Source organism: Arachis stenosperma, chromosome 6 (assembly GCF_014773155.1).
Source record: "Arachis stenosperma cultivar V10309 chromosome 6, arast.V10309.gnm1.PFL2, whole genome shotgun sequence".
Lineage (NCBI taxonomy): Eukaryota > Viridiplantae > Streptophyta > Magnoliopsida > Fabales > Fabaceae > Arachis > Arachis stenosperma.
Genome location: NC_080382.1, coordinates 53,512,293 through 53,584,381, shown reverse-complemented (window position 1 = coordinate 53,584,381; position 72,089 = coordinate 53,512,293). Strand labels below are relative to the sequence as shown.

The window sequence follows — 72,089 nt, the reverse complement described above, 5'->3', positions numbered from 1 at the left end:
TGAGAGTAAGGGTGATGATGGCGTACCTTGGGAGAGAGATAGGACCCTCCCCATATATACCCTGTCAGTAGGGCGGGCCCCACAAGAGAGGTCTCCTTCCAGGAAGTTTCTTCTCCCAATTGTCATGTGGTTGGCAGCAGGGGTGCAGGTGTCCGTGTCGCTGTCCGAACGGATTATGCCTGCCAGCCCGACCACGCAGGTCGGGTGGTTCGTGGGTCGGATTGGCCAATATGCCACCTGGGCTGGGCCGTAACAGTGCCCCCAACGCGCCAACTATGGCCGTGAGCGCCGTTGTTGGTGCGTTCTGCTCTCTCTTTCGCGCGTCGTTGCTTCGTCGGTTGCTCGTGGTCAGGATGCGCCTTTTATGCTCGTGCGGGCTTCGTCGCTTCAAGAGAGTGTTGTTTGTCGCCTCGTTCCTCGCGCCTACCATTAAGCGCATTTATTACTGATTTGAAAGCAGGGGGAAAAGGTCTATTTTGCACCTATCTTTCGCGCTTCTCCAGGACAGTTATTCTTTCGTTTTTACTTCTTTCCCTTTCTTTTCCATATCTTTTCCCTACTTCCAAACTATGCCTGTACTGCATTCTCTACTCCCTCTCGTGTTTCCTGTATTTGCTTGCATTGGCCTATTCCCTGCGATCGTTCTCCTTCCAGCCTTCGCACTTCTCCCTTGCAAACTACTTTCCTGGTAAGTATATTTTTCTTCTGCTGAGCCTTTTCATTTTCATTTTTTCAGATTAGGTACTTGCCATTGCTTTTGCTTCTTATGCGTTGAGTAGTGCTTAGGTCTGTGCGTGTATTTTCAGGCTGTCATTAGCTAGGATTTTAGGGGGTTTACCATCTAAGTTCCTGGTAGTTTAGGCTTCATTTTGGCTGTAGATAAGTTTTGATTTAACTGCGAATAGGTAGATTGTAAATTCTGGTATTAGTGCCGGTTTTCCAACCTCATAGACTGACTTTGAGTGGTGCCCCCACTGTAAGTATGGCCCAGTATCCTGTTATGAGGGTCGTGAGAGCGCCCTACGATCGATATGCCTGGGTAACTTCGGATGTGAAGGAAACTCCCAACCAAATGTCTGTGGAGGAACTTACGGAGTTCCGACAAGCCGAGTACCTCTGCGAAGGAGGAGACAAAGAGAATAACTATGAGGATTTTGTTCCCACCGCCCAGGAACGAATATTCCAACTGAACCTACACTCTTCCTGGGTCCCCGATTCGATCTAATTTTACAAGGCAATGTTCACCCACCTGGGGGTTGGCATCCCCTTTTCATCTTTTAAAATGGCGTTGCTCAACTGATGTGACGTGGCGCCGTCTCAGTTGCATCCGAACAGCTGGGACTCCATCCGCTGTTTTGAGATAGTTTGTGAGCATTTGGAGCTGCCAGCCTCCGTCGAGGTATTTCTTTTTCTCTTAACCCTGACAAACCCTTCCAAAGAGTGGAGGGCCAAAAAGGGCTTTATGTCCTTCCGAGCAGCCCAAGGTCGGAGGATCTTCAGCTTGTTTGAGGATTCCTATCATAGATTTAAAGGCAAGTATTTCAAAGTCTGTCCTGCTAAAGTTCGGCACCTCTTTTGGCTAACCTTGTAGGGGGAGCGCCGCATCCCGACCTATTGGAGTTTTGGGGCGGGGCCGAACGCCTTTAAAAAGGTGACATACAAGGGATTGTCTCCCGAGAACAAGAAGATTGTCGACTTTCTGTTGGCTGTCTTCGGCAAGAACCGCGTTAACCATCATCTTCTTATAGGTGATCAGGACGTGGCTAGGGGTTATATAGGTTTGTGGTCGCTTGGTCCTTTGATCATGTTTCTTTTTATGGGATTATTTGTATACCTAATTAACTGTCTTACTGACTAACGAGCTCTTGTTTGTTGTCGCAGTATCAATGGCTGGCGAACAGGTTGTACTTGATGCTTTGTTCAACACCTTTCTCGCTGATGACAGTGGTGACGAATCTGCCACTCACAATAACGAGGTCCCTCCCAACGATGCTGCCGAGGTCGAGGCTCAGTCCCAACCTGTCCAGGGGGAGGTGGTTGGTACCAGTGCTGGTCCAGGTCCCCGACCGAAGGTTGAGGTTGAAGATGAGGGGCCTGAGGTGGTTGTTATTGACAACCCTAAGAAAAGGAATGCGTCTTCTAGTCTTGGGGGAGCCCTCACAGTGATGGAGAAGAACTTTGGTGCCGCGACCTTTATTGATGCTCAGATGCTTCCCGACACGGAGGACTTCTTCCATGGTGGGGACCTCGCCTCTTAGGCTAGATGGAGGTACCGTACGATGCTCCGGGGAGCCGCCGTGGCGAGAAAAGCCGAAACCACCTTGGCAGGAGCGTGGTCGGTGGAGAACAAGCTTCAATCATCTGTCAAGGCAAATGCAAAGTACAAAGATGATGTCAAGTCACTCAAAGCGCAGCTAGCCGAAACCGAGGAGAAGGTCAAGACCTCCGATGCTTCTGTGGCGCGACTTACCGAGGGGGAGCTCACCTTGGAAGGTCAGCTCAACGCTGCTCAAGGTTGGGTGAAGGAGCTTGAGAAGGAACGTGATGAGGCTCTTTCGTCGGCGACCGCGGCCAAGAATGAAGCGGCTGATTTGAAAACGGAGTACAAAGAGACCGTGAAGCAGGGAAAGAATGCCGTCTTGATGACTAAGGAGGCCCTCAAAGATCAGGTGAAGGTGGTAGCTCCCGACTTTGATACCTCAGCTGTTAACGTCTTCAAGACCATCAAGGATGGCAAGATTGTTGATATCCCAAAAAAATGACATGGTCTCACTTGTTGTATTTTGTATTTTTGTAATATGTTGATCTTCGACCATTTTTGGTTTTAGTGAACTTGATACTCGTTTTTCCGGCATGTAACAAATTGCTCGTCCACCTTGATAGAAAATGTTTTGCTCATTGTTTCTTACCGCTTTATTGGTAGTTAGCTATTTGCTTATGTTTGTTAACCATTTCAATGGTAGTTAACGAAGCCAGGTCGTGGCTTGTAATATTTTTGTAGCTGTTTATTGTGGCTTTTGTTACTTCAATGGTTCCCGGGGTGATCAGTCCCAAGATACCGTATCGTTCTGATGTCGACTACTTCTACTTGGTAAAGTAATTTGGTTATTGAATAACGTTGAATATGGAAAAAAGAGATGACGAATTGCAAATAAACAATTAATTGGGAATAAACGACTAATGGTGAATAATATGGTCAAAGTAATAGTAAACAAAGGGCAAATAATCTAACAAAGGGCAAATAATCCCTCACAAAGTAATACAGGTCTTACTAAACTGGTTAGACTTGCAGACCGCTTGCTCGGTTGGTGTGTCTCGGCTTCTAGGAATAAAATCTTCTTAGGTTGCTCGTGTTCCAAGTTCTAGCGACTTCCTTGCCGTCTAGCCGTTTCAATTTGTAGGCGCCGCTGCCGAGCACCTCCTTTACCCTGTATGGACCTTCCCAACTTGCTGCCAGCTTTCCTTCCCCTGGCGTCGGGAGTCTGACGTTGTTGCGTCGCAAGACTAAGTCGCTTGACTCAAAATTCCTTTTGAGTACTTTGGCGTTGTAACGTAGGGCCATCCTTTGTTTCAACACCACCTCCGACAAGTGGGCCATCTCTCTAGTTTCATCTACTAAGTCCTTTTTCACGGCTTCTTCTACTCCTCCCAAAAGAAGTCGTGGGATCGGTTCCCCAATCTCAACGGGAATTATCGTATCTACCCCGTATGTGAGCCAGAACGGTGTTTCCCCGGTGGGTGACTATTGAGTTGTGCGATAGGACCAGAGGACTGAGGCTAACTCATCTGCCCATCTGGTCAAGTCACTTTTTGAGGCCTTGTAGGATGACTTTGTTTGCCGCCTCGACTTGGCCATTAGTTTGAGGGTGCTCGACAGACGAGAACTTCTGCTTTATGCCCAGGCCGGTGAGGAATTCTCTGAATTTTTTATCAGCAAACTGCGTCCCGTTGTCCGAGATGATGACCTCTGGTATTCCAAATCTGGCAATTACTTGCCTCCACAGGAACTTCCGACAGTTGGCCGAGGATATACTGGCCAATGGTTCGGCCTCTACCCACTTTGTATAATAGTCGATGGCGACAATCAAGTACTTGTCCTGTCCAGGTCCAGTTGGGAACGGCCCTAACAGGTCGACTCCCCATTGTGAGAATGGCCAGGAGGCCATCATCAGGCTCACTTCGGCTGCCGGTGCTCTATGAATGTTGGCATTCTCATGGCATCTTCCGCATCTCTTTACGAACTCTTTCGAGTCTGCCATCATTGAGGGCCAGTAGTAACTGGCCCTAACGATTTTTTGGGCTAACACCTTCCCTCCAATGTGATGGCCGCAACACTCCTCATGGACTTCGCTTAACACATAGTCCGTTTGGTCTGGGCGTAAGCACTTCAATAGAGGTTGGTTGAGCCGCCTCTTAAACAGCTGGCCTTGTATCATCGTATACTTGGCCGCTTCTCTTCTTAACGCCTTTGCTGTCTTGTCGTCACTAGGGAGTTTACCGTTTTCCAGGAAATTGGTAATCGGGTCCATCCACGAGGGGTCTGTTTAGGCTAAGTGCAAGGTCACTGCTGGTTCTTTTACCAAGCCTTGAATGAGAGATCGATTGCCTGTTCCTGGATTTGTGCTCGCCAGCTTTGATAGGAGATCAGCCCGTGTGTTCCTTTCCCTAGGAACGTGCTGTATCGTGACCTCATCAAACTCCTCGTTTAGTTTCTTGAACTTGTCCAAGTATTTTTGCAGAAGTGAGTCCCTAGCTTGATACGTTCCATTAACTTGCGATGTGACGACCTGGGAATCACTGCATACTTCTACTCTTGTAGCTCAGACTTCCTTTGCTAATTGCAGGCCACCAAGTAGGGCCTCGTATTCTACTTGATTATTGGACACGGGGAAGTCGAACTTGATCGACTACTCGTACACGACTCCGGTTGGGCTTTCTAAAATGATTCCTTCTCCTCCGAACATTTGGTTGGAGGCTCCGTCCACATGGAGCTTCCACCATGTGCTCGATGAATCAAGAGAGTTTCCCGTCACTTTGACCAGAAAATTAGCCATCGCTTGTGCCTCGATAACATGTCTAGGCTCGTACTGTAAGTCATACTGAGACAACTCGATTGCCTAGGTCATCATTCTACCCGCCAAATTAGGCTTTTGCAGTACTTGGCGGATTGCTTGGTCCGTCCTGATGATTATATGGTGCCCTTGGAAGTATTATCGCAACCTACAGGAGGAGGTCAAGAGTGCGTACACTAGCTTTTCCAACTTGCTGTATCTTAGTTCTGCCCTATGTAGTGCCATGCTCACAAAATAGAGTGGTTACTGAATCTTCCCTTCTTCACGTACCAGGACGGTTGCTAAAGTCTCATCTGTTACTGCCAAGTACAAGAATAGTGTTTCTCCATTTTTGGGCTTACCGAGTACAGGTGGTGCCGAGATGATGCTCTTGAAGTGATTGAAGGCTTCCTCGCAGGCCATGGTCCATTTGAACACTATTCCCTTTATCACCAAGTTAAAGAATGCAGGGCCTTAGCAGCCGTTGCACCGAGGAAACGAGATAGCGCAGTGAGCCTTCCCGCTAGTCTCTACACATCCTTTATGCATCCCGGGCTCGTCATCTGCAAGATTGCTTCACATTTTTCTCAGTTGGCTTCCACTCCCCTTTAGGTTAACATGAAACCCAGAAACTTCCTGGCTTCCATGGCGAAGGCGTACTTGAGTGGGTTAATCCTCATGCCGTGCCGCCGAAGAGATGCGAACACAATCTCCAAATCGCTGATGAGGTCTTCCGCCTTGGTGGTTTTTACTAGAATGTCGTCTACGGACACTTTCACCGTCTTGCCGATAAGATCACTAAATATCTTGTTCATCAGCCTCTAGTATGTAGCTCCTACGTTCTTCAGCCCAAATGGCATCACCTTGTAGCAGTATGTACCTCTTGGCGTTATGAACGCCATCTTCTCTTCATCTGGCTGGTGCATCGATATCTGGTTTTAGCTAGAGTATGCGTCCAAGAAGCTCAGATACCGGTATCCTGCAGCCGCATCAACGAGAGCATCAATGTTGGGGAAGGGGAAAGAATCCTTGGGGCACGCCTTGTTGAGGTCGGAATAGTCCACACATATTCTTCATTTCCTGCTAGGATTCTTAACCCAGACTACATTCGACAGCCAGGTCGAGTAGTCCAGTTCCTGGATGAATCCTGCTTCTAACAGGCTGGTCGTTTGTCTGGCCACCTCGTCTGCTCTTTCTTTGGACATTTTCCTCCTCCTTTATGCCACTGGCTTAGTCTTAGTCTTCACAACTAGGTGGTGCGACATGATCCGGGGGTCAATCCCCGGCATGTCGGCGGGTGTCCAGCCGAAAAGGTCGACATTTTCCCTGATCATCTCTACCAACGTCTCTTTTAAGAAATAAAGAATGTGAACTTTCCTTCCTAGTCGCCGACCCTGAATTTCTCAAGGTCTCCTTCGGGTTTCGGCCTGGGTTTGTCGTCAACTCGTGCGTCCAGGTCGGCCAAGAAGACCCCGGATGCTTCTTTGGATTTCTTCCTCAGGGAGAGACTGGCGTTGTCGCAAGCAACCTCCGTTTCCAAATCTCCCCTGATAGATCCAATTGACCCATCGTCAAAAACAAACTTCATCACCAGTAGCTTAGTACAAATCATTGCTCTGAACTCATTGATGGTTTTCCTACCCAGGATGATTTTGTAGGCCCTAGAGTCCCTTAGGATAACGAACTCCGCCATTACCGACCTCTTCTCTCGTCCCCTCCTATTAAGATCGGTAGAGAAATTATCCCATTAGGCTTAATAAATTTGTCGCCCAAGCCAACCACACCGTGTTGGTGGGTCCTTTGGTCGGAGTCCCGAAAGCTTAGAGCGTCAAAAACATTACGAAACAGGATGTTCGAATTGGCCCCCGTGTCCACGAGGATTCGCCTGAGCAGCCCAGTCCCTACTCTTGCCGTGATCACCAAAGGAGGGTCCTCTGGCAACTCGTCAAACCATTGGTCTTCTGGACCAAATGCCATTGACCGAAATCTCCTGGGGGAAGTCATGGGGTTATATGATGACACTGCTAAGACTTTGGCATCCTTTCTGCATGCCGATTTCGACCTAGGAGCCACGTCTTTCCCAACCACAACGTTCACGATGGTGAGGCCGCGTTCATTGTCCTCCTTGGATTCTTGTCTCTGTCTCACGGTGCAGCTCTTGTCATTGCTAGTTCTATCGCGATCTCGCCTTCTGGGCTCTCTTATGAGGTGGGAGAATTCTGACAACTTACCTTCCTGGATTGCATGCTCCAAAGCATCTTTTAGGTCAAAATAGTCTTGGGTCTTGTGGCCGTAGCCCTTGTGGTAGTCGCAATAGAGGTTTTTGTTCCCTCCTGTCCTATCCTTGAGTTGTAGGGGCTTCGAAAAGATGCCTTTGTCGGTAATCTGTTGATAGACTTCAACGATTGGGGCTGTCAAGTGGGTGTAGTTGGTAAACTTCCCTACCCGGGGGAACGGCTTGAAGGTTTTAGCTGGAGCTCCATCCTTGGAGTGTTCCCTTGGCCTTTCTCCATTTCCGGCCAGACGAGTATGGTTGTAGGCGGGTTGTCGTTTGTTGGCTGCCACAACCTGGCTAACCACTTCATCGTTGATATATTCCCTAGCAACATTTTCGATTTCTTGCATTGTCCACAAGGGCTTTGTGGTAAGGTGTTTCCTGAAATCCTCGTTCAGCAACTCGTTCGTTAAGCACAAACTGGCCACCGAGTCGGTTAGGCCGTTAATCTCCAAGCACTCGTCATTGAACCTATCCAGGTACTTCCTGGTTGATTTGCCGCTTCTTTGTGTCACCCCGAGCAAGTTGATCGGGTGCTTCGCTTTAGCAATACGTGTGGTAAACTGAGCTAGGAAAGCGCGGGTGATGTCCGCAAAGGTCGTAACGGAGCCCTGGGGGAGGGCACTGAACCAACGTATTGCCAGGCCCGCCAAGATAACGGGGAATGCGCGACATCTCACTTCGTCGCCCACCCCTTCTAGATTCATCCTGGCCTCGAAAGCCATCAGATGCTCTTGAGGGTCTTGGGTCCCATCATACCTCATGTCCATTGGCTTATCGAAGTGCTTTGGTAGCCGGACCTCGAGGATAGAATGATGGAAGGGGGTTGCCCCATGATTACGGGACGTTGGATTCTCCTTGCTCTTTCTCTGCTGTCTTCTCAGTTCTCCTCCGTGGTTTGTCACATCGGAGGTCGGGTGTAAATCAGGGGATCTCGCCGTCTTCTTGGCGCCTCCCTGCTTTCCCCTTAGGTTTTCGATTCTGGTCGGGAGTTCGGGCTGCGTTTGGAACGACTTCTTTGGGGACTTTTGCAGCGACTCCTATGGGGACCGCTCCCTTCCCTTTCAGGAGACCAGCAGCGGTCCTATCCACCAGCTGGTTGGTAGCGCTCCTGACTTGCTAGCTCACGTATCAAGTTTTTTACCCTGTGGCGCAACTTCTACATAATTCTGGTGCTGTCACTGCCTATTCCTCTAAAGGGATGCATTTTCTAAGAGCGCTAGGGCGGCTCGGGTCACCGCGGGGGTGACCTTATGCGCTCGTGGGGGAAGCCACGGGGGCTATCCTACCGATTCGGGGTGCCATTTCTCCCCCGCGTGGTTTGGCTCTGTCGTCCGCCTCCACAAGACCCAACAGAAAGTCCATTCAGGCCAGATCCCCACAAACGGTGCCAATGTTTGGTTGCTCGGGTTCTGGATGAGTCTAGGACACTTTCTAGGTGTGAAGGTGAGAATCGGCCTAGATCTGGGTTTGGGAAGCTAAACGTGCAGACTGATGACCTCCCGAGCTCTTTGTGAAGTAAGGGGGGAGCCATCTGCAATGACACTCCGACGCTTGATGGTGTGGAAGATGATCCAACGCAAAACTCACCGACAAGTGTACCAGATCGTATCAAGTAGTAATAACTCACTTAGAGTGAGGTCGATCCCATAGAGATTGAAGGATTAAGCAATTTTAGTTTAGTAGTTGATTTAGTCAAGCAAACAAGAGTTGATTTAAGTGATTTGTAATTGACAGAAGCTAAATTGCATAAATTGTAAAAGGAGAGGGGAGCATTACAGTAAATTAAAGAGAACAGAAAGTAAAAGTGCTGAATCTTAAAGAACAAGTAAAGTAAATAACAGAAACTTAGAGTGCAAGAAATGTAAATTGCAGAAGCTTGGAGTACAAGAAATGTAAATTGCTTAAATAATAAAGGGATCAGGGAGCTGGGATTGTAGAATTTAAACAAAGAAAAGTAAATTGCAACAAGTAGAAGAGTAGAAGATGACTTGAATTGAAACAGATCTTAAACAGAAAAGTAAATTAGCTTGAAGAAGCCTTCAGCAGATGAACTAAAATGAAAATACAGATCTCAGGGGTCAATAGACTAGAAAACCAAGTCTAGATCTCACTGCCTTCCTCGATCCAACTCAAAGAACAATTGCAAACAAATTAAAGATCAAAACAGTAAAGAAACTTGAATTCAAATCACCAAATCTTGAATTTTGCAGAGAAAGGAACAAAGAGATCTCAAGGTGATATTGAGACAGAATTTCCTCAATTCTCAACACCCAAGACTCAAGCTAAGTGTGCAGAAAAGGAAAATAAGAAAACCCAGAGGAAGAGAACTCAATTCTCCTTGCCAAGTCAAGCCAAAGTTTAAAGAAAATCAAAATTCAAGACAGAAGCAAACTCCAAATTCAAAAAGTCTAAAAATGATCAAAAGAAAAGTAAAAAAAGGTAAAACTCCTTTCTAAGTCTAACTGACATCTATTTATACACTTCCTATTTTGGATTTCGGAATTTGGGTGGGCTTTCAAATTTGGTGAAGAAATGAATTAAATTGGATTTTTGATGAATTTTGGGCCCATGGAAGTTGCTCCCAAGGCAAGGCTCGGGTGTCACCAAGCGCCGAGCTTGGTGCCTTCCTTGCCAAATTATTGCGCGCCTGATAAACCACTATTTTATAGTTTATATTGTGTTTAATTGAATTGTTTTTATCAAGCCTTTTCACACTTATTCATACTATTTGCATGGTTTTACAATTCCTTCCCAGAATTTGGGCTATGATTGAAAACATGCTTGTTTGGGCTTTAAATTTGATATGTGTAAACCTCTCTTATTACCATTTGATACCGTGATATGTGTATTAAGTGTTTTCAGATATTACAGGACAGGAATGGCTCAGAGGATGGAAAGGAAGCATGCAAAAGTGGAAGGAATACAAGAAGTTGAAGGAACTGCTAAAGCTGTCCAGCCTAAACTCTTGATACTAAATTGACCATAACTTGAGCTACAAAAGTCCAAATGATACGGTTCTAGTTGCGTTGAAAAGCTAACATCCGGGGCTTCACAACGATATATAATTTGCCATAGCGGCCTCGAAGTTAGGCGACGCGAACACGTGGATGACGCGCCCACATCGCATTTACGAACTTCAATCCATGCAAACGCGTGGACGACGCCTCCGTGTCACTTTCTCGCGACCTGTACGTACCAAAAAATGCTGGGGGTAATTTCTAGGATGTTTCTGACCCATTTTTTGGTCCAAAAAGCATAGATTAGAGGCTATAAAGTGGGGAAATCCATTCATTCATCATATACTTCATATCAGATCATAATTCACTTTTCATAATTTTAGATGTAATTTTTAGAGAGAAAGGTTCTCTCCTCTCTCTTAGGATTTAGGATTAGGATTTCTATTATGATTAGGATTTATTACTTTTTCATCACAGGTTCAATGTTCCTTTACTTCAATTTTTCTTCTACTTTTATTCATTCTATTATTTTATTTTAGTTTGCCAAATTGGCTTATAAACTTTTCATGTTGGGATTTTCTTAACTAATGCAATTTGAGGTATTTTCAGATATATGCTTTTAATTTAGCTTTCTACATTCTTGGCTTTGGTTGATTTATTGGTAACTCTTGAGTTTTCAAACTTATCGTGATTGATAATAATATCTTTGCTAATTGATTTAGATTCCTATAACTCTAGTCTTTCCTCAGGAGTTGACTAGGACTTTAGGTGTTAGATTGATTAGTCTACTTGACTTACCTTCATAGTTAGAGGTTGACTTAGTGGGAGAAAATAAACAATTCTCATCACCATTGATAAGGATAACTAGGATAGGACTTCTAGTTTTCATATCTTGCCAAGAGTTTTATTAGCTATTGATTTATTAATTCCTGCAATTTATTTCTCTTGTTCAAACCTTTTTAAAACCCAAAAATATATCTTTTTACATAACCAATAATAAATCATACTTCCCTGCAATTCCTTGAGAAGATGACCCGAGGTTTGAATACTTCGATTTATAAATTTTATTGGGTTTGTTACTTGTGACAACCAAACGTTTGTACGAAAGGTTTTTCTGTTGGTTTAGAAGCTATACTTACAACGCGATTATATTTGTGACTTTCTTTACCGATATGAATTCCGATCGTCAAAATGGCGCCGTTGCCGGAGAATTGCAAACGTGTGCCTTATTATTGGTTATTGTAAATATTTTTATAAAAAAAAATTCAGCTATTTTATTTTAAAATTTTTTTATCTTATCTTATCTTAGTTTTAAATTTCAAAATTCAAATCTTTTTTTCAAAAATCATATCTTTTTCAAAAGCTTATCTTATATTTTTTTTTTTCAAAAATCATATTTTTTTTTCAAAATCTTATCCTATCTTTTTCAAAAATCATATCTTTTTCAAAATTTTTTCTTTTTGTTAGTTTTTGTTTTTATTTTTTTCCTACTACTATGAACTCTCACCTCTTTGGCTATGAGTCTGGTTATAATTATGTTGCAGGAAGAGGAGATTATAATGACAACATGTACCATGGTTGGAACAATCAAAGATGGGAGGAGCCACAAGGATTTGATCAACCCTCATGGCAATAACCTCCTCCAATGGACTATCAACAACCATTTTATGATGCATATCAAGGCAATGGCTATGGTGAGCACTCTTTTGATTATCAACAACCACCACCATATGCCTATGAACCCCCTCCTCAACATCATTTTGGACCACCATTCTCACGAGCCCCTTACCACCAAACACCCTCATATGATCCTAACCCTTATCCACTATACGAACCACCTTATCCACCTTATGAACCATACTTAGAATCACCCCCATTCCAGCACAATTACTCCCAAGAACCACCACTGCCAATTTTTGGATCGACCCAAGAATCACAGGCTTGCCTCAAGGAATCAGTAGATCAATTTCATGCAACCCTTCATCAACTGGAGCAAGCAATAAATCAATTACCTTCATTTGGACACTCAAGGAACCCCCATGGCTTCATGTGAAGAATCTAATGAAGAACGTAGCATGAAGAAGATACTAGAAACTCCCGTGGACAGTAAGGATTATGACTTTGTATTGGAACAAGTAGAGGAAGCCAGAATTATTGAAGAAGTAGAAGTGGTCAAAGACTTAGGAGATGCTGAGCCTCCATTAGAAAGTCCATTCATAGAGCCTCCTTCCAAAGTGTTTGATGTTGATGTTGAGGAGGGTGTACAACCTCCAAGGCATATCATGGTTGAAGACTTTGAAGGGGATGATCAAGAGATGGATTCAATCATTAATGAATTCTTATCTACATTTGAATCCTCTCCCATTGGACTTGATATGGAGATGAAAGAAGAAGAAGCACAACCTCCCATACCGTTGGTAAATAATGAAGAAGAAATTGAATTGGAAGAAAGCTACCAAGAAGAAGAGGTTGATATTGAAGAAGCTTGCAAAGAGGTGGTAGTTGTCAAAGAAGAACACAAAGGAGTGGAGCTTGCAAGTTCATTAGAAACCCCTCCCCCTAAGTTGCCATCATCTTTCACAACATTCAAGTGGGTAAAATTCATATCCCTTAGCTTTCTAATTCCACTTGAATATGGGCTACTGGAGACGGATGGTCAACTTAGAGCTCTTTGTGGCATTAAGAGTAAGAGGAAGATGGTCAGTGGTAAGAATTATCCTGCAAGGTTCATTATGATTGGAAGCTTTGAGTTTAAACGCAAAGGTTGGTGTAGAGCTCAACTGAATGGGTCTAGGAAGTTGTTTGGATGCTTTAGTGAGAATTCAAATTGCCTGCCACCCAGTTGGAACACTAATGATCCACAAGAAGACGGGTACAAAAGCAAGGTTTGGGACCCCGAAATTCAATCTAGAAATCAATACTCTTGGGGCCTTGTCACTTGCTTTAGCTTGCTTGAAGGCTTTCTGTGCCTAGTTTAGGATCCCGGAGGCTGTGGGAATTCCAAACACTGGTGGAGATTCTTGGATGAATACAAGCACAAGCCACCATAACAAGGAGCTCACCAGAATGTCCAACTTAAGGACTTTAACTAAAAGTGCTAGGTGGGAGACAACCCACCATGGTAAGATCGTTCCTTTTTCAGTTTAAATTTTATTCTGTTTTTGAGTTTTGATTGAACCTGGAATTTTGCATAACATTCATTGCATTCTGTATAATGCATCAAAAAAAATTCGCAAGCGACGCGACAGCGTTGCCAACGCGTCCGCGTCATAGGTGCGTTGGGAAGAAAACAAAATTGAACAGAGAGTCATGCGAAAGCGCGGCTGGAGGCGTGCCTTTGGCACAAATTGGTCCACGTGACTGCGTCGATGACGCGTCTGCGTCATGTGGGAAAAACGCCTCCCACGCGTCCGCGTCACCCATGCGAATGCGTGCCTCAAAATCGACGTAAAAAGGGTGTATGGCCGAAAGTTGAGCTAGAATTGGGCTGGACTCGTGCTAGAAGCACAAGCCCTGCCACGCGTATGCGTGCCCCATGCGTCCGCGCCATTTTCAAATTTAGGCCATCCACGCGATCGCATCAACCACGCGACCGCGTCACCCAAAGATTTGGCAATATGAGTTTCAAACAGAGAGTTGTGTGACCGCGAGGCTGCCCTTGCGCTAATGGCACAAATCGATCCACGTGACCACGTAGATGACGTGTCTGCGTCATTTCTTAGAAGCGCTATCCGTGCGAACACGTCACTCACGCGTCCGCGTCACAAGCGGCGTACAGCTTATCCAAATCAGCCAAATATCTTATCTTTTTCTTCCCCATATCTAAATCTTTTCTTTCCCTCTTATTTCTTTCTTCCTCCTTTCTTACTTTCTTTTTCTTTTTCATTGGTGTTAAAATTCTCTTCTTCAACTATTGCATCTTTTCTTGAATTATTCTGGTGCTTCATGACTTGTTTTATTCTAATTGGGTATTATTATTCATAAGTCAATGCTAATTTTTATAATATTGATATTCCTTTTGCATTGATATGCACTTACACTATCTTGCATTACCCACACTCTCTTTCCCATTGTTGCAACTTTTGCACTATTGATATGCCATTTGCTTCCACTATTTTTTCACTTGCATGTTGTAGCTACCATGTAATTGAGACCTTTATTATTTGGCATTAACACCCATATTTTATTTATGTTCTTATCTTTATTTTTGGGTTACTTTCCTTCCTTTTTCTCTTTTTCAGGATGGCCACCACGAAGAGAGAGAAAAAGCTTCTTAATAGGGAGACAAGCAAGTCAATCTGCACAATCTATAGAGAAAGACATCAGTTGGAGTAGCCCGTCCACTTGTACATCTTAGCATGCACCGAAGACGGTGCAATCTTTAAGTGTGGAGAGGTCGATACCGATCTCCACAGGTTAGTTATTCTCTTCTCAACACCAATATTCTATTTTCTTTGTTTGTTCATTGTTGCATTGCATAATAGATTGCATGTGTAGTTGATTGTTTGCATTTAAGTACTACTTGGTTGAAAAATAATAAGTTTCTTTTTAAGACCCTATTTTTGAAAAATTTCACTAATTTAAATTTAAAAAAATTAAAATTTTCTATGTATTAAATTTATTTGAAGTTGTATTTGGAACATAGTTTAAAAAGCTAAGAACACACAACCCGTAAGATTTTGAGCTTAATTGCATGGTTACATTATTTAAATATTTTATTCTTGTGTGTTTTCTTCTCTATAATTGCAATCTTTACTTTGTTCCATTATGTATGTCCATTATTTAGTATATTTACATGCTTGCATATGATTGAGGCCATCATTTGTTTAGCTCACTTATCCCAAATAAGCCTACCCTTTAAATTATCTTTGTTAGCCACTTTGAGCTTTTTAATCCCCATTTGTTTAATATTTTACCACATCACTAGCCTTAAGCAGAAAACAAATTAAATATCCCAATTGAATCTTTGGTTAGCTTAAGATAGAGGTTGTGCATCAACTAATTGTGGGAAAACTGTGGGAACATGGGTTAATAAGGGAATGTATCATGTTTCTAATTTTGAATATTGGAAAATTTGGGTACCTACTCATGTAAAACAGAAAATAAAAAAATTCCATATGCATTGATATGTTATTTTAGTTTTTATGTCTCTATAAAAAAAGAGAGAGAAAAAAAAGAAAAATATATATATAATATAAATAAATAAATAAGGGGACAAAATTATCCCAATGTTAAGTTAATAAAAGATCAATGCATATGTGACACAAATTAAAAGAAAAGTTGATACATGAGTATGTGATATAAAAGTGGGAATTATGGGTAGCTAGGCATGATTTTAGAAGTTATATAGAATGTATGTATGTTAGGTGATAGCTCAAGTTACTCAAAGATTCAATTTATAGCACACTTAGCCATACATATATCCTCACCCTTGTCTTGGCCCCATTACAACCTTGAAAAAACCTCATGATGTGTGCATGGGTATACTAAATATTTGTTGATTGGTTAGATGAAGAACAAAGTTTAGAAAGCATGATTAGGGAAGAATAGAGTGATTGACCCTAGACACTTGAGTGATTAGAGTGGTATACACTACCAGTGAGGGTTCAATGCTTGATTCTATGCTCCCTGCTTTCATGAGCTATCTTCTTACAAGTTTACTTGTCTTTTATTGTGTAATTTGATTTAGTGGAATTTGATTCATATTTGTCTTGGAGAACTTATTTACTTTTAACCAAGTAGGTAGAAATATTTTGCATGTAGTTACATTCACATAGATAGGTTGCATTACATACTCTCTATCATTCCTCTTCACTCCTTTATAGCTTCTCTTGAGCTTAGCATGAGGACATGCTAATGTTTAAGTGTAGGGAGGTTGATAAACCACTATTTTATGGTTTATATTGTGTTTAATTGAGTGGTTTTTATCAAGCCTTTGCACACTTATTCATACTATTTGCATGGTTTTACAATTCCTTCCCAGAATTTGTGCTATGATTGAAAACATGCTTCTTTGGGCTTTAAATTTGCTATGTGTAAACCTCTCTTATTACCATTTGATGCCGTGATATGTGTGTTAAATGTTTTCAGAGATTACAGGGAAGGAATGGCTCAGAGGATGGAAAGGAAGCATGCAAAAGTGGAAGGAATACAAGAAGTTGAAGGAACTGCTAAAGCTGTCCAGCCTGACCTCTTGGTACTAAATTGACCATAACTTGAGGTATAGAGATTCAAATGATGAGGTTCTAGTTGCGTTAGAAAGCTAACATCTGGGGCTTTGCAACGATATATAATTTTCCATAGCTGCCCCGAAGTTAGGAGACGCGAACGCGTGGATGACGTGCCCGCGTCGCATCTGCGAACTTCAATCCACGCAAACGCGTGGACGACGCCTCCGCGTCACTTTCCCGCAACCTGTACATACCAAAAAATGCTGGGGGCGATTTATGGGCTATTTCTGACCCAGTTTTCGGCCCAGAAAGCATATATTAGAGGCTATAAAGTGGGGAAATCCATTCATTCATCATATACTTCATATCAGATCATAATTCACTTTTCATAATTTTAGATGTAGTTTTTAGAGAGAGAGGTTCTCTCCTCTCTCTTAGGATTAGGATTAGGATTCCTCTTAAAGGATTTAGAAATATTTTTATCTTCTTCATCGCAGGTTCAATGTTCTTTTTATTTATTTTCTCTTTTATTTGTTTATGAACTTTTCATGTTAGGATTTTCTTAATTAATATAATTTTGGTATTTCAGACTCATGATTGCTTTCTTCTATTTATTATATAAATAATTTAGATTTTTCCCTTTTGGCTTTTGTTGATTAATTGGTGACTCTTGAGTTGTCAAACTCATCGTGATTGATAATTGATATCTTTGTTGATTGATTTAGATTCCTATAACTCTAGTCTTTCCTTAGGAGTTGACTAGGACTTAAGGTGTTAAATTAATTTATCCACTTGACTTACCTTCATAGTTAAAGGTTGACTTAGTCGTAGCAAAAATATAATTCTCATCGCCATTGATAAGGATAACTAGGATAGGACTTCTAGTTTTCATACCTTGCCAAGAGATTTCTTAGTTAGTAATTTATTAATTCCTGCAATCCATTTCTCTTGTTCAAAACTTTTTCAAACCCAAACACTGTTTTCCATAACCAATAATAAAACACATCTCCCTGCAATTCCTTGAGAAGACGACCCGAGGTTTGAATACTTCAGTTTATAAATTTTATTAGGTTTGTTACTTGCATTGTGACAACTAAATGTTGCTATAGAAGCTATACTTACAATGCGATTATATTTTTATATTTCTTTACCGATAGGAAATCCGATGGGAAATTCATTCATTCATCATATACTTCATATCAGATCATAATTCACTTTTCATAATTTTAGATGTAGTTTTTAGAGAGAGAGGTTCTCTCCTCTCTCTTAGGATTTAGGATTAGGAATTCTATTAGGATTAGGATTTATTTCTTCTTCATTACAGGTTCACTGTTCCTTTACTTCAATATTTCTTCTACTTTTATTCATTCTATTATTTTATTTTAGTTTGCCAAATTGGCTTATGAACTTTTCATGTTGGGATTTTCTTAACTAATGCAATTTGAGGTATTTTCAGATATATGATTTTAATTTAGCTTTCTACATTCTTGGCTTTGGTTGATTAATTGGTAACTCTTGTGTTGTCAAACTCATCGTGATTGATAATTAATATCGTTGCTGATTGATTTAGATTCCTATAACTCTAGTCTTTTCTCAGGAGTTGACTAGGACTTTAAGTGTTAGATTGATTAGTCCACTTGACTTACCTTCATAGTTAGAGGTTGACTTAGTGGGAGCAAATAAACAATTCTCATCACCATTGATAAGGATAACTAGGATAGGACTTCCAGTTTTCATATCTTGCCAAGAGTTTTATTAGCTATTGATTCATTAATTCTTGCAATTTATTTCTCTTGTTCAAACCTTTTTAAAACCCAAAAATATATCTTTTTACATAACCAATAATAAATCATACTTCCCTGCAATTCCTTGAGAAGACGTCCCGAGGTTTGAATACTTCAGTTTATAAATTTTATTGGGTTTGTTACTTGTGACAACCAAACGTTTGTACGAAAGGTTTTTCTGTTGGTTTAGAAGCTATACTTACAACGCGATTATATTTGTGAATTTCTTTACCGATAGGAATTCCGATCGTCAAAATGGCACCCAAAAATCTCCCCCAACATTTTCTGGTACGTACAGGTCGCGGAAAAGTGACGCGGAGGCGTCGTCCACGCGTTTGCGTGGATTGAAGTTCGCAGATGCGATGCGGGCGCGTCATCCACGTGTTCGCGTCACCAAACTTCAGGGAAGCTATGACAAATTATATATCGTTGCGAATCCCCGGATGTTAGCTTTCCAACGCAACTGAAACCGCATCATTTGGACATCTGAAGCTCAAGTTATGGTCAATTTAGTACCAAGAGGTCACGCTGGACAACTTTAGCAGTTCCTTCAACTTCTTTTATTCCTTCCACTTTTGCATGCTTCCTTTCCATCCTCTGAGCCATTCCTGCCCTGTAATCTCTTAAAACACTTAACACACATATCACGGCATCGAATGGTAATAAGAGAGGTTTACACATAGCAAATTTAAAGCCCAAAGAAGCATGTTTTCAATCATAGCACAAATTCTGGAAAGGAATTGAAAAACCATGAAAATAGTATGAATAAGTGTGCATATGCTTGATAAAAACTACTCAATTAAACACAATATAAACCAAGAAATAGTGGTTTATCAGCGCCTTCCTTCTTGTGACCAGGAAGTAAAGCTCTTTGCAAGAGCTCTAGGCTCTTGGCAAGAGCTTTGCTTGCTTCTTGTCCTTAGTGAGGGTCCAAGGTTCGAGCCTTTAGGAGAGCAAATGCTGGTCGTTCTTCTTGGCAACAAAGTGGCGCCTAATGCCTAGCTTCCTTGATGCCCTTGGTTCAATCATTGGTGAGTGAAAACAAGCCAATTTTGGCTTGTTTTTCTTGTGAGGTAGCGCTGCCCCCCTCCCCCTTGGTCTTGAGTTCGAAACTTGTGGAGTGCATTGGCAAGCTTTTCTTCCTTGAATTTCTTGGAGACATGCCCGATAAAGCTCTTGGTAAAGCTCTCGGCAAGAGCTGAGCTTTGAAGTTTGCCTTGCTTCCTCCCTTGATGTAGCGCTTGGTTCTCATGGAGATCCTAGATCCTAACTCTCCCTTTTGCTTGGCCTTGCCTTTGAAGTAAAGCTCTTGGCAAGAGCTCTAGGCTCTTGGAAAGAGCTTTGTGCTCTTGCTAATTGTGTTGCACCATGCTTTTCTTCCTTTGGGCACGCTTTTCTTCCTTTGGGCACGCTTTCTTTATTTTTTTTCTTTTCTTCACCTACAAGTAATCAAAACAACCAATCAAAGTATCACAAAATTCACAAAGCTTAAAATTCATTTAAAAACCAATTAATTTTTGCTTAAACTTGATGATTTTGTGTCAATTAAAGGGTGGTTGATTGATTCAAAGAAACGATGCAATTCCACTCCAAATTACTAACTTACAATGCAAAAAAGTGCATAAAAACTAATGAAACAAGTTAAATTTGCTTGAAAAGCTAGCATATGATGACTTGTCATCAACGCTCAAGTCAGAAATGGCCCAAATGGCAGTAAGAGTAAAGGTGATGGTGACGTACCTTGGGGGAGGGGTAGGACCCTTCCCATATATACCCTGTCCGTAGAGCGGGCCCCACAGGAGAGGTCTCCTTTCAGGAAGCTTCTTCTCCCAGCTGTCATGTGGTTGGCAGCAGGGATGCAGGTGTCCAGGTCGCTGTCCGGATGGATTATGCCTGCCAGCCCGACCGCGTAGGTCGGGTTGTTCGTGGGCCGGATCGGCCAACTTGCCAGCTGGACTGGGCCGTAACAATATTATGCAAAATTGCTCCTTTATCTGTTATTACTAGTAATTTAATTGACCAAAAACGTAAAAATTTCTTATAGGATAAAACTAAACATTTTAAGAAGATTTAGGGTGTGTTTGGTTTGTATTTTTATTTTTAGTGTTTTCTGTTTTTTGAATTTTGTAAAGAAAAAAATAAAAATAGTAAAAATAATAAAATTCTATTTTCTATTTTCATCTCATGTTTTCACTTTTACCTTCACAAAATCTAAAAAATAGAAAACACTAAAAATAAAAATAGAAGATAAAAACACAAACTAAACACACGCTTTTTTGCTCAATTGAAAAGATGTTAGTAAACCCAAACCTACAGGAAGGTTAGGGATTAAAAACATATTAAGAATGTTAACCGAGCTTTTGTGATAAAGATTAGATGCATGTGATTTAGTTAAGAAGAAAAACTCTTTGTAGACAAAAGTTCTCATAGCAAAGTACAATTGTGGGAGCAATATTCTTCCTCTGGTTGAGAGGAAAGCCATTTTTTTCTAACCTTTAAAAAGGAATCTGATCCACTTGGCCAAGAATTGAGAAAAATGCTAGCATATTGGTAATTGATTTCGTATCAATTTCTTACAGCACAAATGAATGCATAATGGCAATTGTTCGGCTAACTAAACATTTCAAGTAATTTCAGGCAATTGTGCACAACTATTATGGACTTCTTTTCACTTTTAGGTGCGTGAGATCAGAGGCGGGGGGCAATAGCTCCCCAAAATTTTAGTTTTTCTTTATAAATTATATAAAAAATTTAATTTAGTTTTCTTAAATATTTAATTTAATCTTATTACAAAATTAATTCTTGTCCCTCCCTAAAGTTTAGTCTAGTTTTTCCTGTATAGGATGAAGAGAAACTTTGAAAATGGTTGTGGAATTCCATGTCCTCTGAAATTGCTTTTTTGTACCCCAAGTTTGGCAAATTCTTCGACCTGTTGATTATATCCAAGGTTTCTTTTCTCTAAATCTTAGGGAATGGTTTGCTAAGAATCTCTCTAAAAATGATAATTGGACTTGCTTGTTTGGAGTAGCAATTTCTTCTCTTTGTTTCTACTAAACACTTTGGTCTTTGAAAGAAAGCACACTCTTCTTATAATGACTTCTGTGGCTATAAATGTCTGAAGTGAGGATATTCTAAATGCCTTGAAAAATAAGCTTTTTTTGCATGCACTGAAGACTATGCCAAACAAGTTAATCAGGTGACAACCTCCTCTAGAGTCATACATCAAGTTAAATGTTGATGGTTCATTCTTTTCTCTCTACAACAATCTATTCTGTGGTAAAATATTTCGCAATCACCTAGGACATTTTATTATAGGCTTCTTGTGTAATTTGGGGAGTTGCACGATTATGCATGCTGACGTATAGGGTATGCTAAAGGGTATTTGATGCATGAGCATCTTTAGATGTTTTTAATTATCATTTCTATGAATAAAGTTTGTAATTTTCTTATTTCTACCAAGATTTTTATGCATCAATCAATGTTTTGTGGAATTGTTGTGAACTTTGATAATTGTAGGAAAATATGAAAAAAAGAGAAGCAAAAGCACTATCAAAGGATCAAGAGAAGCAGAGAGGGAGCTTATGACAAAAAGGAATCATGCTTACACAAAACTGTAGCAAAAAAGGATGTCATGCGTACGCATCTAATGTGCATACGCACGTTTGTAGTTTGGTGTCCAACACCATTATCATGGTGTACAATGCCAAAAGGGAACAGAGGCCACATACTTAGCATGAAGGACCTCATGCATACGCATTTCATGCGCGTACACATGTTTTTAGCTAAAAAGGTCTTCATGTGTACGCATCCCACATGTGTACGTACGATACCCAGTTCGCGTCTAACACCATTATTTTGGCATGAAACATGAAAATGGAACAGAGGCACATTTTTAATTTGGCTCCCCATGCCATTATTTTGGCATGCAATGCTACAATGGGCCCAACTCCCAGTGTTCCAAATTCTTCACTAATTCTTCAATTCTTTAAGATTCTAAGCAGTTGAATCAAGATTAGCACAAGCCCATGAGATCAAGCTCAATTAAGTTCTGAATTTAATATGAATCGAATTTGAATTTACATTTGAATTTGTAATATGTTATAAATAGGGAGTGAGAGAACACTGGGGGGCGGCACATACACAGACTATAGACGCTTTCTTTTCACTTTCATTTTTTTCGTTCTTTTTATTTTAGTTTTGTGTTCTCAGTTATGAGGCACTAATTCTCCTTTGTTGAGGAGAAGAGCTCTGTTATCTCTAATGGATTAATTGTTCTTTCATATCTATCTTTGATTTATGCATTATTGCTTCTTAGGGAATAATTTTCGTTCTTCATTTTAAGGATTCAAATCTATTGAAAAATAGTTTGAATTTGACTTGAATTATATGAGATACTTGAAAAAGTGATCATACTAATTGAGCTTGAAAATTCTCTCCCCCAGTTCTTGTGATTTTAAATGTGGAGTTAATAAGTAACATATAATCACCTAATATCTAGATCCATAGAATTGTGTGGTGCTAAGTCAGAGAATGTGCTTCATCTTTTTTCATGAGCAATTGATCAAGAAATTGGTAATTGATTAGATTAAGAGAAATTAAATCACCAAGAAATTGAGATTCAGTTACCTATGATTTGTCAGAGATCTATAATTACATGGTTGAAATAGAGGTGAAACTCATTGATCAGAAGGATTTAACATATCTGATTCTCAACATTCTATCTCATCTTATCTTTTTAGTTGATTATTATTGATTGTCTTTAATTCCTTTCTAAGCTTTATTGGTATTTCATTTTCATTTTCAGTCATTTACTTTTAGTTCATTTACTTTACTACCAAGTCATTTAGTTTCCTATTTATGTTTCTTGATTAATCATCATCCAAATTTGAATCGTCTAACTAGAATAATCAATTAATCATTACTTGCTTAATTTGTTAATCCTCAAGGGAATGATAATCCACTCACCATGGTATTACTTGATGCAATTCGGTGCACATGCTGATGAAATTGATATCAAATTTTTAGCGCAGTTGTCGGGGAGTAATTGTGATTAATAACTACCTCATTATTTGATTACCTAGATTAGTGATGAGCGGATAATTTGTACGCTTTTTGGCATTGTTTTTAGTATGTTTTTGATATCTTTTAGTTAGTTTTTAGTATATTTTTATTAGTTTTTAGTTAAAATTCACTTTTCTGGACTTTACTATGAGTTTGTGTGTTTTTCTGTGATTTCAGGTATTTTCTGGCTGAAATTGAGGGATCTGAGCAAAAATCTGATCCAGAGACTCAAAAGGACTGCAGATGCTGTTGGATTCTGACCTCCCTGCACTCGAAGTGGATTTTCTGGAGCTACAGAAGCCCAATTGGCGCGCTCTCAACGGCGTTGGAAAGTAGACATCCTGGGCTTTCCAGCAATATATGATAGTCCATACTTTGTCCAAGATTTGATGGCCCAAATCGGCGTTCAAAGTCACCTCAAGAAATTCCAGCGTTAAACGCCGGAACTGGCACCTAATTGGGAGTTAAACACCCAAACTGGCATAAAAGCTGGCGTTTAACTCCAAGGAGAGTCTCTACACGAAAATGCTTCATTGCTCAGCCCAAGCACACACCAAGTGGGCCCGGAAGTGGATTTTTATGTCATTTACTCATCTTTGTACACCTTAGGCTACTAGTTATCTATAAGTAGGACCTTTTACTATTGTATCTAGGGACTTTGGTAGCTATCTTCGTTTTATGCTATCTTAGATCATTGGGAGGCTGGCCATTCGGCCATGCCTAGACCTTATGCTTATGTATTTTCAACGGTGGAGTTTCTACACACCATAGATTAAGGTGTGGAGCTCTGCTGTACCTCGAGTATTAATGCAATTACTATTGTTCTTCTATTCAATTCCGCTTGTTCTTTGTCCAAGATATCACTTGTTCTTCAACTTGATGAATGTGATGATCTGTGACACTCATCATCATTCTCACCTATGAATAAGGTGACTGACAACCATTCTTGTTCTACAAGCATGCGAGGCTTAGTGAATATCTCTTGGATTACTGATACACGATGCATGGTTGATCGCCTGACAACCGAGTGCTCGCCTGACAAACGAGCCAGCCATTCCGTGAGATCAGAGTCTTCGTGGTATAGGCAAGAACTGATGGCGGCATTCAAGAGAATCCGGAAGGTCTCACCTTGTCTGTGGTGTTCTGAGTAGGATTCAATGATTGAATGACTGTGACGTGCTTCAAACTCCTAGCAGGCTAGGGCGTTAGTGACAGACGCAAAAGTATCAATGGATATTATTCCGGCCTGAACGAGAACCGACAGATGATTAGCCTATGCTGTGACAGAGCATCAGGGACGTATTTTCATTGAGAGGATGGGAGGTAGCTGCTGACAACAGTGAAACCCTACACAAGCTTGCCATGGAAAGGAGTAAGAAGAATTGGATGAAGGCAGTAGGAAAGCAGAGAGACGGAAGGGAAGGCATCTTCATACGCTTGTCTGAAGCTCTTACACCAATGATATACATAAGTATCTCTATCTTTATCTTTATCTTTATGCTTTATTCGTTTATCACTATACCCATTTGAGTCTGCCTGACTGAGATTTACAAGATGACCATAGCTTGCTTCATACCACCAATCTCCGTGGGATCGACCCTTACTCACGTAAGGTTTATTACTTGGACGACCCAGTGCACTTGCTGGTTAGTTGTGCGAAGTTGTGTTTATGCCATGGTATTGAGCACCAAGTCTTTGGAGCCATTACTAGGGAATGTTTATGTTTTGAAAAGTATTGATCACAATTTCGTGCACCAATTAGACACTTTTTGCTTTTGTTATTTACTTCTTTTTATTATTCTTTTAGTTTTGGTTATCTACCTATTTGTGTTATTGCCTCATTCGGAATTTTTTTCACTGTGACATGGGAAATCCCAATTTCTCTTTCTCTTGGTGTTGTGTTTTTGCAGAATAATCAAAGAATGATGGAGTTTGAATCACCCATAGAACAAGAACACTATATGGGATATTTCTCAGGACCACAAAATGATGCATATTTCTATGAATGGAGGAATTATTCAGATTCTGATTGAAAAACAATGCCACGAAATGATTTATTTTCCCAAGGGTGGAGCAACTATCATGAATTTGGTTGGGAAAGTTAAGAACAAGGAATGATGAAGTTTGAGCAAGTAAACTACATGGGATACTTTTTGCCACCATAAAATGATTCACATTTCCATGAACTATCTAGATTGTGGTTGAGAAAGTCAAGAACAAGGAACTTCTGTGTTTCATATCCCATCCATAAAGAACCATCATCTCTTGATCTTGCCTGGGAAGACTACAGCAAATAGCTGCTATATTTACACAAGAATTTTCACCCTTACCCCCTGATTATTTATATCAAAAACCTTGACCACTTGAGCTTGCCTTAGGACAACTCTCCCAAACCACATCCACATCCATACAACAAACCCAAAATTTTATGCAAGAAACTAGGGCCAACTTCAAGAACCAGGAAGCCTCCATTAGGAATCTAAAAGTTCAAATGGGGCAAATTACAAAACAACTTGCTGAGAGATCTACTAATGCCTTTTCAATTGCTAACCTAACAAATGCAAAATCCTTTCTAAGATAAATAATGCAAAATCCTACAAAAGAATATGAGAAAATCAATTAAAGGAGTCCGTCCTATAGTGAATTAGAGAACACTTCACCCTCACATATCGATAAAGAGGAAGATGCACAAATAAAAGAGGAAGTCATGCACACTCCATGCATGCATATTCTAACAATTAAGGAGGATGTCATACAAGTCTCTTCAACTCTATGCATGCAAGCCCCTTGGAAGGAAAATTTGATTACACCACCCACTTTTGAATTGAAGTCTTTATCCCCAACATTCGAATATACTTTTCTTGGTCCAAGTGAATCAGAGAGTTGTTTGGGGGTTGATTTTTGGTGGTTATATTTTTTCTCCTCATATCCATTGAAGTCCTTTCTCTTAACCAACTGGAAGAAGAGGGAGAAAATTCAAGAACCACATGTCAAGTTAACGACGTAAAAAGAGCGCTTATTGGGCAACCCAATCTTTGGTAACTTTTTTTCTTACTCTTTTCTTTAATGTTCAAATAATCTTGATGTGTATTGCATGGAATAAGTTTGGTGTTAGCACACAATAACATGAGATTTTATCCTCAATGGGTGCTTGGCACAAATTTAAGTTGAATGTGCATCACTATGTTTGGTGTCACCACACCAAGTTTGGTGTTGCCACCTTTTCTTCATGCAAAGTATTTCATATTTGTACACCTCTATTTCATACAATCACACTGAGTAGTTGCATCTTTTGTTTTCATTTAGCTTTTTTTTTTGTAGTCTCTAATATGCCATAGCATGCATCATAATTGTTTCTTAAATTTTCATGCGTACAAGACTCTCATAAGCTTGGTGTTTTTATACACATGCATGCATACAAGGCCTACATTTGTTATTAGTGTTTATATATACACATGCATGCAAGGCCTTCGTTTGTTTTTAATGTTTATATATGTTTATGTATGCAAGGCTCTCATGATTATCTACTCTATTTTTGCATGTATGGATGCACTTACATATTTGCTAAGGCACACTCACTTTGGTGGCATGTATAGATAAATTCTCATCCATTTTCCTACATGCCTATTTCACATGCAAAAAAAGCAATGAGGTTTAGCTAGCAAAATCCCAAAATGAGTAAAGTACTAAGTTTGGTGTACACACCAACTCTACTGGGACTTGGCATACTATTGTACACATTCACACTTATGCATACATCTTAGTCTAGTTTAGTTATTTCTTTAGCTAATCCACTTCATGCATCTTACTTGCACCATGCACATTGTGACAATAAGTTTGGTTTTTCCATGCACAAAAAAAATCTTTAATTTTGTTGTCACATTTGATTAAGCTCTTGAATCATTCATTGACTTTGACTAGATAATCATGATTATTCATAATTTTATTACTACTATTGTTCTTTGTTGCTTGAGGACAAGCAACCACTCTAATTTTGATGTTAGAGACTATGTAGAATATAACTTAGAAGGACAAAAGGGGAGGTAACTCTGTTTTGAGCTTTAATTCTTTATATATGCTTTTGTCTTTGGTTGATAATCATGACTGATTTCTTTTTAGTTCATCCTACTTTTGAGATTGCTTGCCTCCATTATTTTTAAGCACATGCAACAAAGGGTTTTTGAAAGGAAAAGTTGAAGAATATTTTTAGAATTTGGGACAAGTAAGATTAAGAAAAGTGGAAGTTATGATAGTGTGATTGTGTAATGAGGCTTCATGCTTGTGAAAACTTGAATGGGAGCTCTAAAACATGAAATGAAGTTTAGAGAAGTATTATGGAGGTTCTTAAAAATCTATAAAACTAAGAAGCAGTAAGAAAAGAAAAAGATATTGAAAAATAAAATAAAGGACAAGGCCCAAGGTTTTGAGCACCAATGATTAGGAAGATGAAAACGAAATAAGACTCAAAGAGTTATTCTCCTAATTAAGTGCTTGTGATGTTGCTGTGTCAAGGAAAGAGGCTTGAGTAAGTAAGTCTTAAGGGTGCTTCAACACCCAATACCTTGAACCAACTGGTTCGGGAGTGTCGATTAAAACCTCATCTTAAAAAGTCACCTTGAGATAGAGCATTTATAGTCAAAGTCAAGTACCCTGATAAATCCACATTTCATGGTATTTATTTGCTCTAATTGGGTGAATTTTATCAACTTTTCCTACACTTATTCAATGAAATAGCTTGGTTTTGTAAAATCTCCATAAATTGTGCTCAAAAGTGAAAACATACTTTTAAACCTTTATTTACTAAATTTTTATCCACTTTAATTCCATTTGATGCCTTGATGTGTTTGTTGAGTGCTTTCAGGCTTACAAGGCTAATATGGATTGAAGAAGTGAGGAAAAAGCATGCTAAAGTAGAGAAATCATGAAGAAATAGAGTTTGGAGCTTTTTATCAAGTGTGCACACGCACAAGTATGCGTGCATACTCACAAGTGAGAGTCAGCAAGTGTGCGTGTGCACAAGTGAAGAAATAGAAAGTGTGCGTACGCACAGGTACCAGCACTTGACCTCATTAATGCAATTCACTGGTAGCAAATTTTGGGCCTCCAAAACTCAATCCAACTCATTTCTGAAGCTATTTCAACCCTTGTCCAAGAGAAGGCAAGGGGGGAGCACTTAGTTTTAGGTTTTTCTATGTTTTTATCTTAGTTTTCTAGAGAGAGAAGCTCCCCCTACTCTCTAGAATTTAGGTTTTCTTAGTTAAATTCTCTTTAATTTCAGTCTTTGATTATTGTTTTAATGTAGTTTCCTTTATGTTTTCATGTTCTTTTGTCTTGATCTTCCTCATTTCTCTTGTTATTTCCTTTATTTTGTCATTTTTATGTTATGAACACTTTTTGTTGACCTTAATTTCATTTAATGCAAATTTATTTTTCCATGTCATTATTGCTTTCTTTAGTTGTTATTATTAATTTCTTGCACTTGGTAGCTTTAGATTTTATTTTTGTTGCAATTTAATATGCTTTTATTTTCATGTACTCTAAGTGTTTGATAAAAATGCTTGACTTAGTTTTTGTTTAGTTTTTCTTCACTCTTGGCTTGGAATTGAGAACTTTGGTGACCCTTGAGTCATTGATATCCATTCTTGATTGATATATTAGGGTAGTTAGTTGATTTGGTTTCTACTAACTCTAAGTCTTCCATTAATAGAGTTGACTAGGACTTGTGGATTGAAATCAACTATGCCTATTTGACTTATCCTCCATGTTAGGGTTAACTAAGTAGGATTAACTCTTTATAATCATCATGTGTTTGTGGTCAATGGCTAGGATAGGTAACCTTAGCTCTCAATCCTTGCCAAGAGGTTTTCTAACATTTGAATTTTCCTTTTCCTTGATTACTTGCCTTTGATTTTAATTGCTTTCATTTAATTCCTTGCATTTTTATTTACTTCCTTGCTATTTACATGACTTGCTTTTCTTGCAATCAAAACCCCTTTTTTTCCTCCATAGCCAATAATGGAGCATTTCATTGCAACTCTTAGGGAAGATGACTCGGGACTTAAAACTCTCGGTTATTTTGTATTGATTGTGACAATCCTTTAATTTAAATTTGATTGTTGGCCAATTGTTGGGTTGGGACTATACTTGCAACGCCAATCTTATTTTGAAAAAAATTCCTAGCCCGCTTTAGGCCATCATCATACCCCAAAAAGAGCTGAAGAAAAAAAATAACGATCACAAAAGGAGAAAGAAAAGAGAATGTTGTTTTCAAGGTGACAATCTATAAAAAGACTTCCATAATATTATCCGAATGAAATTCCTATGTTCTAAGACTTCCAAATGTAAGGACTAATAAGCACTGAAATCCTTACATGAACATATAGTTTGGAGTTCACCCCACTATCACTTGATCACTTCATCCACTGAGATACCACGAGCAAGTCTTCAACCCACTCCAATCAAGGGAATCCTTTATGCATAGTTTTTTCTCTTGCTTGGGGACAAGCAAGATCTTTAGTTTGGTGTTGTGATGCATGAGCATATTTTTAGTGATTTCCTTGTTTCTACCAAGATTCTTATGATTTTATCGGCAAGTGCACCGAATCACATCAAGTAATACCACAGTGACTGGGTTAGCATTTCTACGATGATTAACAGATTAAGCAAGAAACAATTAATTGATTATTATAGTTAGGCAATTCATAATTAAGTGATGATTAATCAAGAAACATAAACAAAAAATTAAATGACTTGGAAATAAAGTAAATGAACTTAAAGTAAATTACTGAAAATAAAAATGAAATAACAATTAAAGCTCATAATACAATACAGCTCTGAAATCACATATTGTTTCGGGACAACAACCCTGCAATGCTTGGAGCAACTTCGACACCTTATTATATGACTCTTCTCAATCACTGTATATTTGCACAATTACCTTTTGCTTCACCATCTAAACCTTTATATACGAGGGTTTGAAATGATAGCTTTGCCTAATTGCACCTTGTAGAACAGAGATACTGACAGATGGGCTGGACAGTAGCAAGGCCGTGATGACACTACAGATGAGATTGCTGTCCAACTGTCGATAGTGCTGAGACATGGTGGGTGCTTTACCTCTTTGTTTTTGAATCTGTGGCCAATCCTAAATTTCACACCACCGTCTAGGTTGTAATAATCTCTACCCATATTGGAAAATGGAATTTTCTCGTGCATCGCATTCAGATCCAATGTATGATAGTGACTGGGTACAACTAATAAAGCCGGAATTAGGTGAGGGACTGATGATTATATTTTTGATGGTTTAGAATTTCACAAATGAATTCTCATTGCAAGTATAGTTTCTAAACCAAACAATAATCCTTTCATACAAAAAGTTGTTTGTCACTAAAACAAACCCCCAAATTTATAAACCGAAGTATTGGAACCTCGGGTTGTTTTCCCTAGGAATTACAATAAAGTGTCTTGTTATTGGTTGTGAGTTATTTTGGGGTTTTTGAGATTTTAGACAAGAAATATAAATGGCAAAGAAAATAAACTAACAACTAACAAAGCTCTTGGCAAGATATGAGAACTAGAAGTCCTATCCTAGTTATCATCCTCAATTGTGACAACAAATTATCCATTACTCCCACTTAGTTAACCTCTAACCATGGAGGAAAGTCAAGTGGATGAATCAGTTTGATTCCTTAAGTCCTAATTAACTCCTAAAGGAAAGACTAGCTTTAGAGGCATTCAAATCAATTAGCAACTTCTAATTATCAATCAACAATGGAATTAGATAACTCAAGAGTCACTAATTACTCTACCTAGGTCAAGAGGAACAAAATCTATACTAAAGCCAAAAGAGGCATTTTATCGAACACATAAGAGGCAATAAAGGTAAACATTATTAATTGCAAGGATTAAAGGAATCTACAACTACAAAAGCAAGAGATCAACAATAGAAAACCAAAGAAACACATTTATTATGAATTACCTTGAATTGAATTGAAAGAAAAGAGAAGGAACAATAGTAGATCTACAACAAAGTACAAGAACAACATAAAGGAAATTACAACAAAAGAATAGAAGAATGATGAATGTAACAACAAGAATTGAAGAGTAGAAGTAGAAGAAAGAGTGAATGAAAACCTAGATCTAAGAACTAAACCTAATCCTAATCCTAATCCTAGAGAGAAGTGAGAACTTCTCTCTCTAAAACTAACTTTAAACTAATCCTAATGTGTGTGAAGGATTGGAATCCCTTTGCTCTTCAATCCTTGGCTTTAAATAGCATCTTTGGCGCCAAAGTTGGTTGGGATTGGGCCCCACAACCCTTCAGAATTTGCTGGCCACGTTTTCATTAAAAAATCATATTCCAGCACCGACGCGTATGCGCACAGCACGCGTACGCGTCCATGGGGTAGTTCGCAAGGTGCGCGCGCACGTCCATGGGCGAGTTCAACTCTTTGGTTTTTCATGATTTTCTCCACTTTGCATGCTTTCCTCTTCACTCCTTTGATCAATTTCTAGCCTTTTCAATCTGAAATCACTAACAAACACATCAAGGCATCTAGTGGAATCAAAGGGAGATTAAAATCATCAAGTTAAAGGCCTAAAAAGCATATTTTCACACTTAAGCACAAATAAGGAGACAATCACAAAATCATGCTAATTCATTGAATAAATATGGGTAAAAGGTATTAAAATCTCCAAAAATCAATACAAGATAAACCCTAAATATGGGGTTTATCAACCTCCCCACACTTAAACCAAGCATGTCCTCATGCTTAAACCAAAAATGAAGTAAGGGTATGGCATTTTTTCAATAGAAACTAACTAAATGCAATCTACCTATATGCACTATCTAAATGAATGCAATTGCCTGGTCAAAATAAATCAATCCCTCAAGAATACATATATAAGCACAAGGGCTAGGGACTAGCAAGTCTAATCCGCAATTGAATTGAGTTATTAAATATTTTTACAAACTTGCATGAAAAGAGATGATCATAGGTGGAGACATGTAATTGAGCATCAAACCCTCACCGGATGTGTTTGCACTCTATTCGCTCAAGTGTTTAGGGTTGATTCACTCAATTCTCCCCTAATCATGCTTTCCAAGATTTGTTTTTCTTCTAACAATCAACATATATTTCATGCATGCATACAAGTATCATGAGGTCTTTTCTTTAGGTTGTAATGGGGTTAGGATCAAGGTAGGATGCATATATGGTCAAGTGAGCTTGAAATTTGAATCTTTGATAAGCTTAAACTTCCCACCTAACCTATGACATCCTATACAATTAAATTCTAACCTAACTACCTATTTTTCACTTTTTTAACATACTCATGCATTTTCTTTTCATTTCAAAACACTTATGCATTGATCCTTATTGAGCTTTGCTTTGGGACATTTTGTCCCCTTTTTATTTCTTTCTTTTTCTTCTTTTTCTTTCTTTTTCTATATATTTTTTTTCTTTTCCATATTGTTTTTTTTTTCTTTTTCTTTTCTTTTTCTTTTGTTTTTCTCACTTTTTTTTCTTTCTATATACAAGAGCATTAATACATAAGGTTTTATACTTGATCAATACATGAGTATGTACTCAATTCCCAATTTTTACAACAAAAATACAAAAACACACCCTTTTTCTCAACCAATGTCCCAAGTTTTCCCACACTTGAATGATACTCATACACACTAGCCTAAGCTAATCAAAGATCCAAATTAAGGACATTTATTTGTTTTTCGCTTTAAGGCTTGTAATGTGCTAAATTAAGAACAAGTGGGTTAAGCGTAGGCTCAAAGTTGGCTAATCAATGGTTGATAAAAGGTAGGCTATATGGGTAAGTGAGCTAATGAAATGATGGCCTCAATCATATAAATGCATGTATACACAAAATAATGGACATAAAGAATCAAACAAATCAAAGATTACAATCATAGAAAGAGAATAATGTACACAAGAAGGAAAAATAAGTGGTTATAAGATGTAACCACAACATTAGGCTCAAATCTCACTTGCTTGTGTTCTTAGCTCAAAAACATGATCCACAAGATATATAATTCAAGCATGTTCTATGAAAAGTTTTTCACTCAAATCAATTGGTGCCCTATAGATAATTTTCTCGAAAAATTTCATTATTTTGACTAAGCTTATTGTGTATATATATGCAAAATTTAAGAAAATGCAACAAAAATCCTAAAATCCTAGAATGAAATGCAAAAGTGTTGGAATTAGAAACTTGTCACCCAAAATCGCCGATCGGTCGGATGACCTCCCGACACTTAAAAGTTTGCACCGTCCTCGGTGCATTCAAAGATGAGCAAGGGGGTACGGCTACTCTCCGGATTGCTACCTTCAACTGGTAGATCAATTGGTCACTGCGTGTTCTTTATCTTGCTTCCGTTATTGCTTGTGGTGCATCCATCATGAAAAACAAAAATATAACACCATAAGATGAGAAAACAGAAGCAGGGAAGCATACATTGTTGGAATGAGGTAAATCACTAGAATTGAGTGAGTGAATTAGTGTGACATTAGGAAATATTAGGTATGTGAGTTCCAAATTGGGCGCCTTTTAGAACACACATTAGCATAAAAAGCTATGTCACCAAAAGAAGTATACACTTCACTTGTCCTAGTGTGCTTGAGATGCTTTAAGTGAACTTTTAAGATAAAACAAGCATTAAAGAAGCATGAAAGCATTCAAGTCAAACATATATGGATGCATATAATCATGAACACAATGCATTAAGGTATATGCACAACATCACCCATCAAGAGGTTGCCCAATCACAGAATAAGGCTCAAATCACATTGTGGCCAAATCATGTAATTCAAGAAGAGTTGCAAGCTCGAAGGCAATTCTCATCACTTGGTATTCTCAAAAGGTAAGCATGAAGAACTTAAAACCAAGTAGCAAAATATAACCTCAACAATAGAATCCAACAAGGATTATAAACATAGTGATGTTAAGAAAACATCCCTTTTTAATACTCAGCAGCAATTAATGGTAAACAAGAATATCAATCCAACACTTACAATGAAAAAGAGAAAACTAAATGACAATTAAACTAACTAATTAATCAACTAACTAACTAACTAATTAACTAACTAAAATAAATGGTTATCCAGGGTGTTTGGGAGGTTGGATGAGGGGTAGAAGAAGGGGAAAAAAAGGAGAAGAAAAGAAATGGAAAGAGGAGAAGAAAAAAAATGTGGTAAAGGAAAGAAATCCGCGCGTAAGCGTGCATGGCGCGCACGCGCGGCTGATGGTGTAATGGGTTCGATGCGTACGTGTACAGCGCGCATCCGCGTTGATGGATTATTCCGAGAGTGGTGCATACGCGGCATGTGTGCGTACGCGCGAGTGGGGTTGTGCCAAAGGCACAATGTCCGCACAGTGCAGGCCTAACTCTCGGGTTTTTGGTTGGAAGGTGGAACTTTTCAATCCACGCGTACGCACGCATGGCGCGCTCGCGTGGATGGTCCAAAACGCTAGATGCATGCGTACGTGCACAATGCGCGTACGCGTGGATGGTGCTCTGTTTTTCAAATTTTTTTTTATGTTTTTGCACCAATCTAAGCATTCCAAACCTCCAAACAGCTACCATAACACCCTAAAACCTTATTTAACATACTAAACTACCAAATATACTCAACTAAATAAACAAAACATGAAATTAAACTAGTTCTACCTATATTTACAAAAGAGAAAAATGAAAAGAATTTACCATGGTGGGGTGTCTCCCACCTAGCACTTTTATTTATTGTCCTTAAGTTGGACTTACGGGGAGCTCCTCTCAATGTGGCTTGTGCTTGTATTCATCTTGAAACTCCCACCAATGCTTAGATCTCTAATAAGCTCCATTCTTCATGGATTGAGCCAAGTGTTGATGGAGTTCTTCACAAGCTTGGGGCTCCCAATGTTGATCTTTTTTTTCTAATTCGGGATTCTACACTTTATTTTTATACCCATCTTAAAGTTGATCATCATTATTAATCCATCCGGGTGGTAAGCAAGATGAATTCTCAAGGTGATACCAAACTCTCCTTTTAGACCCATTCAATTGAACACTAGCCCAACCCTTGCATCTAAGCCTTGAAGTATCAACCAAAATGAGCCTTGATTTACAACGCCATCCACTAAACATTCTTCTCTTACACTTTATCCCACAAATCATCCTAAGTTGACCATCTGTTTCAAGCAAACCATACTCAAGTGGGACAATGAAGCTAATAGAAATGAGTTTTACCCACTCAAGTGAAGGAATATATGACAACCTAGGCAAAGAAGCTTCCAAAGATCTTGACAAAGCGTATTCACCTCTCGTCCTTCTTTTTCTAAGGATTCCCACCTCTTCACAAGATTTTTCAAATTTAATCCTTTGTTCATCAATTTCATCTAACTCTTCTCCATCACTTAAATCATAAATGGGAGGTTGGGAGAAATCTACCTCCACATTACTCTCTTCTTCATCGGGAGAAGGTTCTTCAAGTTCAAAGGATTCACCACCAATAGGATTTGATGCTTGATCTTCATCTCCAAGGGAACTTAAGTCTTGCTCCATTCCTTCCAAGTCTTCATATGGGATATGCCATGGAGGTTGTGCACATCCTTCCTCAACATCAACTTCAATCTTCTTGGAGGAGTTTTCTATAACTCTAGGTTCCCATGGAGGTTCTGCATCTCCTAAGTCTTCGACCACTTCCTCCTTTTCTTCAATAGTCATAGATTCCTCCAATTGTTCTAACACAAAGTGGCATTCCTCCTTTTCCACCGGAGTTTCCAATCTCTCCTTCATGCTATGCTCCTCTTTAGATTCTCCACATGTAGCCATGGGAGTTCCTTGAGTGTCCAAAAGTTGGGATGCTAGCCGGTTTACCACCTCATCCAAGGCGATCATAAATTGTTGCACATCCCTTGTCATCTCCTCTTGTCCTTGAAAAAGAACACCGAGGGTTTCATCCATTAGAGGTTGAGGTGGATGGGAGGGTTCATCATATTGGGGGAAGGGTTCATAATAGGAAGGTGGTTCATCATAATTAGGGTGTGGTGGTTCAACATTCTCCACTTTTACCACTTGTTGCACAACATGCTCCATGGTTGCTTAAAATTGATCCAATGCTTCCTTGAGATGATCCCTTGACTCTTGTTATGCTTGGATATCATGATAGGGGTCACATGGCTCTTGGATCGATGGAAATGAATATTCTTCCATGTGAGGTTGTGGTGGAAGGTAGAATTCATCTTGTGGTTGAAAATTTGTACGCATTGGAGGTGGTTCATCTTGGTCATGGTATGGAGTTGGCTCTTGAAAGTGGTGATATTGGGATGGTTCCATGTATGGCTCATATGGTTCAAAAGGAGGTTGGCATTGTGGGTAAGGATCATGGTCATATGGAGGTATTTGGTGAAAAGAGGCTTGTGAGTACGGTTGAGGGCTATGTTGAGGATATGGCTCATAGGCATATGGTGGTGGTTCTTGAAAGTCACAAGGAGATTCACCATAGCCATTGGATTGGTATGCATCATAGAATGGCTCTTCTTCATAATGCATTGGTAGAGGTTGTTGCCATGAAGATTGATCATATGCATATGGCTCCTCCCACCTTTGGTTGTCCCATCCTTGGTGCATGTTGTCATTGAAATTCACATCTCCTACAACATAATTGTAATCACACTCATAGCCAAATTGAGAATTCATGATAAAAAGAGAAAATAAAAACAAAAGCCAATAGAAAACAAGAGAAATAAAATTCGACAACTAGCAAACAAAGCAAAAAAGTAAGATATTCACACTATTCACATATGTACAATAACCAATAACGTAACACCATTGCAACTCTCCGGCAACGGCGCCATTTTGATGATTAGATTTTTGATGGTTTAGAATTTCACAAATGAATTCTCATTGCAAGTATAGTTTCTAAACCAAGCAATAATCCTTTCATACCAAAAGTTGTTTGTCACTAAAACAAACCCCTAAATTTATAAACCAAAGTATTGGAACCTCGAGTCGTTCTCCCTAGGAATTACAATAAAGTGTCTTGTTATTGGTTGTGAGTTATTTTGGGGTTTTTGAGATTTTAGACAAGAAATATAAATGGCAAAGAAAATAAACTAACAATTAACAAAGCTCTTGGCAAGATATGAGAACTAGAAGTCCTATCCTAGTTATCCTCCTCAATTGTGACAACAAATTGTCCATTACTCCCACTTAGTTAACCTCTAACCATGGAGGAAAGTCAAGTGGATGAATCAATTTGATTCCTTAAGTCCTAATCAACTCCTAAAGGAAAGACTAGCTTTAGACGCATTCAAATCAATTAGAAACTTCTAATTATCAATCAACAAAGGAATTAGATAACTCAAGAGTCACTAATTACTCTACGTAGCCCAAGAGGAACAAAATCAATACTAAAGCCAAAAGAGGCATTTTATCGAACACATAAGAGGCAATAAAGGTAAACATTATTAATTGCAAGAATTAAGGGAATCTACAACTACAAAAGCAAGAGATCAACAATAGAAAACCAAAGAAACACATTTATTATGAATTACCTTGAATTGAATTGAAAGAAAAGAGAAGGAACAATAGTAGATCTACAACAAAGTACAAGAACAACATAAAGGAAATTACAACAAAAGAATAGAAGAATGATGAATGTAACAACAAGAGTTGAAGAGTAGAAGTAGAAGAAAGAGTGAATGAAAACCTAGATCTAAGAACTAAACCTAATCCTAATCCTAATCCTAGAGAGAAGTGAGAGCTTCTCTTTCTAAAACTAACTCTAAACTAATCCTAATGTGTGTGAATGATTGGAATCCCTTTGCTCTTCAATCCTTGGCTTTAAATAGCATCTTTGGCGCCAAAGTTGGTTGGGATTAGGCCCCCACAACCCTTCTGAATTTGCTGGCCACGTTTTCATTAAAAAATCATATTCCAGCACCGACGCGTACGCGCACAGCATGCGTACGCGTCCATGGGGTAGTTCGCAAGGTGTGCGTAAGCGCCTGGTGCGCGCGCTTCCATGGGCGAGTTCAACTCTTTGGTTTTTCAGGATTTTCTCCACTTTGCATGCTCTCCTCTTCACTCCTTAGATCCATTCCTAGCCTTTTCAATCTGAAATCACTAACAAACACATCAAGGCATCTAATGGAATCAAAGGGAGATTAAAATCATCAAGTTAAAGGCTTAAAAAGCATGTTTTCACACTTAAGCACAAATAAGGAGACAATCACAAAATCATGCTAATTCATTGAATAAATGTGGGTAAAAGGTATTAAAATCTCCAAAAATCAATACAAGATAAACCTTCAATATGGGGTTTATCAGGGACAGGTAGAAGATACCAAACTGATGCGTCAACCGGTGTCTCTGGTAGAAACTCTTCCTCCTCATCTTCTTTAGAAGAATCATTGCTATCGGTAGCATATTCCTTATCGGACTCCTCACCATCCACGTTCATGTCTACCACTAGACTAGCATAGTGTAGCGGTGGTGTAAGAGGTGGATCATCCTATATGAAATTCGAGTAGCCAGATCCACCACTGCCGACGTCACAAACCTCCATACAAAGCTCTATCACTTGTTCCGTCATGATTCTTCTATGGATGTCAAACATGAGGCACACATGCTTGTCACCATGAAGCCAAAACAGACGAAACCAAGAAACTCTATTTTCCATCGATGCTAGCAACATATATCCAACCTCTTTGCTTCTGCTAGCACAAATGCTCCTCAATATCAGACTCTTTAACTCGGACAAAGAACTTACTCGTCGAGTGCACAACAGAATGGGATTATCACACTCAAATATCACCTAGTGTCACTGTTTCTCATATGACATTTAGGATACACACTTACAACTGCAAATCCACTACTACTAGACATTTTTTCTTAATTTTTGGAAGAAAAACGGAAGAGAAGAAGAAGTGAAATGTTTGTGAAGAATACAAATGGTTGCAGTTCCTTTTATAGCTGCTAAAAATTTGTCGTACTGTATCTCGTTTACACTATAACATTGTGTATATCTCTTTTATATTGTAAACAATATATATACATTTCACATTAGTGTGTCTTATCTCGTTTACAGTGTAAACGAAATACACATAATCTTATTTCATTTATACTATAAATGAGATAGGACATAAAATTCAAATCGGTAAAAACGTTACAAATTACATATTTTATAATTAAAAAAATTTATTTTATTTATTTAAAAAAATCGGTGTTAACCCTTCTTTTCTCACAAAAAAAATTGATTTTTTTTCAAGTATACTAAAAATATATTAAAATTAACTACTAAAATTAGTAATTAATATAAATTATATATTAAAATATAAAATACTTATTAAATATAAATTAAATTATATATATTTATCTATAAATACATAAATATATAATAACTAATTTAATAATTGAATTTTTGTGTGCTCATAGTATTTATTTCACGGTATTTAACTTACTAATAATAACTATTAATTAATAATAATATGAAAACAATTCCGTTATGTCTAGTTGTCTATATCATTCATACTAGACATTTTTTATATTAGTATTTTTAATAATTAACATACTTTTTTTTGTTTTATTAAGTGAAAAATAATTTCTTACTGTATTTCTATATGAATGTTAAAAGTTTGGCGTACAAATCATATTTAAGTCTTGTTAAAAAAAAGGAGCCTTTTCCCTGGCAGTTGTACACAAAACCAGCGCAGCAAGGTGGTGAAAGTCCCAACCGAAAGGGGGCTCGGAGCTGCTTCCTCCTTTTATATAAATTCACATTGGTCACTTTCTTTTCCTATCAATTCTTCTTCTTCTAATAATCTAATAATAATAATAATAATTCCAATGGCCTCTTCAGCCTCTATTCCCGCTCCTGGTAACAATAAGTTCCTGCTGCGATCTTTTCATTCATTTTCGCTCTCGATCTCTCACACTCTCACTCTCTCTCTTCTTTTCGCGATTGTTCCTTTCTTTCTTATCGTTGTTACAGAGGCCGTTCAGGTTCTGGTCTCCTTGCTCGCCGATGATTCCTCCGCCGTCAGAACCGCCTCCATGTCCTCTCTCAAGGACATTGCTGCACTGTAATTCTCTCTCACTGTTCTTCCTTAATATCCGGTTGAATTTCGGAACTCATGGATGCTTGAACTGTTCTGTAGGAATCCTCTTCTTGTACTCGAGTCTTGCGCCACTGTTTCGCGCGGAGGACGGAGGGTACTCGCCGTTGCTGAGCTCGAATTTACTTATTGAGTTATTAATTTATTCTTTGACAGTGGTGTTTTTGTAACTCTTCCTCTTTATTGTATTCTTTCTTTTTTGCTTGCTTAATTTCTTATATATATATATATATATATATATATATATTTTTTTTTTTTTTTTTCAGCGATTTGGTAACATGGCGGGAGTTTTTAAGGTGATGGCGTTTGGTGTTCATGCTCTTGACAAGGACGACATTGATCCTGCCTTCATGGCTAAGCTTGCTAAGATTGCTACCGCAGAGTTGATTTCTTCTAAGGTGATTTTGTTTTATTTTTTTGTTTGTGTTTTACTTTGGACCTGCAGTAATAGTTGTGTAGCTTGATTTCACTTTGCATCGAATGGTAGTTAATGCTTTCATAGGATGTTCAGCTGCTGCTTAGTTCATCGGAATTAAATGACTTCGGTAAGGTCGGTCAGCATCTACTTAGTAGTTAGTACTAGCTACTAGAAATGAAGTGAGCACATGGATTTGCCTCATTGTCATTTGGAATAAATCTATCAGTTGGTGGATTGCTCTTAATCGTGTCAAGACTCTTAATTGCTGGGAGATACTCCCCCTCCCCCACTCCTTTCTTGAGCTTTCACTAAAACATAAGTACACAACTTCAAGAATTATTTTACTTTTTAGTAGAGAAGTGTAAGGAGTAAACATGGGCCTATAGCCCAATTAAGAAATTCTCACTAGGAGTAGAATTTATTATAAATAAAATAGTAGTAATAGAGTCATGTAACCATGAATTGAGTAATTTGTATCTTTTCTTCTTTGGAATTCCATCAATAGAATTATCTTCTCTCTATTCTCTCCCTCTTCATTCTTCCTAATTTCCCTCTAATTGATTAATTCTTTCCTTATTCAAATTCTTCCCCTTACAAGAAGTTCGATTTATATGATGATAAAACCTATAGAAGTCTCGGCACCGTACAGACATAGCAATGTTGGAACACGATAATCTTGTTTGATTTATTGTTTTGCAACTGACTTATATAAGTGGGAAAGATACTGTGTTGTTTGTAAGAGCAATGCTTAACAACATATTACATGATGAAATACAAAAAAAGAAACTAGTCACCATGCTACTATGAATAAGGTAACTAAAAGACTAGGGAAATCGAAAAAGCAAAGCTCATCCATCATGCTGCATTTTGCTAGAAGAGAGCCATAAAGACATCAAGCGGGAAACTTTATCCCATGAATATGGTAGTGGCCAGAATTAAATCCATATATGTATTTACATGTGATTACAATGTAAAATTGATGTATTTTTTATTTTTGAGTCAAATTAATTGCCAAACCAGAGGGTTTGAGAGTTTGGAAGGTATAATAATTTTACCTTGATGCTTTAGTTTATCTAATTTCTTTATTTGCTGTATTAGAAAAGGTAAAGAAGATAAAGGTTTTTTATAATCATTTGTTGATGAAAATTTGAATTTTGGAAGATTATTTCCTGATAAGTAACCATCTAACTCAGGCAATAGTGATTTGAGGTCTCAATTTGGTTGTTCCGTTTATATGAGAAAACTGGTTACAGGTATTTCTTTCATTTCCTATTTAAGAAAATAGTGCTGGGGAATCGAGGGGGTAGTAAGTGTGCAAAGGAAGAAATACAAAGACTTGCTTTAAAATGACAGAAGGATGGGGGGGTCAAACTGAGGTCAAAAGTTACAGGTTTAGGGAAATTTGTGTTACATGCAGGGAATGTTATTGATGGTTTAGGGCTGGTCATGGGTAGATTATTATAATATACATAGGTGGTTAAATAACCCAGAGTTTAGTCACGATGAAATTCACAGAATATGTTACTGAATTTAACATTGGAACTTGCATGGATGGACAAAGGAGTTGTTCTTGGTCTCTGATTACTCATACATACCTTTGAATATGTTTGCATCATTGGTAATGACATTGGACATTAAATATTGTATGTATCAAAGGAATGGGTGTATGCCTAGGCTTGTTAGGATCTAGCTTGACAGCTTTTTGTTGTGAGTGAAACTAATTAAATTGCTCAAGAAGAAGGATGGGGAAAATTTTAAGATACTTCCATTTATGAGTTTGTGTTAGCGTTTGAGAAAGTGAGATAAGACAGAGAAAATTAGAGAGTGTAACGTGAACATTGTTCATTCTGAATTTTTTGTTTCAGCAAAGCCCTGAATCTGTGCTTATATACCTAGAGGAGAAGCTTGTTCAGCAAGTTAGTTAGGGGAATATAAAATGTATCCTAGCTGGCACTTGGTCTAACTGCTTGACAGATCAGCTTAACTGTTTATAACTGTTTCTAACACTTCTAGACTCTTACTCAGCTAACTCTCTAATTGACTAATGCATCAAAGCGTATAAAGTATCTAGATCATGAGCATTTGGTTTATGATTATGTATGGACTAATATGGTGAATTGTGTGGCCCAAATGCATGTTATCTGTTTCTTATAGTGTGACTCATGACTACGTTGCTTGTTATGATAAATTTAATTTTGAAGACATGAAATTTGGATGTTGAATAAGTAAATGTCGAAGTTGAATTTCCTTCCGAATAGCTGTAAATCCTTATGAGCATTTCCCACCAATTACTGTAATGTCTGTTACATTTAGTAAAATCAGCATACAGGCTGATGGAGGGTAGGTCCACTTTAATTGATGAATTTCTGTCTTCCGGGTCATTATTGGTACTTTTTCTGTTCATCTTGAGATATAGTTGATAAGATGTTGTTTCTTACTTTATTGCTTATGCTTTATTGATTCACAGTGATTGCCTTCTGCAGGAATTCAATTCAGATTGGCAACGAGCAGCAACAAGCTTACTTGTTGCAATAGGCTCACATTTACCTGATCTTGTGAGTTATATTTTTCTTTCGAACTTTGACAGTAATTTTATATTAAAAAATTGTTAAGTTCAATAAAGAAAGGAAAAGTGAAGTTACATGGTTAAAATGGAGTCCTACTGCCTCTTTGATTGCCTACCAACAAGATAAATTAAGTAGAAAACCTTTTCTTTTTGTTCTATAATTTTTTTATATTTTGATTTTATTTTTTTTTAGATTGGTATTGCATAATTTATCAAGTGTTGATTCTTGAAATATTCCAAATTGGGAATATAGCGATATTTTTCTATCTTGCCAAAGTATTATCTCCAAAAAAAAAAAATCCTTGGCGTAATGGTTGTGATTTCTTGAGGTCACAGGTTCAACCTATGGAATTAGCCACTGATGCATTTATTATTTTAGGCTACTTACATTATACAGCTTGTGCACCAGGCTGCCAAAGTATTATCACCATTTCTTTCAACTTCATTTGGCATGCTGCCCTGCATCATCATCATCATCATCATTATTATTGTTGTTGTTATTATTATTATTATTATTATTATTTGCACTGTAGCTAGTTTTCCTGGATGCTGAGCTCAGTTCACAGCCTTCTGCCTTAATCTCTTTTAATTTGTTGTTACAGATGATGGAAGAAATCTTTCTTCATTTATCTGGCACAAATTCAGCGTTACCAGCTATGGTTCAAATACTTGCAGAATTTGCTTCAACTGATCGTTAGTAATCAAATTTTACTATGTGCTTCAGCTTTTGTTATGAAATTTTCATTAGCTTCTTTCCAGGGGAAGGATCTTGTGGGAAAAAAACTAATGTATTTTCTTTCTTTTAAATCTTACACAGCCTTGCAGTTCATTCCACGTTGGAAAGGTGTACTTTCACGAATTTTGCCAATTCTTGGAAATGTGCGCGATACGCAGAGGCCAATTTTCGCAAATGGTGTGGTGATTTTTCGGTTCCTTTGTTTATGATTTCATTATATGTGGTTTCAACGTCGATATCTTTTGATGATTTATCTAAAATTGTTCAATGTTGCACACAAAGCACTTGTCTTAATTTTGTGGCCAATTCAATTGCATTTGCAATTACTGACTGATGTAAAATTGGTTATCTGTATATAATATTATATTCTCTAATCTAACCAATAATTTGTATTCTTTACAGCATTTAAGTGTTGGTGTCAAGCTGCTTGGCAACATAGTATAGATTCTCCTTCACATTTTCCCTTGGGTGGTGATGTCATGTGAGATCAATACATAATCTTCCAGTTTGTTTTTAGTCTCTACATATGCTTATCTTATTTCTTGTCTAAAGGTGAGGGATGTGTCCATGTAGTGCAGGTCATATCTAAATTCCGCTTTTGAACTTCTATTGAGAGTTTGGGCAGCTTCACGGGACTTAAAGGTTTGCTCCTAATCTTTTGTTCTTTTGTTTGTGTCTTTTGCAATGCATGTACAGATTTCTGTATTGATCATGGAAAAGTTTTTATTTGGTTTGCTTGTGATATCTAACTCCGTGTTTATACTAAGTAAATGTTTAATCTGGTCTTTTGATTTAGAAAATTATCCTCAGTAAAAGAAAATTATATATACTTTTTCAATATATTTTCTTGCTTGGATGACAGTGGCATGTTGTATGCCTTTCCCCCTAAAATTGATTGGATCCATTATGGATGTTCCTATTGCATTGCATAATATCCGAAAACAAATTTTGAAAATAATGTGATTTTAACTGTTGATATGGAGTATTGCCTCAGACCACTGTAAATTTTGCATTTCGGAACGCATATTATGTTTCTGCAGATGAGTTGACCGTACATAAGTAATTTAATGCATCATTTACATGGTCTGATTGTAATGTATCGTTTTCTTATGTGTTTGCTTATTTCAATATTTAAATTTAGGTTCGTGTGGCGTCTGTGGAAGCACTGGGCCAGATGGTTGGTCTCATAACACGGACACAATTAAAGGCAGCTTTACCAAGGCTTGTTCCTACGATATTGGACTTGTAAGATTGATCTGCATAGTACTTTTCAGGCAACGGCCTTATTATTACTGTTCTCTGGAAAAAACGTTAAGCATTCTATAATATATAAAAAAGGCTCATAATGTCAACATATGTATAGTATAGATTCATGTTCATCTTTTCTGCTATCAGGTACAAAAAGGATCAAGAAATCGCTTTTCTAGCAACGTGTAGTCTCCACAATCTCTTGAATGCCTCTTTGCTGTCAGAAACTGGCCCTCCTATGCTTGATTTTGAGGTAATGATAACATAATGCCATTGTCTATGTCTACAATGCCTACTAATTTTTGTATAGCAATCTGTAATTAGTAGTCACAACTTACCATTTGAACCTGATTTCTTTTTGTATCATTTCATTGTTGGGACTGTAAAGTGCTGAGGTTAATCACGTAGCTCTTACAGATTCTTAAAGGAGTGCAACTTCTTAGTGCTTCTTGTTCTACTAAGAAGTAGGCAAGTGTTGAAGCACAATTTTTGTCTACATCCCATTAGGGAGAGTGGACAGTTTATAGGCATAGAATATATGTCTGTTTGTTTACAGTTGCTTGTCATTCTATAGTTGCCCCTGGATGCCACACTGAAGTCAATGTGTCACATTGGTTTTTACTGGTGTAGCTGTCACTAATTATAGCTGTTGTAGTCAGTAGAATCAATGGTGCAGTATCCCCTTCCCATTCATAGGTTCTGTTCTGGCCAAATTTAAGTAGCCCGAGATCTTCCAGCCATATTCCGTTATCCACTATTGTTCTAGCCAGGTCCTGCTGTGGTTGTTCTGATTTGTTTGGGCATGGCAACCTCTTTTTCTTTGATAAAACTTTTAATTTAAGAGTATGTTTGGTTGGGATTGAATTGGATGGATTTTTATTTATATATTTGTACTGTAATTGGGTGGAAATTTTCATCAATGAGATATATGTTTAAACACACACACAGAGAGAGAGAGAGGTATAAGTTGGATAGCAATGCACCAGTTGTGGTTTCTTTTAAGTAGCATTGTCTTGCTGCTCTATTCTCCACAAGTAAAATGTGAGAACTAGGTCCTATGAGAAAGATACTTTTTGTGTTGTGCCTTAAACTCTGATGTCCCCATCTTGTTTCTTCCCCGCAAAGTAGACTAAGACCTATGCGATATGCGGGGGCTAAATTAATTATGCTATATAGTATAGATTTAAAGTGCTATATTGTTTTTTTATAGGTAAAGTGTTATGTTGTCTAGAGATTGATTAGATAGTATGTAAATTAACTTGAACTTGAAGGCAGGTTTGTAAAAAATATTGTACAGAGCATTGATTTAGTAATTTGTATATAATCCAATATAATTATACAACAAAATTTAAATGAGAGAAATATATTTTATCTTTTAGGAACGTAAATTTGTTAATTTTTAAGAAGACATTTTTCTTTTTATATTGTATTTGTACAAAGCTACATCTTTGTTTCTTGTTTCCATTTTTATCTTATGTTTTGTTTACAGATTTAGTCTTATGTTGTTTTTTTCTCCTTTTTTTATTTTTGCTTCCTGTTGGAGTAGTTTCTTTCTCCTTCCTTTGATATGTTCCAATATGGTCTTGTTTGTGTTTTCTAGTGTCTTTTTTGCTCTACATTAAATGCAAGTTCTTCATCTGAAAATGTCTCTTGGATTTGTTTATACTTCTTTCTCCTTCAAGTTTTGATTGGTGTGTTATCTTCGTCTGATGATATTAGTGTCGGTGAAGTTGGTTCTTATACTTTTCTAAAGAAAATGTCAGTAATGTAGGAACTTTATTTTAAATCAACAATATGAATAATGTTTTGAGGAAGAGGTAGTATGCATTCTTAACTTTTGTAACTGAAAATTGTTAGTATTATCAAAGTTTTAATGTAGATGTTAATTGCAGTTAACCGTTACTTTTTAATTCAATTGAGTAATGATTCATGTTCTTTGTATTGTTAATATGTAGAAATCCAATTCTCTTTTTATTGCATTGATTTTTAGTTAATTGTTGCCACCTATGCAAAATTGCTGACATAGCACAACTACAAAAGCAATATGGCAGAAGCTTATTTTGTAATAAGTTGGTATCGACTTTTATATAATATAAATAGATAGATAAATAGATTTACATGCTTGCAGATTGCAATAGATTTGTTCTGTATATATGTGTGTTGTGTGCACCGGTGCACACACATGCAGAAACATATCCTGTGTTTTTTTTTTTTTATCTTTAGTTGATTCTGCATCGTGTTACTGTATTGTTATAGGTTATATGTTCCTCTTCTGTTAGTTGGATTAGTTATATTTACTGCAACTTTTGGCATTTGTAAATGTTTCTAATATAAATTGTATGATTTTCTTTCTGTCAGTGGGTTTGTTATCTGTATTTTATTGTTTCTAATTACTTCAGAGATTTAAAACAAAATACCTTTTCCATAAATAAAGTTAAAAATAAACACTCGTTATTTGCAGGATTTGACGCTTACTCTGTCAACACTTCTACCTGTAGTTTCTATAAATAATGACAGCAAAGATCAATCAGATTTCTCAATTGGACTTAAGGTAATAATATCTGTTCTTACTGTAAGATTCCAACCTTATTGAATATTTATGACACTGATTGTTGATGAAAAAGGTTAAATGTTCTTTTTTAATTCAATAATGTTTGGCAGATGTATAATGAGGTGCAACGTTGCTTTCTCACAGTTGGCTTGGTGTATCCAGATGATTTGTTTCTGTTTCTTGTAAATGTAAGTTGTTGAAAATATATTTGAAGTGAATTTTCTATTCTGTTGATAAAAAAGGAAAAGAATAGTAAGCCGAAGGGAGAATAAGTTATACCATGTAATGCTAAATAACTTGCTAGAAGAAGTTAGACCCAGACTAAATATTAGATGAAGGAAGGCGATCAGTTGAACTAGTTTCTGGTTTGATTTAAAGTTGAATCATGTCCTATTTCTTTTACGCATTTTATTTAGCATGTGTGTTATGTTGAGGAAGGTGCCTTATTTGCACTGATGTTTCTTCCTTTTCCAAGGAGAAAATTATTTTGTTTCTCCTAAGATGATATAAAAGTGTTGCCTTTTTGGCCTACTTTTCTTTTTCTTTCAGAAATGCAGGGTGAAGGAAGAACCATTGACCTTTGGTGGACTTTGTGTTTTGAAGCATCTTTTACCAAGGTTCTTGCTTTTCTGTTCCTGGTGATAATTGTCATGAATCATATTTTCAGAAAGCTTAATTTGTTCGGTAGATACATGAATAGCTTTATACCTTCAAATCACATCAGGCAATAACATTTTTTTGGGGCTGCAGCCCTGACAATGCTTGGGCCCACTGTATCTTCTACTGAAATTCAGCTTTTATTTGGAAGATTGAGTCGTAAACAAGGATTGAACTCTTGGCCGCATTTGGTTATAGGAGCTCTAATACCACCAGGCCATAAACTACCTTACCAAAAAGCTTAGACTATATTTGGGTTGAGGGATATGACTAATTTGGAACCTTAACAGTTACTTTGTGTAATTATCTTGTGTAAACTGACCTACAATTCTTATCTGAAGGTTATTTGAAGCTTGGCATAGTAAAATACCTCTACTTGTTGAAGCTGTAAAGTCCTTGCTAGAGGAGCCGAGTTTAGGTGTTCGGAAAGCACTTTCTGAGGTAATCCATTATGAACCATGTTCATGTAATTTACTTCTGAACTAACACAGTTTCTTACCCTTCACTTTCTTTTGGTCTTCTCTGCCTTCCTTCTTTTCTTGTAGTTAATTGTGGTTATGGCTTCACATTGTTACTTGGTTGGTTCATCTGGAGAGTTGTTCATTGAGTATCTTGTACGGCACTGTGCTTTAACTGACAATAATCGCGGTGATCTTGACATCCTGAATAAGAGAGTGGAGGTAAAATTTCTCCCCAATCCTTGCTTCTCAATAAAGAAGTCCACTTGTGTACATATAGCCAACTTTACCTAGTCGGCCAAGGCTTAGTTGTTCTTAATTTTTAGTTTGTGTCATGTTTTTATCTTCTGTCATACCCATAAATATTGGATTTTTGACAGATGAAAATTAGGGCTGTCACTCCAGGGGAGTTAAGGACAGTATGTGAAAAAGGCCTCCTTCTAGTAACTATCACAATTCCTGAAATGGAGGTTTTTCATTCATTCCTTATCTATCCATTTTGTGCTAGTGATTTCACTTATTTCCTGGGCCTACTGTTACTGTCAGTTATTTTACATTGTTGCCTTAGAAAACCTACTGAATCCATATTGGCTTTCACAGCACGTTCTTTGGCCTTTTTTGTTGCGAATGATTATTCCACGGAGCTACACTGGCGCTGTTGCCACGGTAAAAATTCTCGTACGACTTCTTGTAGGGATATGTGCATATGGGGTGAAAATGAAGGTTAACTGTCGCATGTTTTTCTCAGAATCAGAAGCCATTATCATTATTATTACAGGTTTGCAGGTGTATCTCAGAATTGTGGCGGCACAGATCTTATGGCAATGATATGTTGAGTGAGTGTAAAACACATCCTGATATACCAACTGCTGAGGTAGGATCTCTGGTTGATCTTATTCAAACCCCCTCCCCCTCTCTTCCTCCTACCCTACTCACACCCTCCCCCCCCCAAAACACAACACACACACCTCCTTCTATATTTATAATTTCATTTATTCTTGGTGAAAATTGTTCACTATATTCAGATCATATTGGTTGACATGTGTATAGGAGCTTCTTGCTCGTTTGGTGGTGCTTTTGCATGATCCTCTAGCAAGGGAGCAGTTGCCTACCCAGATTTTAACGGTTAGTGTATCAAGTCCATGTACATCACACATTTTTCTGTGTGGATTATTCTTTGATGCAAACTAAAACGCAAACTTTTAGCATGTCACGTGGCTAGAGAAATTCTGGTGGTATTGGGAAGGTGATTGTTTTACAATGTTCTAAGCTGTGAACATCAACATTTATCAATCCTGTTTGAGTTTTCAGATGAAAACTAAATATATTTACTTGTTTGTTCAGTTTCCTTCCTGGTTTCCAGTACTTTTTTCTTTCCTTTTTTCCTTTGTTTTTTCAGAACAAATACTAAAACCAAGTGAGAAAGTTGAGGTTTTTTGTAGGATAAGAGGTAACATGTACTTAAAAAGGTTAAAAGATCTGACTAGGTAGGTTCAACTTTAAGATGTATATAAAGTATCCTTTTCATAATACTCCCGATATGATCTGATATATTTACTCATCTTCCACTCAATATTGTACAATATATTTACTCTTCTTATCACTTGATCTAAAATTCTTGCATTTCCTTGTATGACATACTTTTTGTTTGTAGGTTCTGTGTCTTCTAGCACCCCTGTTTCCGAAAAATGTCAATTTGTTTTGGCAAGATGAGGTAATATTTTATGCGAAACTTGTTGATAGATTGGAAAGCTTACACTTAGCTCTTCTTTTGTTTTCTTTTAAAAGCCTTAACACAGCAAAGAACAATTTAACATCCCCAGAACAACAACTTTATAAATCAGCAAAAATCCTAAGAAACCATTTTTCATTCTTTATCTTTTGTAACATAATTTGTCATGGTACTTGTTAAAACTTGCAATTCTTAGATAGCCATTTAGATTAAAGTGCAATTAATTGTGTTTTTGGTAAGCTCTAGATTCCGAAGATGAAGGCCTATGTTAGTGATACAGAAGACTTGAAACAGGATCCATCTTGTCAAGACACTTGGGATGACATGATAATAAATGTGAGTGTCAATCTACTCAGACCCGTTATTATTATGTTACAGTTTTACAATTTGAAAGAAGTGTAAGCAATGTAGTGAAAAAACTTTTGGTTCATTGTATGAGTGGGGACTTGGATCCTTTCATTTGTTCCATATCTCCTCAATTAGTTAAATGCAAGCAAAAAAATAATTTTGTTCTTGAAATGGTCAAACAAGCTTCTGAAATTAACCTGGTTGTAAAAAAATTGCACTGGCTGATAAGTATATTTGATATGGTTATGTTATGTAAAGATAATTCAGCTCAATATGATGTCCTAGACTTTCCTTTCGTTATGAAATTTTAATATCATTTATTTAATTTGGATGGCAGTTTCTTGCAGAATCATTGGATTTCATTCAAGATGCAGATTGGGTTATGTCTCTTGGAAATGTGTTCGCTAAGCATTATGAGCTCTACACTTCTGATGATGAACATGCTGCTCTTCTTCACCGGTATAAATGCCCCAGAAACATGCCATGCAAAATATTGCTTTTTATTTGTATTAAAAGTTGGTTTCTCCTTATAACAAAGCAAAACAGAAATGGAATCATGTGGTAGTAGATTTTCAACAAAACCTCATGTTATATAACATAAGGTTCAAATTTTCTATAGTAATAGAATATTATATCCCATTAGTCTTGTTTAGGCAGTTTTTAACCCTTTACTCAAGTCTCAAGGGCATTTCCCATTCAAGAAAAGGATATGTGTTAGAATCTATGTCTAATTTAGTTAAACCATAGAGAACTCGGAAGGTTGGTAGTTCATGGTTGAACTCAGGCCAGTTCTACTGGTTGAAGTTTTCCAGTTTTGGGTGAGTATTTCTAGTTTGACCAATACTCTTGTAGGGCTCTGGATGCAATTGTGCAAGTTCAATTGTCGTGTACTGGTTTTGGAACACTGAAGTCTGTTGCTTTTGATTTATTTACAACTGAAAAGAAGAAATCTGTTGCTTTTGATTTATTTACAACTGAAAAGTAATCTAGTGGATCCTAATTGGTGAGACAAGGTTTTGTTGTTGTTGAAAGCCAATCTAAAGTTGGCATTCAGTCCTTACTGTTTACTTCATTTTCCCTCTTTGTATTCCACTTCCCTCTTTTTGTATAGGAACCTCTGCTGTGTGTCTGTTAGTCATCATGATAAGATTTGGGTTTATGTCAATTGCCAACAATAAGCTGAATTTGCATCAGAAATGGTTGATTCTCTTGCTTATTCTGATGCCACCATTATTTTAGTGTGCATTTATTGGCACTATGGATTTTCCAATCTGGTTCCCTCTATATCTGTGCTGTGAAAAATCTTAGTTGGCATTATCCAACACTTAAGGGGGTGAAAAATGACATTGATCTTGACCACAGGTGCTTGGGGATTCTGCTTCAAAAGGTTAATGACAGAGCTTATGTCAGTGATAAAATAGATTTGATGTATAAGAAAGCAAACATTGCAATTCCTACAAATAGGCTAGGGTTGGCCAAAGCAATGGGTCTGGTAATTCATTTTTTTTTTCCGTTCTTTTGGATTTGTTTCTTTTCCCATTTCCTGTTGTTTCTAAGCTGATTTTCTTTTCTATGTTTTAAGGTTGCTGCTTCTCACTTGGATACAGTGTTGGAGAAGCTAAAGGATATTCTAGACAATGTTGGACAAAGCATATTTCAGAGGTTTATGTCAGACTTATAGGATTGAGTGTATACACTTTCTTTATAGGCTTGCACTAACCTGTTCTTCTGCAGACGAATATGATTTCTTGACCTTCTACAATTCTATGTTTTACTAGAATCTTTACACATAATAGTGTATAATATATATCATGCTACCGTGTGTCATGCAAAATGTTCATTGATGGTGTTATAAATTTTTTTGTTTCTTACTGGATACAAATATAATCCACTTTTACGACTCTTGTCTTTTATGTTGTCCCTTCCCAAATCTGTAAGTAATCACTCAGTAGTCTGCATTTGAAAAAATAACAACAGTGCATTAACATTTGACATGCTTTTAGAATATTTCTTCTTTTCTCTTCCTTTTAAAATGATTAATTAATTTGAGAATTTGTCTGACCTGATCTGTTTGAAGCTTTCATATTGCAGGATTATGGCATTGTTCTCAGATAGTTTCAGAACAGAAGATTCGGATGATATACATGCTGCTTTGGCTCTAATGTATGGATATGCTGCGAAGTATGCACCATCAACTGTCATTGAAGCCAGAATAAATGCCCTTGTTGTAGGTCATCTTTTCTCTCTGCTTCAGATTTGGTATCCATTTGAGTAGATCCTTTGTTTCCTTTATTTTTGACCATTCAAAGTGGAAAGAATGTCTTAAGAACCATTCTGGAATTTGTTTTTTGAAGTCAGTTTTAATAATAATGCAGTAAAATAGATTTTAAGACACAAAAAACAAAGAAACATATCTCTTTTGAAATAAAGATGGGAAAAACTAGGGTTTTCTCATGTCCCCCTGAGAAAGTATGTTAATAAAAAATAAAATTACTTAACAGAGTAAAATGCTATGCTTTAGTGTGTGTTTGTGCTATTATTACAATCAGATAAAGTTGATTTGATTGTACTGTACATTTGTGGACAGGGCACCAACATGCTTTCAAGGCTTCTTAACGTCCATCATCCCAGAGCAAAGCAAGCTGTAATAACTGCAATTGATTTACTAGGTCTGTAATGATCTCATCTGAACTTGAGTATTATTGGATATCATTATCCTTCTTGTTGCTGTAAGCCTGTAACTGTGTCATTACTACTCTTTTCCTTTTTCTTTTTTATTTATTGTTTTTAAATTATTATTTTTACCTAAAATTGTTGCTTATGGGTTTTCAAAAATCTTTAGAAAGTAAAATTGAGGAAAGTTGCATTTATTTTCCCCTAGAGGTCTGTAACTCTTCAGAACTTAATTGTTATCAGATCTCATTATCCTTCTTGTTGCCGCAGCTGTGTTATTAGAACTCCTTTTTATATTTTTTACTTTTTATTTCTTATCTTATCTAAAATTGTTGGTTATAATGGCTTTCCAAAAGGATTTTATTTAATGCCCGGTTTTGATGTATAAAGAAACTGGAACGCTTTGTTTCATTTCTTAGCTACTTTTGCTGCCTATTTCATTTTTGTTTTTGATAATCTTTTGGCTGACAAGTATTGCCATCAGAGTGTCATTTCAAGATGTATCTGTGTAATATTTGAGTTGCTTTCATTTTTCTAGTCCTTTCACGGTTTTAAAATTAAAGAAAAGCCCTTGGACAATCGTTCATCGCAATGAACATTTCCAGTATGTTAATGCTCTCTCATTGTCTATTGAATAGAAGCTGATTTCCAGATCTGTACAACGTTTACTTGAAGTTCAACAGTTAATAATCAAATATCAATTTGATATTGCCTGATATGTTTGTGAGCATGATGTGATTTTCGATGATGTAGGTAGTGCTGTCATTAATGCTGCTGAAACTGGTGCACCATTTCCACTGAAAAGGAGGGATGTATTGCTTGATTATATCTTAACTTTAATGGGACGGGATGATAACGATGGCTTTGCTGATTACAATGAACTTCTGCGTACTCAGGTCTATAAAATGATGTTCAGTGATTTCTCCTAGGGTGAAGTCACTTGTGAATTTAACCTGGGAATGTTTTCTTTTTTTAATTAATTTTTTTTATTATATTTTATTTAGGCCATCGCGATAAGTGCCTGCACTACGTTGGTGTCTGTAGAGCCAAAACTAACAGTTGAAACTAGAAACCATGTCTTGAAGGTATGGACTTTCATTTGATTTTGTGAACGTACTATTGGCAATTTTGCTGCCATCTGAGTTTGATGATGAATTTGGCAGGCTACGTTAGGGTTTTTTGCAGTACCAAATGATCCAGTTGATGTTGTCAATCCCCTGATAGAAAACCTGATAACACTCTTATGTGCAATTCTTCTTACTAGGTAATTTAAGTTAAAAACCCTATTCGATATAATTTTCTGGTCTTCTTGTCATTGTTTGATATCCTCTGCTTCATTTTATTTTCATCGTTCCCATAGTTTTCTTTTTCAAAAAAAATAAAAAATAAGAACTTCAGCAGTCCTTATTCTTAGATCTGTTTTATTGTACTGTGAGCACTTTTGTCTTGCATTTTAACAAAATGATCTCGGTTGCCTCTCACTCTGTGTCTCTATATGTCATATGACACATGCTCATTCAATGAATCATTGAAAAGTTGATGTTTGCCCATGATATCTCTTTTGTGTAAACCCTATTCGATATAATTTTCTGGTCATCTTGTCATTGTTTGATATCCTCTGCTTCATTTTATTTTCATCGTTCCCATAGTTTTCTTTTTCAAAAAAAATAAAAAATAAGAAATTCAGCAGTCCTTATTCTTAGATCTGTTTTATTGTACTGTGAGCACTTTTGTCTTGCATTTTAACAAAAATGATCTCGGTTGCCTCTCACTCTGTGTCTCTATATGTCATATGACACATGCTCATTCAATGAATCATTGAAAAGTTGATGTTTTCCCATGATATCTCTTGTGTAAACTTGTTTTTCGTTTGTGCAAATTAATAATAACAACAAAATCCATATTTTTAGTGGAGAAGATGGCAGAAGTCGAGCAGAGCTGCTACTTCTTATGTTGCGGCAAATTGATCAATTCGTCTCTTCTCCTATTGAGTACCAAAGGAAAAGAGGTTGTCTTGCAGTCCATGAGATGCTTCTCAAGTTTCGGATGATTTGTGTTAGCGGGCATTGTGCACTGGGATGCCAGGGGAGTTGTGCACATAACAAGCAAATTGACCGAATTGTATTTGGGAATTTTTCAAAGCTACCATGTAAATATATTCCTTTAAACCACTTTGAAGTGTTTCATTGATATGCACCCTAGTATATACTTAATTGTATCGCTTTTGAACTGGCAGCTGCATTTGTTTTGCCAAGTCGTGAAGCTTTATGTTTGGGAGATAGGGTAATTGTGTATCTTCCACGATGTGCAGACGTGAATTCTGAAGTCAGAAAAATATCTGCAGAAGTAAGCAACTGAGGTTTTTGTCTCTCTTATGTGAAAGGGCACAGCCTCTCATTAAATTTTTGTGTAGCTTCTGGATTAATATAATATTTATATGAAATATAAAACCATGCTTTCTAGTGTTTGCCTTCTGTATTAATAAGGTTGCTGAATGTAGCTGAATCAGTTTTCATCTTATATACAAGATGAGAGTAGCTTATTGGAAATACAATGATAAGTTAGTTACTGATCTGTCCTAGCCGGCGGAGGTGGTTACACTGCCTTAGTTCTACTCTACTTGGACTTACAGTCACTACAGCTGCTTCTAAATTGCTCTATTATGCACAGTGCATTATTATATTGTTCTTGAATAATCTCATTAATTGTTCTGTTGTGCAGATTCTTGATCAACTCTTTAGCATCTCTCTTTCACTTCCGAGACCTGCTGGTTCATTGATATCTTCTGAAGATATAGAATTGTCATATAGTGCTTTGTCCTCTCTTGAGGATGTAATAGCCATATTGAGGAATGTAAGCTCATTAGCTACCTGGTGTATTGCCTCGCTTCTCCTAATTTTTCTTATATAAATGCTGATGGGCAATATTGATACTAAAGATTTTCATGGTTCTCATTAATATACAGGATACTTCTATTGATCCATCAGAAGTTTTCAATAGGATTGTTTCCTCGCTTTGCATTCTGCTGACAAAAGATGAGGCAATTGTTGTATTCTCTTGTCATATGTCTGTCTCTCTGTTTATAAGGTATAACTAAAAACTGTCTTTATGTTCTCTTACAGCTGGTAGCTACACTGCATGGTTGCTCAGTAGCCTTAAATGATAAGATCAAGCAGTCAGCTGAAGGGGCTATTCAAGCCGTTGTTGAGTTTGTTTCGAGAAGAGGGAGGGAGCTTTCTGAGTTTGATATCTCAAGGTTTGAAGCAGACCTTGTGTACAAATTATGTTATGGAACAATCTTAAACTACATTTTCTTGTGAGGTTAATTGTGAGCATAAGTTGTGGACATATATGTATTTACAGGACGACGCAATCATTGATCTCTGCCACTGTGCATGCAAGTGATAAACACTTGCGTGTGGAGACCCTGGGAGCTGTATCCTTGAAATTTTTAATTTGATAAATCTCAGTGTTGAAAGGGGTAAATTTTTTTATTACTAGTTTATATTATTTGAATCATAGTTTTTTTTAATTTTATTTTTTGTGAAAAAAGGTTTCTTATGGATGTCCTTTTCAAGTTGTTTGCCTCTGGCAGATTTTTCCTTTACTGTAGAAAGATTTCTTCTTTGGCTGAAAACACTAGTCCAAGTACTGTTTTTGATGAAGTTCTGGCTACGGCTGGGAAGGATATAGTCTCGAAGGATATATCTAGGTTACGTGGTGGTTGGCCTATGCAGGATGCTTTCTATGTAAGTCTGCTGATCTTGCTTTCATGTGGCGTAAGAACACTTAGTTCAAACGGAAGACCATGCTGTGGGTGAATATTTTTGATAGAACTCAAAAGCATCAATTTATTCATGTAACGAGAACCATTCTAACCCAGTCAGATTGTAGAACACTCTTGGTTCCTATTGATTAGGATTTCATGTTCTTGCTTAAATTGTGATTGATAAATTGATTGCAGAAAAGAGCATTGCTGATTCATTATATCTCTGTTCCTACTTTTCCTTTTGTCTTTCTCAGGATATTATTCTTTCAAATGCCATTGGTTTGGTTTTGCTTTTGTATACGGGAACCCTTATTCCCAATTTGTATTACCCTTCTCCTCATCTTAATATAATTCTTTTTTTGTCAAAAAATAAAAAAATAAAAAACAAAGAAAAAAGATTAGAAGAAGAAATGTGATGTTGTTTGAAGAATATGTTTGACATAGTAATTTGTTTGGGAATTGTTTCTTGCAGGCATTTTCTCAGCACATGGTACTGTCAGTTACATTTCTAGAACATGTAATGTCTGCCCTTAGTCAGACTCCTATCGTTAAAGGTGATGCATATAGAGTTGAGGATAGCCAGGTTGACAATAATATAGAGAATGGCAATCTTCAAGCTGCAATTTTTGCCCTTACTGCTTTCTTCAGGTTTGTATTATTACCTACATCTGTTGGATTGAGTATATATAGATGACCCAACAGCTTTGCAAACCTTTATTTGATTTAGAGGAGGTGGAAAAATTGGGAAGAGGGCTGCTGAGCAAAATTATGCTTCTGTTCTTTCTGAGCTTACGCTGCAACTTGGAAGCTGCCATAGTTTAGCTAACTCTGGCCAGCAGGAGCCATTGCGGTGAGAATCTAGTATTATTATTTGCATGCTGGCGTCGACATTGTGCTGCATGTCAGCTATTCTCTTATATTTAGGATTAGCTAAAAGGTGTCCTAAGGACACTTGTTAAAAAAGACAATAATGTAAACTTTTAAAATTTGTCATGTCTTTAATGCATTGGAAATATACAAAACTTTTCATTTTCTTAAGTTTTAATGAGATTTTTCCGTGTTGTGTAACGAGCTTAGTTCTTTTATAGTGTAAACGAAATACGTGTAATATTATTTCGTTTATACTGTAAACGAACTAAGACATAGAGTACATTTTCATAAAAAAGCTTAAAAATGTTTATTTCGGTAAATAAAATATTTATTTAATTTATTTAAAAAAAATCCATTTAAATGTCAGAGATAATAAAATATACAGAAGTAAAGAAAATTATTTTAGTAGATGGTTGAATTGTCTCTAGGGGTGACTCTACCAAGGATCCTTAGCATGAATAAGCATAAACTCTTGGGTATGTTAAGTGAATCATTATATATTTTAGTATGCCCCCTTATCGAAGAGTGGCTTTGGCTTGAGCTTTTAACAATACACAGCCCACCTAAATCGTGCTGAAAGTCAACTTATTCTATTTAGAGAAAATGAGGTGTTAACTCTAGACCACTACACTCTAGAGATTCTGATATGTTATGAACCATATTAATAGATTGAGCTGAGCCTTAGTTCTAGAAGACTCTAGAAAGTGTAGGAGGGTCAGAATCTGTTAGACTAGTTAGCAAACTTAACTAAAGAGCAGTTAGAGATATTGTAACTAAAGATTAGAATGACTTCACACCTCTATATATAGTGAACTGAGCACAAACTCAGTAACAATAACAGAATTCAGTTTCTCTCTCTCTCTCTCTCTCAACTAGTAAACATAGAACTTGTATTTAAAAGTTATGTTGCCACTCATATATAACTATGAGTGCTATTCCACTTGTGAATCCTGTGTTTGATTCCCTTTTTTCCTCTTGTGCAGGAATCTTCTAACTGCATTCCAAGCATTTTGTGAATGTGTTGGTGACCTCGAGATGGGCAAGGTATACGTTTTCAAATTGCTCCATTTTAGGGATTTAAGATATGGTCTTGGAAGTGAAACAATATGACAAACTATTTCTTTGTTCAGATTTTAGCGAGAGATGGTGAATTATCTGAAAATGAGAGGTGGATTAATCTCATTGGAGATATAGCTGGCTGCATATCTATAAAACGACCAAAAGAGGTTATGCCATATATCTAATTACATTCCTCTTTATAATAGTCGGATATGTTGCACGGTGAAAAAGAAATTTCTGATGTTTAGTATTAGAATTTTTTTACTTAGCTTTATCAGTTGATAGTTTTGGAAATATAAATCAAAACCATTCTAGATGTTCTCTGACAGCTGAAGCTTTTAGGTGGATTTAGGATTTTGAATTGTATGATAAACTATTGTCTTTTGGTAAGTTATTAGGAGTTTAATCCTAACTTCCTTTTTAATTCTGGGTGAACTTATATTGTTCTGTGTTTTCTTATCATCTTCCTTAGAAGGGTACCTGACTTTCACTATAATCATCTTTTCCTATAATAGTCCAAATTTGACTGAAGTTTCAAGTAATGAGTAGGAAGACATCCTTGGAACATTCTTACCACCAGAAGTGATTATGGTGTTTATTTTTTGAATTTAGTTCCACCTTCTGTTTTGTGCCTGCAATGTTATTAACCTCTTTCTTCGTTCTCCTCCTATTTTTAATAACTTGTGTGGTTGTCTTATCACCTTTTGTTGCCTTTAAAAATTTCATTCTATAAAATAGTGGAAAATTTTGACAAATTTCTTTTCTGGATGAAAACATAGGTGCAAAATATTTGTCTAGTTTTGACGAAATCATTGGATCGACCACTGAAATACCAAAGGGAAGCTGCCGCAGCTGCATTGTCAGAATTCGTTCATTATAGGTGCATATATAATGATAGTTTTAATAAGTTTCCTCATGGTGGTGCTGGAATATTTTACTTGTTGATGTTTTCCAGAACATTACATGTGTCTTTTATTTATAAACATCTTTTTAGACAATGGGTTCATCATCTCAGCATGCAATAGAGCGTGGAGATACAATAAGATCATAACAAAAACAAATAAAAGTTGTAATTGTAATGCATGAGCTATTTACCCCCAAGGCCAGTCATGACAAATTTGTCATCAATAAGAAAACTCAGATATTTTAGTTACTCAAGAAAAATCACGCAATCCTTCACTTATACTATTGCATGCATAGCAACATAAATATACTGAGAATGATTGAATTTCAGGAAAGGATTATTGTCCCTATATTGGATTGTGATGGTCTATTTCTGTGTGCACATAAACAATTGCTTTTCATCGTTGAAGATATTAAGGAGTGCTATTGATGCCAGACGTGAGCTTTTTTTGGTTTCTGTTAACATATCAATGTCATTTGTGGTGCTCAGAATAGTCAAAGCTTTTGACAGGGTTGGTTGTTGACATGGTATTGATGTATCATGTGATTAGGAGTTTTGATCCTTCCCATCCCCTATCTTTCATTACTTAGGACTATTAGTTATTGCAATTTATGGTCTTAAAATTACTGCTACTTATTCACATTTTAAAGTTGTTACGTTGAAGTTCTTATTGTTCTCATTGTCAATTGTACAGCGGAGGACTTGGTTCTTGTCTGGAGCAAATGGTTGAGGTTTTATGTCGACATGTATCGGACGAGTCCTCAACTGTTAGGCGTTTATGTTTGAGAGGTTTAGTGCAGGTCTCATCTTTCAACATATGATATAGTGTTTTCAGTTATAATGTTGTTCACATAGATTGGCTACTTTTAAATTGTTGTTTGTTTGCTAATTATAGTGGGTTTCATATTGATAGATTCTTTTTAGATGTTTGATTGCTTGCTAATTATGTGCACTTTTTCCAAGAGCTGGGTGTCCTATCCAAGGGAATCTGCATATACTGGCCACATTTTCCTGTTTTTCAATTTAGGAAGATTCACATTCATTTGAAGAGTATAATAAATAAAAACTGTATATACTGTTTTAAACAACAAGCCCCGGCTTTATTGTCATTATTGATAAGCTTATTGTAGGGCAATCTTAATAATCTACACATCTGACCAGTAAACGTGTCTTCATTTGATCGTTGGTCATGTCTAACTCCCCAAGTGTTGATGTTGCAGATTCCATCTATTCATATCCTGAATTATACATCTCAAGTCTTGGGTGTTATACTAGCTTTGCTTGATGATTCTGATGAATCTGTACAATTGACTGCAGTATCATGCTTACTGATGGTATAGTTCTCGTCCTGTTACTTGTCCATCATATCTAAATTCTGTTGCTTACTTTTGCTTTTTGGCTTATTGCAGATTCTTGAATCTTCACCTGATGATGCAGTTGAGCCCATTTTGCTTAATCTTTCAGTACGGTTGAGGAATCTTCAAGTGGGTCAATTTACTATCCTCAGTACTACCATCTTCCTCTTTCCCCCCCCCCCCCCCCCCCTTCTTTTCCCTCTTTCTCCTCCTACCTCCCTCTTCTCTTTTTTTTTTGTGTAGGTTTCTCGTAATTACCATGATGTAAGGAACCTAAACACTAATAGAGTGTATGGAAATGAAGCGTAATAGGGGAAATGGACTTATAAAGAGAATTAGAGAGTAGGGGGTATCAAGTGCAACTAGTTCTGAGAAAAAGGGAGCTCTTCATTTTGGGAACCATCTTAACAGAGTGGGAGCTGCTATAGTGCTCTCTACATTTGGGTTTCTTTCAATTTCTGCATACATATAGTCATATCTTCTTCTTCATAAACTGATATTACACTGATAATGTATATACTGTATCACCCTTGGTGTAGTTTCTAGTAGATTCATTAATCATTTCCCCCCTCTTGTGCATGTTCACTTAAGATTTTCTCTTAGTCTTCATGTCTAGTTGTAGCATTAAGCAGAATGGATTGGTTTATTAATTTATTTTAAATAGCTTTATTGGTTTCGTTTATTTTATATATATTCAGGTTGTATTTGGGTGATGGATTCTCAAATTTAAGGAAATTTAGAACTTGGAATTCAAATGCATCAATTTAATTCCCATCATTTTGAGAAATATGTTCTCAGAAAAACAAGACATTCACTCCATTTAAAAATATACTTTGATTGGATAATGAAAATAACTCCATAACTTTGGACAATGGTCGCCGTGGACAATTGTCAGGGAACGGGTGGTGAGCAGTGGCAGGGAGCATTGACGGACTGCATCAAGTGTCGGCAGTGGGCAGGAAGAAGCTAGTGTAGTGTGAAAGAGTCATGAGAGTCTTAAGGCATGGAAGAGAGGAAGTTATGTTAGAATTCCCTTCATGATGGTGGAGTTTGAAATCCACTATTTTAGGGGTACATAAAATAGCTCATAGAAATCCTTGGGATCCGTAAATTCCTTTGGAATAAGTATCCAATAAAGGATTTCTCTCCAAATCAATTTAAATGGTAAATATCCTAAAAATTGCACTCCCTCTAGAATACTCATCCAAACACAACCTCAGAGTTTAGTCTGTTTCCCCAAAATTTAATTATTAGTACAAGATTCCTAAGATAATTTAATCTTTCAGGTTGTAGTATTTAATTTGGTTTTAGTTTAGAAACCCCTGACCACTCTCTCTTATCGAGTTGTTTAGTTTGTATCTCTGTATGTCAGGATATGAGCCAATCCTGTTGTTTCTGGATATCTTATCTTCTCCAGTATTTTTTGTTATCCGTCAATCTAATTCTTCTTTTATAAAAGGGGAAAACTTATAACACTGTTAATTAATTCATCTTTAGGAAATAATAGCCACTTCTAGACAGCTTTAACCAACTTCGTTAAGAAATTGTTAAAAACAGGCAAGCATGAACGTCAAGATGCGAGCAAATTCTTTTGCGGCATTTGGAGCTCTTAGCAGCTATGGAATTGGGGCACTAAAGGATGCCTTTGTTGAGCAGGTATATTTCTAACTCTTGTATTTTGTTTTATTCTTTTCTTTCCCTGACTCAGTTAAATCTAGTTCCACCTGTTCAATAGAGAATTAGTATATCTATAGTTTCAGGAATGGGTATTGTAGCTGTGGAACAGCAAATGGCATTTACCTTTCATAATAAGATCTTGTTCTGTCTGGTTTTCTGGCTTTGATGTGATTTCCCATTCTGTTATGTTTCTTTATTTCCACGAACTATTTGGTGACAACTAGGATATTGCACTCTCCATGATCTGTGGTTAACTTAGCATAGTGATATCAACCAAAAAAAAACCCAAAGAAAAGAAAAGAAACGAGAGGAAATAAAAAAGGAACTTATAGCATAGGAATAACTGCAGTTTGTTCACTTAAATCATAGGTAAAAGGCTTACCAGGTGGCCATACCACTGTCAAACAACAATCCTTTTCTTTCACACGTTGAAGCCCTAGCAATGCCAGCACTTTTCTCCTTCATCTTGACAAATAAACCATAGTTTAGTTTCTACTTCTATTAGAAGGTTTGCTCAAATCTATGACAGTATTTGACTCCTTTTGGATTTTTGGCCTTCAAGACCTTTATGACAGTATTTGACTCATTATGGTTTTGGACATCCTTTGATAAGTACATGCGTCTCTTACAAATATAACGTCACCATGGTCAAATCTTTTTGGGATAAAATAAGAAGGAAGAAAGTTTCACATATTTTGACTTTATATGCCTCGTCATTTGAAGATTTTGGTTGCGTAATTTCCCCCTGAAATGATGTCATATAATTCTCTTTCCAATATGTCAGAGTGCTTATTCATTGCCATTGATGGTCTTTTCAAGGTACATGCTGCTCTCCCTTGTCTGGTTTTGCATCTTCATGATGAAGATGCTGGTGTTCGATTGGCCTGTCGGGTAATCAGCTACTATCTTGGAATTTCTTGAATTGGAGACTTGCAAAGAAGCTTGTAATGGAATTAATTATTTCTTTTTGAAACATGCTGACTTTCAGAATACACTGAAACGAGTTTTCCCTTTGATGGAAATTGAAGGATTGCTTGCCTTGCTCAACACACAGAGCTTTCTTTCTGATCACCGGTAGGTTTTGACAGATCTTAAATTTGCTTTGTTTTTGTTGAAAGAATTTTCTTTTGAGAATTTATCAAACCCATCTTTGTGACTTCAGAAGTGACTATGAGGACTTTCTCCGCGACATTGCAAAACAATTCATTCAGCATCTTCCCTCCAGAGTTGATACTTATATGGCAGCAACAGTTCAGGTTCATAAAAGCGCATATCTCTGTTGGACTTGGGTTATCTTATGCTGCTGCTATATGCCATAACTTACTTATCCTGGATGACGCAGGCTTTTGATGCACCGTGGCCCGCAATTCAAGCAAATGCTATATACTTCTCCAGCAGCATTCTTTCTTTATCAGACAATCATCATATTTTAGCTATCTACCATGCACAGGTCTTTCCTGTATATCTTATACCATTTTCAGGCTCTTAATTATTAACTAAATCTGAAGTTTTACAAAGATGCGCCCATTGTTTTTAGGTATTTGGTATGCTAGTGGGAGACCTGAGTCGATCACCTGATGCAATTGTTAGAGCAACGTGCTCTTCTGCTTTGGGCTTGTTGCTGAAATCCTCCAACACATTATCATGGAGAGCAGTTTCCCCTGATCGGTCAGACTCAACTTCCAGGAACCACGATTTGGAGTCTACACAGAACCAGCAAATACAAACTGAAACTTAAGAATACCGGATTCATGAATTGGCTATGGCCTATGAGCTTGAAGCGATGTGATTGAAAGTCGTGTCTTGGTCTCGCTATGGGTAGATCCCGTTCTCCTTCATAATATGTACAGCCTTTCTGTCAGATTTTCCCGTGGCCTTAGTTGTAAAGTTTGAAGAGCTCTTCTTTTCTTTTTGGTGCGTCTGAAATAAAAGAAAACAAGCCAAGGCAAGACTAGAAGCCCTAGGGAAGCCAATACCTATGGCAACAGCAAGAAACATTGGTGTTCATTAATGGTGTTCATTGTGCAGCCAGCAGATTCTAATGTACGTTAGCTATCCAATCGTCGTAATTTGTGTATATTGTTGTATATTGATTACATTTTCATGTAATATAACTGATACACTATTTGGATGCGCTATCTTGTCATTGATTACATCAAGCAGCTTTTCTAAATTTAAGCATTTTCCAATTTTGACGGTGTCCTGTGATTTGTTTTTAACTTTTCTACATGTATATTATGTAAAGAAATGTTTATAATTTCTAAAGTTAACTAGTTAATTATGTTTCTAAACTATTTTCTCTTTCAGAAAAGAGCATGGCTAAATCATATTTATACGGACACTAATTTGGCTTAGAGTTGATTGTATTATATCAAGGTTTTGAAAATTGGACTGGTCATTGGTGCGCGAAATTGAACTCCGCAATATTTGCATAGATTGATTGGTAAGTGTACCGTCCAAGTAATACTTCAGGTGAGTGAGGGTCGAATTCTACAGAGATTGTCGGATTGAGTAAGTAATGCTTATCTTATAGATCTTAGTCTGGCGATTAGAAAATATGGTTGTCGGTTGAAAGCATAAACGAAAAGTAAAGGAAACGAGATACCAGATTAGTGTAAGCAATGATAGAGATTCAATTAAGGCTTTGGAGATGTGCATTCTTTTCGGATTAACGTTTCTCACCGTCTACTTCAATAACGAATGATTCATTCAATGACAGCTATAATTGACTAACTCATGTAGCATCTTCATCAAGTTAGTCTTTTCTAAATCATAGTAGTTCACCATATCTGAGCAACTAATGTAGCATCCTCATCAAGTTAACTCATGACTTCCCACTATAGCCGAAGGTGAAGACCTAAGCAATCCACTCACCTTCACGATCCTAATCAAAACGCTAGAGACAAGGTCAGATCTTCCGGATCAGGGAACGCTGTTTCTCAGACTCTAGCCTTAACGCTACAGAGACCTCAGTAACCCACGGTCAACGGGATTTTATGTCACTTATCCAAAGTCGCCCGGCATGCTCTTGGAATCCGCAGTGCACTCTCTACCTGTGGTTCAATGCTATCTGGGTCAGGACTCACACGGAACCCATGTAGAACAAGGATGATTGTCACGGGTCATCCTCAATTCATGAGTTGAAGAACGAAAGTGTACAAGAGAATGGAATCAAACGTGTATTGAAATAGAAATAGTAAAATTATTAATCCATGAGAATCAACAGAGCTCCTAACCCTAACATAGGAGGTAAGTGGCCCACAACTTACAGAAAATAGTAGTGAATTTCGAAAAGTATGATTGACTAGACTAAAGGTACGGAAGTCCACTCTTGGGCCCACTTTGGTTGAGTACTTGGGCTGAGCTTGGCATCAAACATGAGAAATAGGTGATGAACCATGCTACCTTGTGCTTGGGTTGGCGTTGAACTCCCCAAAGGGGGTGGTTCTTGGGCGTTCAATGCTGGCTTGTCTCCTTGGGGCGTTGAACGTTAGCAAGGGGGTAGGTCTTGGGCGTTCAATGCCCAGTATGGGCAGGCTCCATCAACGAACAGTATAGACCATTATATATTGCTGGAAAGCTCTAAAAGTTAGCTTTCCAACGCCGTTAAGAACGATTCATTTGGAACTTTGTAGCTCCAGAAAGGCTTGTTTGAGTGCATGGAGGTCAGAATCAGACAGCATCTCCTATGCTTTCCTTGACTCTGAATTGGACTTTGCCAAAGCTCCTTAATTTCAGCCAGAAATCACCTGAAATCATCATAAAACACAACAACTCAAAGTTGAATCCAAAAATGTGAATTTTGCACTAAAACCTATGAAAATGTAATGAAACTTAAACAAAACATAACTAAAACAATATGAAAATAATGTCAAAAAGCGTATAACATATCTGCTCATCAGAACACTAAAATTAAATTTTTGCTTGTCCCCAAGCAACCAAAAATAATGTAGGATTAAAAAGAAGAGAAATGCACAATAAATCTCAGGGTTTCCAATGAAGCTCGGTTCCAATTGATGAGCGGGGCTACCAACCATTTACTTCTGAACAGTTTTGGCATCTCACTATCCTTTGAAGCTCAAAAGTGTTGGCACCCTTAGAAACTCAGAATTTGTATGATATTATTGACTCTCTTAGTTTATTTCTTCTTGATTCTTGAACACAACTTTCTTTTTTAGTCTTGGCTGTGACCCTAAGCGCTTTGTTTTGCAGTATTACCACCGGATACATAAATGCCACAAACACTTAACTAGGTGAACTCCTTAGGATTGTGATTCAGCTTTGCTAGAATCCCCAGTCAGTGGTGTCCAGAGTTCTTAAGCATACTCTTTTTCTGTGGATCATGACTTTAAGTGCTTAGTCTCAAGCTTTTCACTTGACACCTTCACGCCACAAGCATTTAGTTAGGGGGAGGAGCTCATTTGAACTTTTTAGGCCAAGATTTTGTTTTTTTTAGGCCCTCCTAAACATTGATGCTCAAAGCCTTGGATCCTTACTCTTGCCTTTTGGTTTAAAGAGCTATTGGCGTTTTCTTTTTCTTTCCTTTTTCTTTTTTTTTTTCTTTTTTTTTCTGCTTTTTCTTGCTTCAAGAATCATTTTTTTTTGGATTTTTAGATCACCAATAATACTTCTCCTTTTTCATCATTCTTTCAAGAGCCAACATTCTTAACTCCAACATCAAATATGCACTGTTAATTCGTGCCTTTCAGAAAGATAAAAGTAATGCCACGGCATAAAATAATTGGACTATTCATATTATATAACTCAATGTCATGCATCTCACTTCTCTTTTTCAAATAAAATTTTTCTTTTAAGCATGGTGAGAGATACATGGAATATTTTATAACTTTAATACATAGACAAAGATGATCATGCACTAAAAGCAGTAAAAAGACAATGAAATACAATGAAAAATAGAAAATAACATAAAAATAACATAAGCAAGGGGGTAATGCTTCCTCTAGTGGGTCCAATGGAGCATTTAAGGTCCTCTATGTCTCGTCCTTGCTTCTGTTGTTCCTCCTTCATAGCTCTTTGATATTCTCTTATTTTATGGAGGATGGTTGATAAACCCCATTTGTAGGGTTTATCTTGTATTGATTTTAAGGAATTTTATGACCTTTTACCCACATTTATTCAATGAATTAGCATGGTTTTGTGATTGTCTCCTTATTTGTGCTTAGATGTGAAAACATGCTTTTTAGGCCTTTAACTTGATGATTTTAATCTCCCTTTGATTCCACTAGATGCCTTGATGTGTTTGTTAGTGATTTCAGATTGAAATGGCTAGGAATGGATCAAAGGAGTGAAGAGGAAAGCATGCAAAGTGGAGAAGATCATGAAAAGCCAAAGAGTTGAACTCGTCCATCGACGCGCACGCGCACATGGCGCTTACGCGCACCCTACGAAATGGGCCATGGACACGTACGCGTGCTGTGCGCGTATGCGTCGATGCTGATACTTGATTTTTAAGTGAATTCGCACCCAACGAATTCTGAGGAGTTGTGGGGCCCAATCCCAACCAATTTTGGCGCCTAAACTGCTATTTAAAACCAAGACAATAAACTCATTCTCCAAGACAATGACCCTCTTACCCACCCCAATCCTCAATGGATGAAATCCTTAGCCTTATACTTCAAGGGCAAGGAGAAATGCAAAGGGAGACACTAGAATTTGTAGCTACCTTAACCAAGGTAGTAAGCCTATTAGCCTCCCAATGCTTTAGTACTCAAAGAACTCCCATGGTCACATGTGGAGAATTAATTGAAAAGCATAGCATGAAGGAGAGATTGGAAACTCCGGTGGAGAAGGAGGAATGCTACTTTGTGTTAGAACAATTGGAGAAGCCTATGACTATTGAAGAAAAGGAAGAAGTGGTTGAAGACCTAGGAGATGCGAAACCTCCATGGAAATCTTGAACCATAGAACATACCTCCAAGAAGATTGCAATTGATGTTGAGGAGGAATGTGCACAACCTCCAAAACAAAATTTGAATGAAGACTTGGAGGGAATGAAGCAAGAATTGAGTTCCCTTGGTGATGAAGCTCATGCATCCAATCTTCTCGGTGAAAAATCTTTTGAATTTGAAGAACCTTCTAATAAATTTGAAAGTGATGTGGAGGTAGATTTCTCATGTCCTCCAATTTATGACTTGAGTGATGGAGAAGAGTTAGATGAAGTTGATGAACAAAGGATTGAGAATGAAGAAGATTATGAAGAGGTGGAGATTGACAAGGAAGCAAACAAGGGTGCAGAGCTTGCTAGCACATTGGAGATACCTCTCCCCAAGCCACCACCATCCATTCTCTCATTCAAGTGGGTAAATTCCTTAGACTTAAGCTTTATTATTCCCCTTGAATATGGTTTGCTTGAGACGGATGATCAACTTAGAAATATTAGTGGCTTTAATAGTAAAAGGGAGATGGTTAGTGGATGGAAAGGTTGACAGCAAAGGTTGGTGTAAAACTAGAGTGCATGGGTCTAGAAGGATGTTTGGCCACTTTGTTGAGAATTCCTCTTGCTTGTCACCCAGACGAATTAATGAGAATCGACTTAAAGACGGGTGTCAAAACAAAGTGTGGAATCCCGGATTACAAGATGAGGACCACTTTTGGGAGCCCATGGTTTGTGAAGAACTCCATCAAAGCTTGGAGCTATTAATTATGAAGAATGGAGCTTATTGGAGATTCAAGCATTGGTGGGTGTTCCAAGATGAATACAAGCACAAGCCATCTTGAGAGGAGCTCCCCATAAGTCCAACTTAAGGACAATAAACAAAAGTGCTAGGTGGGAGACAACCCACCATGGTAAACTCTTTTCATTTTCTCTTTTGTAAATAGTGTAGAATTTAGTTGATTTCATATTTTGTTTAGTTAGCTGAGAATATTTGATAGTTTAGTGTGTTAAATAAGGTTTTAAGGTGTTTTGGTAGATGATTGGAGGTTTGGAATGTTTAGATTGGTGCAAAAACGTAGAAAAATTTTGAAAAATAGAGCACCATCCACGCGTACGCGTACATGGCGCGTACGCGCACTTCCAGCATTTTTGACCATCCACGCGCACGCGTGGATGCAGAAGTTCCACCCCCAACCAATAACCCGAGAGTTATGCGAACGTTGCGCGTTGGTGGACGAAATTGTGATCATCAACAATGGCTCCAAAGACTTGGTAGCACTCTCAAACGTGAATCACACTTAGTCACAACTTCGCACAACTGACCAGCAAGTGTACTGGGTCGTCCAAGTAATACCTTACGTGAGTAAGGGTCGATCCCATAGAGATTGTTGGTATGAAGCAAGCTATGGTCATCTTGTAAATCCCAATCAGGCGGATTTTACTAATTTAAGAGATTATTGGTTTTTCGAATAATAATAATAAATTAAATAGAAAATAAAGATAAAGTTACTCATGTAATCCAATGGTGGGAATTTCAGATAGGTGTATGGAGGTGCTGTGTTCCTTCTGAATCTCTGCTTTTCTACTTATCTTTATCCAATCTTTGTCACTCCTTTCTATGGCAAGCTGTATGTAGGGCATCACCGTTGTCAATGGCTACATCCCATCCTCTCAGTGAAAATGGTCCAAATGCTCTGTCACAGCACGGCTAATCATCTGTCGGTTCTCGAACATGTTGGAATAGAATCCCTTGATTCTTTTGCGTTTGTCATCACACCCAGCAATCGCGAGTTTGAAGCTCGTCATAGTCATTCAATCCCGGAATCCTACTCGGAATACCACAGACAAGGTTAGACTTTCCGGATTCCCATGAATGCCGCCATCAATTCTAGCTTATACCACGAAGATTCTGATTAAGGAATCCAAGAGATATGTGACCGGTCTAAGGTAGAGCGGAAGTGGTTGTCAGTCACGCGTTCATAGGTGAGAATGATGATGAGTGTCACGGATCATCACATTCATCATGTTGAAGTGCAACGAATATCTTAGAATAAGAACAAGCGGAATTCAATAGAAAATAGTAGTAATTGCATTAAAACTTGAGGTACAGCAGAGCTCCACACCCTTAATATATGGTGTGCAGAAACTCTACCGTTGAAAATACATAAGTGATGAAGGTTCAGGCATGGCCGAATAGTCAGCCCCCAAACGTGGTCACAATATCAAAAATACAATCAAAGACGTCTAATACAAAGATAAAAAGTTCTATTTATACTAGACTAGCTACTAGGGTTTACAGAAGTAAGTAATTGATGCATAAATCCACTTCCGGGGCCCACTTGGTGTGTGCTTGGGCTGAGCTTGATCTATCCACGAGCTGAGGCTTCTCTTGGAGTTGAACGCCAAGTTGTAACGTGTTTCTGGCGTTTGACTCTAGAATGCAGCATGGAACTGGCGTTGAGCGCCAGTTTACGTCATCTAATCACGAATAAAGTATGGACTATTATATATTTCTGGAAAGCTCTGGATGTCTACTTTATAACACCATTGAGAGCGCGCCATTTGGAGTTCTGTAGCTCCAGAAAATTCATTTTGAGTGCAGGGAGGTCAGATTCCAACAGCATCAGCAGTTCTTTGTTAGCCTCCTATCAGAGTTTTGCTTAGGACCCTCAATTTCAGCCAGAAAATACCTGAAATCACAGAAAAACACATAAACTCATAGTAAAGTCCAGAAATGTGAATTTAGCATAAAAAATAAT

At 37.5% G+C, this 72,089-nt stretch overlaps 2 protein-coding genes across 7 annotated transcripts; one reads left to right on the top strand and one right to left on the bottom strand.

Moving 5' to 3' along the window:
* Positions 1-6,743: 6,743 nt before the first annotated feature.
* LOC130934055 (uncharacterized) lies at positions 6,744-8,096 on the bottom strand. The gene has a single exon (XM_057863646.1). It carries the CDS (start codon positions 8,094-8,096, stop codon positions 6,744-6,746), a length of 1,353 nt encoding a protein of 450 aa, XP_057719629.1.
* Positions 8,097-39,977: 31,881 nt separating this feature from the next.
* Positions 39,978-65,670, top strand: LOC130936073 (protein SHOOT GRAVITROPISM 6). 6 transcript variants are annotated; one of them, XM_057866051.1, is made up of 51 exons: positions 39,978-40,175; positions 40,290-40,380; positions 40,456-40,510; positions 40,680-40,811; positions 43,315-43,386; positions 44,000-44,090; positions 44,215-44,310; positions 44,536-44,614; positions 44,712-44,775; positions 45,275-45,378; positions 45,529-45,634; positions 47,843-47,932; positions 48,043-48,120; positions 48,482-48,549; positions 48,931-49,030; positions 49,135-49,269; positions 49,428-49,517; positions 49,648-49,713; positions 49,826-49,921; positions 50,098-50,172; positions 50,702-50,761; positions 51,026-51,115; positions 51,465-51,586; positions 52,490-52,619; positions 52,710-52,789; positions 53,219-53,354; positions 53,715-53,796; positions 54,554-54,696; positions 54,805-54,885; positions 54,964-55,064; positions 55,711-55,949; positions 56,037-56,146; positions 56,522-56,653; positions 56,766-56,840; positions 56,923-57,056; positions 57,164-57,236; positions 57,418-57,549; positions 58,042-58,217; positions 58,297-58,419; positions 59,423-59,483; positions 59,570-59,665; positions 60,278-60,378; positions 61,097-61,202; positions 61,623-61,736; positions 61,812-61,886; positions 63,315-63,413; positions 64,254-64,325; positions 64,423-64,508; positions 64,597-64,690; positions 64,777-64,884; positions 64,972-65,670. In XM_057866051.1, the coding sequence occupies exons 1-51, from the start codon at positions 40,145-40,147 to the stop codon at positions 65,170-65,172; spliced, it is 5,151 nt and encodes a 1,716-aa protein (XP_057722034.1). In that variant the 5' UTR covers positions 39,978-40,144; the 3' UTR covers positions 65,173-65,670. The 6 variants fall into 6 exon arrangements, 3 of the variants coding, with proteins under 3 accessions (XP_057722034.1, XP_057722035.1, XP_057722036.1); XM_057866052.1 differs by lacking the exon at positions 39,978-40,175 and having other exon boundaries at positions 40,289-40,380; positions 40,456-40,546; positions 64,972-65,669; XR_009068046.1 differs by lacking the exons at positions 64,777-64,884; positions 64,972-65,670 and having other exon boundaries at positions 61,812-61,908; positions 64,597-64,669.
* Positions 65,671-72,089: the final 6,419 nt, after the last annotated feature.

Bases quoted from the DNA above. Each gene is read 5' to 3' on its own strand.
- LOC130934055 (XM_057863646.1), bottom strand. From the start codon at position 8,096: ATGGACATGAGGTATGATGGGACCCAAGACCCTCAAGAGCATCTGATG.
- LOC130936073 (XM_057866051.1), top strand. From the start codon at position 40,145: ATGGCCTCTTCAGCCTCTATTCCCGCTCCTG. The intron at 51,587-52,489 runs GTATAAATGCCC...TCTTGACCACAG, and splicing joins CATGCTGCTCTTCTTCACCG to GTGCTTGGGGATTCTGCTTC. The intron at 56,147-56,521 runs GTAAGCAACTGA...TCTGTTGTGCAG, and splicing joins TCAGAAAAATATCTGCAGAA to ATTCTTGATCAACTCTTTAG.